Raw genomic sequence first — 72089 nt, forward strand, 5'->3', positions numbered from 1 at the left:
AAACCCATATTGTAAGTCCATTTTGCACATTACCCAGCTTCAGCATTGATGAAGCACCTGACCATGGCGGCGCTGCTCGCACTGACCCTTCAAGAAGCATCTGTTCTTGAAGGGTCAGTGCGAGCAGCGCCGCCATGGTCAGGTGCTTCATCAATGCTGAAGCTGGGTAATGTGCAAAATGGACTTACAATATTGGTTTACAATGGACTTGAACCAAGCTAGGGAATGTGTACAAAACGGACTTAGTGTATTGGTTAGCAAGGGACATGAACCATGCTTGGGAGTGTGCGCAAAATGGACTTTTTGTATTGGTTTGTTAGGGACATGAATCGCACCGTACACAAGATGACCACCTGCATACATAAGCTTCTTCCCGAAGTGAAGACCCTGATGAAAGAAAAAGTGCTATTAAATAGATACCATGCATTTAATGAAAGCCACGATTGTGTATTTGTTGAATGAAGGATTGTAGCGGTCGGCCTGCACGTGCCTGACATGGGGGCAGCTGCATCGTACATGTTCAAGCCGTATTTTAGGGGTCCTTAACAACAATACTGGACATGGAACACCACTGTATCACTAAAGATGCGACCTGGCACAATCCAATGCTTCAGTCTGAGTGAAGGAACCTGGCCCAACCCAATGCTTCATCTCTGAGTGAAGGAAGCCAACCCAATGCTTCATCTCTGAGTGAAGGAAGCCAACCCAATGCTTCATCTCTGAGTGAAGGAAGCCAACCCAATGCTTCAGCTTTGAGTGATGGAACCTGGCCCAACCCAGTGCTTCATCTCTGAGTGAAGGAAGCCAACCTAATGCTTCATTTCTGAGTAAAGGAAGCCTACCCAATGCATTACCTCTGGATGAAGGAACCTGGCCCAATCCAATGCTTCATCTTTAAGGGAAGGAACCTGGCCCAACCCAATGCTCCAGCTTTGAGTGAAGGAACCTGGCCCAACCCAATGCTTCATCTTTAAGGGAAGGAACCTGGCCCAACCCAATGCTTCAGCTTTGAGTGGAGGAACCTGCCCACCCCAGTGCTTCATCTCTGAGTGAAGGAAGCCAACCCAATGCTTCATTTCTGAGTGAAGGAAGCCTAACCAATGCATTACCTCTGGGTGAAGGAACCTGGCCCAATCCAATGCTTCAGCTTTAAGTGAAGGAAAGCTTTTTGGAGTGCAGGTCAAAAAGTGCGGAAGGAAATTCATGTTGCAGGAGAGGCTGTATTGGTAAGTGGGAACGTCTGTGTATGTCATCCATGAAAATAAAATACGAACATGAGGAAGCACATGCGAGGACAAACTAAGCCGGCTCCGTACCTTCTTTACCTCTGCACAGTTGTTGACTTTATACACGGGTTTTATTCGCCCCTGTACAGAGTACAAAATAATCTCATGTGTGAGGAGGCTCCCCACATACAGCTCTTCTCAACAAGGTGGAGTCAAAGGCTTTTCGTCTTATTAGCTCTCCTCCTCTTACTGGCTTCCTTCAACCTCTGCCTCTTCGCCATGCTGCTGCATCTTTATCTCTTTTCTATCGCTACTTCAACGGTCACTGCTCCTCTGAACTGTCTGCTACTTCGTAGCATCCCTCCACCACTACGATGGATGCGTAGCACACGTCTAGTAACAAACTCTCCTTCCTTTTCTGTCCAACTCTCTAATGCAAGAATTAACCGTTACTCCCAGTCCTCCATTTATCCAACAGGTCAACTCTGGAGCTGTCTCCCTCTGTCTGTATTTCCTACTGCCTATGATCTCCAGTCTTTTAAAAGCAGTGTGTCCAGGCATCTCGAAATGAACGGATCGTGAAATTGGCTCTCTGATATCTTGCTTTTATTTTTTCTTGGAGGCAGCATTTTATTGGCTTCTGTCCTTTGGTTCCTTCTTCTTTGCATTAAAAAAAATATCTGATGTACCTTCTTAAATACCCGCCTCCAGGTATGATGGAACCTAGATCCGGGAGTCTGGAACACGCATGCGCTATCGATCCGACCCGAGGTTCCAGTGAATTAATTAATCCTTATGACAAACGTTAATATGGAATTGAGATCAGAATTTCAAAAGCCCTTTCATGCGCCTGGTGAATTACAGGAAAAAAATGGCAGGCAAATTCATTGGCCAGTCAAAACCCGTATAAAAAAAAAGCAATTAAGCGTGAGGCTAAGCTCAGCTGCTCAATTAAGCTCCAATCTCCGCTGTTCTCTTTCAGTCTCCAGGGCAAACACGTCTCTGATATTTATTATTATTTTTTCCACGGCGGATAAAAAAAAATGTAAAAATATACACCACCGAGAAAGGGATTATCATGGGCCTTTTTATAAAAGGAAATTATTCCCCTCTATCCTAATACAAAAGTGATCAGCAATCATTTTTGAGGATACCATTTTATTTATACATACACATATGAAATCTGAAGCTAGCTTAGGAGTTATTATGCTAACTGCAATGTAACAGAGATTGGGAAGGGACAATACAGACATACAAGAATAAATCTGTTACACACACAGTTGAATATACTGAAAACACATGGGTAGGTGTAAACAGGAATGAGCTACGTACTGTACATCTCCATATATACATCATCTACCCGTGCATAGCCACTGACAGATCATCTGCTTACACACCTCACTTCTTAGCTATGCATTCACTGATATTATCCATCCACATTATTCTTAGTCTTCCAAGCCTCATCGTACCGTTCATCATTATTCAGTCACGGTTTAAGTCTTACTATGTTGCTGATTTCATTGTGGCTGATGATTTAAATGAAACCGATTCCCGCTTACTATAAAATTTCCGAATCTGTGACCCAGGAGGCATTTAATTAAACAATGGAACAAATACATTGGGTTCGTATGTCGGCATTAAAGCGTAAAAATGTAGAGATTTGCTGTAGGACGGTGCAATCACGTAACGCTTCCAGCACGAGGATGTTGTCTCAGTTTGATATTGCCAGCGTAACACTATTATAGTCATCATGACTGCGAGTAATACTTCGACTGAATATCGCCAGGAAACAGCAACAACAAAGCTCGATCAACTATGCTAAGACATCCTTACGCGTGACCTTGACCTGTGACTGATCTGATCCCCTCCCTTATTCAGTTATTCTAATTCCTGCCCTCACACTGAATCTCTCCCTCAATGCCTGTTCCTTAATTTATCATTTTAATCTTTCCCTGCTTCTTTCACAACGTCCCCCTCCTCCCCAAATACTGACCCATGCCTCTCCCTGATACTGACTCCCTACCTATCTCCCTCATTCTGCCTCTCCCCCTCCGCTCCCTGCCAAATACTTACCACCTCCCTTTCGTGTCTCCCACCTGTATACTGACCTCTCCCTCCCTTCCACTCTTTCTCATTTCGTTATACTCACCATTCTCTCTCTTACTCAATATGATTTTCTCCCTCACACTCAGCCTCAACCTTCACCTCCCTTTCTTTTACACACACACACACACACACACACACACACACACACACACACACACACACACACACACACTATACCACTTACCACAGAACGTACTACACCTATCACGCTACAAGCCACACGACCGCACCACGTACCACACAACGTGTACCACACCAGCAGAGCTGCAGGGAGCGGTGAGGAGGCAACACTCACCTGTGGTTTTTATGGAAGGTGTGGATGAGGAAGGTCATCAGGTGAATGTCACTACCCTGCGTCCGGTGCCCCCCCACCTGATGGGGTAGAGGGAAGGGCCTGAGTATGGAGAGGTCACTCACACGATGCATTACAATAACAATACACAATAAAGTAGATAGGTCGTATTTTTAAGCGGAAGTTATACGTACACGTGGTGTTGATATGAAGAGCGTCCAGATTGGGTCAAACCTGTTGTATCTAATCAATAAGCAATATTTTCACACGTAAGTATGGTAGCAGCCGTGGTGCAGTGGGTTAGAGCGCTCCGTTCTGACCGTCGGAGGTTCGAGTCCACCCAAGGGTCACTGGTAGACATCAGGAAGAGTATCCGGCCATAAAATGCTACACGCACCAAACCTAAGTCCTGTACCCAGGTGCAATGCCTTAACTATTATCGAAAAAAGAGGACACGGCGTAAAACTCAAAAAAGTATAATTCTTCCACCTGAACAACTCACGGTACTGTGAAATGAACAAAATGCACATTACACTCAGTGCCATGACGTCGTCGTACTCGCTTAGTCTTGCTCTCTTCAGACGATATTATTCAGCCTTAAAGAGCCTCATTAATGGAGGAGCTGATGAAGGCTAATTTTAATCAATTTAATTCGATACTATTCTCTTAAGAACAAAAAGGTTGTAGAAGTAACAACAATAAAATAAGGAGTCATAGCAATCAATGATATACTTAAGAGTGTTTTGAGCTCTTTCACTTTGAGATCAATCCTATGGTAAGTATAATCGTCCGGTGGCAGCAAGAGCAAAATTATAAACCCTCTCATGCTCGGTAGTAGTTCTGAATAATCTAAAGTCTGACGATTTCATTTAGTCAAGTTATGATGAGTTGGTATTTTCACCAATAATTATCTCATTGTCAAAACAACTATGGTAATTTTAGTTACCACCAGTCATTTACTCGTATATTCAGCTGGGAAAGTGTCATGCATGTTAAAGGAGTCGTGGCACTGAATGGGATGATGAAAAGTGACTGGAACGCCTTCACTTCGAGGGGTCTGACCCAAGCTTTCCTGATCCACCTGAAGTCCGCCAAAAAAAAAATAATAATAATAATAAAAAAAAATAAATAAATGAAAAAACACGTCACTTAAAAGCTAGACCCGATAACGGTTATCAGTATTCTGCTACGATCCAGTTTCAAAACACCGATACGTAAACTAAAATACAAACATGCAAAATCTCGGAGATGAACTTTTTTCAAGAAATTTATTCATCTTATTTTGATCTGGCTTATCCATTATTATCTGGAAATTTCTCTCTCTCTCTCTCTCTCTCTCTCCCTTAGCAATAACTATAAACACATATCTTGCACTCCGTTCCTTTCCGTTCTTTCCTCTCCCGTCTTCTCCCCATTTCTCTCTCCCCTGTTTTTTACCCCTTGCCTCATGTACTCTACTGCAAAATTATTGGAGACGTAGTGTCCGTTTTCTTTTTCCTTCTGTTATATAAATCCCTATTCTTTCCTCCATTTTTTACTAATTTCTGCTGTTTAGCCTACAAATTTTACAGGTGTATTCCAGATTAGTTTTACTTCCATATATCTTGTTTCTGGATTAACGTCAATAAAAATTTTCTTGTATTCCACTCCTTCCCTCTTTACTTCCTTGTTTCGTTTTCAGACCTCTCCTTCATCCCCCCTTTTCACACAATTACTCTATACTTTTCCTTTTCATTTTTGCAATCGATCACACGTGTCATTTTTTAATTTGCCTACCTACCTTTTTTTTCTCTTCCCCATCCCTTCTTTTCAACCTTCTTTTCTTTTGTGCGCTTCCCTTAGTAACTACCCAATTTTTTTTCTTTGTTGGAAATGTCTATATTTCTTGTACCTCTTTCCTTTCTTCCTTCGTCCTCCCTCTTCCTCCCTTTCTTGGTCCTCTCTGTTTCTTCTTTCCTTTTTCCTCTCCCTGCCTCCCCTCATCTTTCCTCTCCCCTCCCTCCTTTCTTCCTTCGTCATCGTTCTTCCTCCCTTTCTTTCTTCCTTCCAAGTTTATTCTTCCCTTCCTTTCATCTTTCCTTCCCTACTGCCATCCATCCAAACTTTCTGCTGTCTTATCTCCATGCCTTCTTTCGTTTTTCCAATTTTTTGTCCTTTTGACGTTTAATTTTTTCTATTCTGTTACACTTATATACTCTGGTTAAATTTTGTTTCCATTATATTCCCTTTCCCACATATTCTTAGTGGTAGGAGGAAGGCATCGATTACAAATGCTTCATGCACAAATGCTCTCTTTCCTTTCCTTCCCTTGTCTTTCATCTGTGTTCCTCTTTATAACAAAACTATTCTTTGTCTGCTCAAAACATGCAATTATTTTTTCCCTTCTACCGGTAAGGCTTTTCACAATTCTAAGTCCAGACGATTTAATTCAGTGCGAGGACGCCCTTATACTGTATAACTTCTACCGCCAGAACGTTTTATTCAGGTTATGGGAGAACTCTGGTAGTAAACGAGATAAATTCTGTGATACAATTCTGCGCTAGTTTTGCACTGCGAAAAGTTCTGAAAGAAATACTTATGTCTATGAATTTAGATAGAGCATTATGGCTGGGTAATTGTTATGAGTTTTGGTATGAGAAAGAGAGAGAGAGAGAGAGAGAGAGAGGAATTCAAGAGAGTCTGCATGTGCGTTTCGTACATACGCCAATCAGAATGTACAGCCTCACTCTAATATCTAAAGCGAATACCACAAATGTAAACGAGACCATTTTACTGCCCCCAACCCCCTTTTACTGCCCCTCCCTCTCTCTCCCTCTCTGTTTGTCTGTCTGTCTGTCTCTCTCTCTCTCTCTCTCTCTCTCTCTCTCTCCTTCTCTCTCTCTCAGCAATATATATATCTATACTCATTTCAAAGCCAAAGGTGGCTGTTGTGTATACATACGCAACGACTTATCTTGCTCTCGTGTTCCTAAACTTGATTCTTCTGAATTCTCCACACACTGGCTTCGGCTTTCCTGTCATTCTCTGACTAAATATATCTGTGCTGTTTACTTATCCCCTAATTCTACTGACTATCAAAAATTCTTCGACTATCTTACTTCTACGATGGAACACATTCTGTCCATTTCTCCTTTCTCTGAAATCTCCATTCTTGGAGATTTCAATGTTCACCACCACCTTTGGCTCTCCTCTCCTTTCACGGATCCACCTGGTGAACAAGCCTACATCTTTTCTATCATTAATGACCTAGAGCAGCTTGTACAGCACCCTACCCGTATCCCTGACCGCCTTGGAGAGAGCTCCAACATACTTGACCTCTTCCTCACAACTAATCCTTCTGCTTACTCTGTTAATCTTTTCTCTCCGTTGGGCTCCTCCGATCACAACCTTATTACCTTAACCTGTCCTATCACTCCGGTACGGCCTGTGGACCCTCCAGGGAAACGTCGTCTGTGGCATTTTGGAGCCGCGGACTGGGAGGCCCTCAGGCAGTACTTCTTTGATTTTCCCTGGAATGATTATTGCTTCCATGGCCGTGAGCCATCTGAGTGTGCCTTGCGCATTACGGAGGTTATTCTCTCGGGCATGGAAGCATACATTCCTTTCTCATATCCTTTGACTAACGCAAGAAAGCCTTGGTTTAATCACACTTGTTCTAATGCTGTCCGCAACAAGGAGAAGGCCTACAAAAGGTACCGGAGCCAACCCACCCCTGAATCACATAATCTTTACGTTTCTGCCCGGAATCGTGCTAAGTCTGTTCTTCGCTCTACTAAAAATAATTTCATCCATACTAAATGCTCTCAACTCTCCAGCTCGAATTCTTCCCACTCCTTCTGGCACCTTGCCAAAAATCTTTCTAACAACTTTACCTCATCATCCTTCCCTCCTCTTTTCTACTCTGATGGTTCTGTAGCTATTTCTTCTACTGATAAAGCAGATCTCTTCGCACAGACTTTCTCCTCCAATTCCACCTTAGACGATTCCGGTGCTGTTCCTCCATCACTTCCCCCCTCTGACTTCCTCATGGCTGACATTAAAATTTCTTCAGTTGATGTATTTTCTGCCATCACTGGCCTCAGTACTAACAAGGCATATGGGCCTGATGGGGTCCCTCCTGTTGTTCTCAAGAACTGTGCTTCTGTGCTTACACCCTGCCTAGGCAAACTATTTCGCCTTTGTCTGTCAACTTGTACCTTTCCTTCTTGCTGGAAGTTTGCTCTCATTCAGCCAGTCCCAAAGAAGGGTGACCACTCCCAACCCTCCAACTATCGTCCAATTGCTTTAACGTCCTGTATTTCAAAAGTTTTCGAGTCAATTCTTAATAGAAAAATTTTAAGGCATCTTTCCTATCACAACCTTCTTTCCGATCGTCAGTATGGGTTCCGTCAGGGACGCTCAACTGGCGATCTTCTCACCTACCTTTCAGACTCCTGGTCATCCTCCTTTCGGGACTTTGGCGAAAGCTTTGCCATTGCACTTGACATCTCTAAGGCTTTCGATCGAGTCTGGCATAAATCTTTAATTTCCAAACTGCCCTCCTATGGTTTCTATCCTTCTATCTGTGCCTTCATCGCTAGCTTCCTTTCTGGTCGTTCTATAGCCGCTGTTGTAGACGGCCATCGTTCTTCTCCTAGATCTATTAACAGTGGTGTTCCTCAGGGCTCTGTCCTATCACCAACTCTCTTCCTTTTATTCATCAATGATCTTCTAAGCTGTACATCTAACCCTATCCACTCATACGCTGATGACTCCACTCTTCACCTTTCCATTCGGTTCCCGCAACGCCCATCTCAACAGTTACTTCAACAAACAAGGGATGAGGCTATGGCACACCTAATGTCTGACTTGGCTCATATCTCTGACTGGGGTAAAAATAATATGGTTGTCTTTAATGCATCTAAGACTCAGTTCTTACACCTATCAACCCGACATAATCTTCCACAGGTATACCCACTAATGTTTAATAATATTCAGCTTAATCCTGCATCATCCTTGAACATGCTTGGGGTTTCATTTACTCGGGACTTATCTTGGAAAGATCATATTACATCTCTTGTACAATCTGCTTCCAAGAGATTGGGTGTGCTAAGCCGACTCCGCTCTTTCTTTACCCCTGCACAATTGTTGACTCTATACAGGGGTTTTATCCGCCCCTGTGTGGAGTACAACTCTCATGTGTGGGGAGGCTCCCCACATACAGCTCTTCTCAATAGGGTGGAGTCAAAGGCTTTTCGTCTCATTAACTCTCCTCCTCTTACTGACTCCCTTCAACCTCTGTCTCTTCGCCGCACTGTTGCATCTTTATCTCTTTTCTATCGCTACTTTAATGGTCACTGCTCCTCTGAACTGTCTGCTTGCATTCCTCCACCTCTACGACGGGCGCGTAGCACCCGTCTGGCAGCAAACCCTCATCCCTTTTCTGTCCAACTCTCTAATGCAAGAGTTAACCGTTACTCCCAGTCTTTCATTTATGCAACAGATCAGCTCTGGAACTGTTTCCCTCTGTCTGTATTTCCTGCTGCCTATGATCTCCAGTCTTTCAAACGTAGTGTGTCCAGGCATCTCAAAATGATCGGATCTTGAATTTGGCTCTCTATTGTATTTTGTTTTTCTCTTGGAGGGAACTGTTACTGCGGGCTCATGGCCTTTGGTTCCTTCTTCCTCGCATAAAAAAAAAAAAATAGCTATGAACATTTTTCTTGAACTAGTTTCCTGTCCTTTTCTTCCTCCCTCTCCCTCCCTCCTGTTCTCCCTCCCTCTTTATTACCCTGTTCCTTACGTATTCCATTGCCAGTATTGCCAGCACTACCTGCTGAAAGTAATGGCACTGTCGTTACCACTACCTGAATCAATATGTTGTCACTACCACTACACCTACCTTTATTTTTTTTAAAGTAATGCAATACCACTACGCTCGCCGATTCCTCTATTATACATACCAAAAACATAGAGTATTTTAAAAGAAACTTCTGCAAAAAGTATATATAAGCAGTTCGTATATATATCTGTATCGGTAAAGTACCTCCCAGATGGAGGTATATGGTTTTCATTACTGAACCTCAACATAACGTAATGTTATAAATTAGTTTCATTTATGTGAACTGCATGAACATTGAAATATTATACCATATTAATTTTCATAAAATATTGGTTTACCGGATTATATATATATAGATATATATATATATATATATATATATATATATATATAGATAGATAGATAGATAGATAGATAGATAGATAGACAGATATAGATATATATATATAGATAGATAGATAGATAGATATAGATATAGATATATAGATAGATAGATAGATATAGATATGTATATATATAGATAGATAGATAGATAGATAGATATATTTCATCTCATCAGTCGTTTGAGTATCCACTGCAGGACCGGCCAATCCCGACCGAAGTAGGGACGATACAGCCAATGTATCTCTACCAAGTGGCTTAGGCTGTCTGGTAGAGATTGTATGTAGGGTGAAAGTGCTTGTAAGTGTAATTGTAGTGTTGTAGTGGCTTTGGATGTGTGTGTAGTCTGTGAACCAAGTGTAATCGGCCCGGGCAAGCCGACTGGGTGCAAGCATAATTTATAGTATGCGATACTGGTTCAATCGCAGCACCCCTTATGTCCGCCAATGCAGTACGTGGCCAGAAGAACACTCCCAAAGTTTATTACCCTGGCGGGGCGCGAACCCTCGTTCTTCAGTGTACGAAAACGCACACTACCACTGTACCACAGAGGCTCCATATATATATATATATATATATATATATATATATATATATATATATATATATATACATATATATATATATATATATATATATATATATATATATATATATATATATATATATATATATATATATATATATATATATATATATATATACATATACATATATATATATATATATACATATATATATATATATATATATATATATATATATATATATATATATATATATATATATATATATATATGCCTTTCCTTCTTCTTCCCCATCATATCCTTCATTTATTCCTTTCATATCAAAGCTGGGTTTCGTTAACCTCCTCACAACGGTGACGTTCTTGTACGTCCAGATGATCTTGTTCAGCTTAGAAAATCACCTCTCGTTATTGAAATGCTAAAAACTCCATTAATCCTTCCCGGAGACGTCTTTTATAAGGAAAATAAATCGTCTCTCCCTAGTCGGAATTTAGGTTAAAACGCATCCACGGGCTGAACATTTCTTCCTTCGTTGGCTCCATTCAATATTTTTCAAGTCCTTTCTAAGCACTTTGTTTGCTTCATTTACATATATCACTCACACTGTTGTATTGATTCGTTGTATCCTTGTTTCATTTTTTAAAATTCCATTTTCTTATAAAGTGTCCAGTATTTACCTCCAAATGTTTGTCTGAGTCTCTTTGATGCTAACTTATTTACCTCACTGCAAAGTAGAACAATTAATGCAAGCTGTTTGAAGCTACATCAATAAGGCTCCTTACCTACATAACAGATGAGCAAGCACTATACGGAACCGTGACGAGTGGTGTGAATACCGAAGTTTAGACGGACCGCTGCCGATCCGTTACGGAGCCGAGACGCGATGCTTAGTGAGTCGCGGCCCTTAGAGTAGCGAGCAGAGACTGAAATAACTCAGAAGTGTTGCATTACTACAGTTTCATTACTCTTAGTAAGAGTACTCGGCTACGTAGCATCATAGCATGTAGCGCCGCGCCGCAACTCCCAACACTGTCCATTACAAAAGTACAAGAGTTGTGGTTTTCGCCTCTTCCTTTTCTCGACTCCATCCTCCGATATTCACTCCTCCTTTTTTACTGCTTTCCACTGTGTATTCCTTTACAGGTTTAATTTTTTTTCCTTTCTTGGTCAATGATAAAATATGTTTTTGTCAACACTTCTGCCTTCCTTGTTTCCTTTCTTATCCTTACCTCCACCCTCCCTCTTCTTCAGTCCTCTCCCTCTCCTTTTTCCTTTATCCTTTGTGCAGTCCATCAAACAAGTACCATAACTTTTGTTTTTATATATACGTCTCTCCTAATCTTTCCTTCTCATCTCTTATTATCGCGGTATCGTATCCCTTTCTCCTTTTTACCTTAAGAATACTAAATAATTTATCACCTCTTTTCTTTTTTTTTTATGTCAGTGTGTGTAAATGTTTCTTATATTCCTGTATTTTGTTCCTTCCTTTCCTCTTTCCTTCCCTATTTCGATCTCTCCCATCCTACCTTCCTTCTTTCATCCACTTCCTTCCTTCCTTCCTTCCTTCATTATTCCTTTCTTCCTCCTCCTTCCTACATTTCTTCTTTCATTCACTTCCTTCCTTTATTCAGTATTCCCTTCTTCCTCTCCCTTCTCCCTCCCTTCCTTCCTTTCTTCCATCCTTTCATCCATACTTCTTGCCAGCATTTCTCGCCTTCTGCCCTTTTAATTTTTCTCTCCCGTTTTAGCTCGTCTTTTTTTGTTGTTGTTGTTGTTTACTCCATCAAACAGTTATATATTTGAGCTTTTGATTTTTTCTTTTTCGGGGAGCGAAAAGGAGGTTGGCACTGATTATAAATATTCCTAGCAGTCATGCATTTCTTTCCCCCATTCTTCCCTCAGCCTTTTCTTTCATCTCCATTTTTTCCTGTATTATGCTACTGCTTTTCCGCTGCTAGAAAAAGAAAAAAGGTATATTCCCTCCTTCATCAATATGTCTTTTTCCAACTCTTCTAACTAACCCCAGACCAATTCATTGTGTACGAGGACGTCTTTCTCATTTTACTATTACTACCGCCAAACATTATTTATTCAGGTAAGGCGAGAACTTTAATAGCAAAAAAGTTAAAGTCAGTGAAACAGTTTTGCTCCAGTCGTGTACAGCGAAAAATTCAGAGAGAGAGAGAGAGAGAGAGAGAGAGAGAGAGAGTAAAACGTAAAGAAAGCGAGATACAGAGAACATGAATTCCCGCGACAGCAAGAGACATCACAACGAGGGAAAAGAGCGTGCCAGATTGGGAGTGTGTGAGACGTACAATTTCTTTCCTCGCTCCTTCTGCCTTGTACCGCTGGGTGTACAATGGCCCGTGTCCTTGTAAAGCCTCTGTGCCCCCCACCCCTCCTCGCCCCTCCTCATACACAACCACTACCAAACCCGTCCCGTATTTTACTTTTCTAACGCTGATTCTTTTATTGACGTTATTTTTATTTTTTCCTTTTTTTAAGCTTAACAGAGACTATCCTTGGTAATGAAGTTAGTTTCCCAGTACAACGTTTAGTCCCAGGAGGCCTATTATTTCTCACTACCGCCAGACAATTCAGCGAGAAAGAGACCCCACAGAGGGATGGATTCACTCGTTCATTAATGGAGTTCTGCCTTCAGCATAATATATTAGCTTGTCGGCTGCACCTCAGAAATAAAGACAAAGTCACTATTCTGAAAACATCGACGGAGATTATTTCTAGCCACTCCAGTGAGACACATCAACCCTAATCCGAATAAAATCATGTGGTTTTGGCAAAAATAAAGTTTCAAATGATCCCACTGAATTCCATTAACTTTTTCAGAAATGTTGAGACTAATGTTGAAATATAATGCAGAAACAAAATTACTTCCCTCTGTCCCTGCACTTAGGCTCTCATCAAGATTTCTGACAGCATTTAGGGATTATAGTAGAAAACTCTGATCTTTCCCCCAAATCCGAGACTTGGTTGATTAAATGCAAAATCGCCTTCCAGGAACAAAATGCTGTGGGAACGTTATCCTTCTCAGTGCAGTGCTGAACCGGAGCGCTGGCATTATTTAGTTTCCATTACTCCAAAGGTTGGCTGGCTGGCTCTTGGGATGAGTATTGGAGAGGAGGAGTACGAATATGAACATGAGTACAGTTACATAAACAAGTACAGTGACAGAGGTACAGAAAGGGAGGCACAAGATCGCAACGAAGAGACAGCAACAACCGAAAAGAAATAATAATAATAATAATAATAGTAATAATTATTATTATTATTATTATTATTATTATTATTATTATGATGATGATGATGATGATGATGATGATGATGATTACCATTATTATTATTATTATCATTATGATCATTATTATATCACAGCACACAAACAGAACACCACACACTGCAAACACTAAAAAGAAAGTAAATACTGATAGTACACAAACAGAAACATATATAGCCCACTAACAAAGGTACACCACAACACATATCCTGGACTACCACATAAAAAGCAGCATCGTGACAGGAGGAAACACACTCAAACAGACGCACACACAAACAGACGCACACACAAACAGATGCACACACAAACAGATGCACCCAGTAACAGCACATTACCAGAAGCACAACACAGGAACACCAACAGACCCAGCATCAGACACACAACAGACGCACATCATAAGAAACACAAAGATGCACATACAAACACAAGGACGGCAGCCGAACTACACCAAAAGAACCAACAGAGGCAACAAAACATTAGGACCAAAAAAAAAAAACACACATTACTAGAAGTACAACCAAATATAAACAGCAGACAAAGCACACACACACACACACACAAGCACTTCACTGCCTCAAGTACAGTGACAAATGGGTGCGTCCGGTGTGTTTTATGGGGCTGGAAGGAGACATGGGCTGTAAACCTAACGAGGATAAATCACCTCTCTCCGACACACGGCCCTCTCCATAACACTACGCAATACATCCTATGGAGTCACTATATACCGTATTCCTTCACATTTCTGTCTACTTGGCCACATTACAAGCCAGTGTAGGAGTGGAGTGTACGGCAGTTCACACTGCATCCCACATGATAAACACTGTTATTACAACATTACCTGGGGTCATCCAAACATTACAGCCCCAGTCCAAACGTGCACCCCGAGGATGCCTAGAGTATATCGATGGCTGTCTACCTACCAAGTTTCATGCCTTTACGACAAACTGTCCGGCCTATGGCCCTCTTTTGAAGATTTTCGACATGCTGCACTTGGCGCGTGTCACATGCCACGTGGACCGCCTGGGTGTGATGAAACCTGTCAAAAACAAATAAAGAATTGGGCTATCATATGGTGCAAACCACGCAGTGATCGGCCCTGTGGTTGCTAAGACATAAGCTTCTCAAAGGCATTACGGTCGGGCCAGGCCGGGTTGAGCCGCTCATATGTGAGAATATGCCACCACTTGACAAGACTGGCGAGGGCTTGGCCCTCGCTCGCAACTAAACAAAACAGAGTGAAAGCGTGGTGAGTGAATGGGGACAGAGAGGGGCGGAGGGACAAACAGAGAAAATAGTGAAAAGAGAAAGTGAGATAAAACAGACGGGGGCGAAAGAGAGAAAAGAGTGAGGAAGAAGGTACTTATATTAAAGATTTACGGGATAAAAAAAAATAAATATATAAATAAAGGAGATGGAGATGAGGCCAAAGCAGTTCAAAGTAATGGAGTTCAAAGACTAGGGGAGTTATGGACTGAACTAATTATGGCAGCTGGACTGACTAACCAGTTACCAGGTGAGGGGAGTATAAGCTGGGGGAATTAGGGCATGCTGGTGGTAGGAATTATAGAAGTTAGTCTATGGAGTTGTTAGGAGATAGAAGAGTCGTGCATTGAAGATACTGCGGTAGGATGGACTTCCCCTTCGATAAAATGACGTCTCTGATATATTACTGTCCAAACCAGATGATTATATGCAGCTTAAAATAAGACGCCTGGCTGTGATGGCTCTATATAACCCCTTAATTTCAAAAAGTCCATCTCAAGCTGATCAGAATCACTGAGGTACCAGATGAGACAAATAAATAATAATAAATATATGCATGAATGAACAAATAAGTAAATAAGTATGGTAATCAAACTGAATGAGCATTTCTTCAGTATTACATCAGGCAAGAGGAGAAGATGCAGGAAGATGGAAATGAAAGGCACAGACATGAAAGAGGGTGGATATGAAGGCGTTAACAGAAGTTATTAAGAAGTGAGAAAGTTAGGATATAAACTAAATGATGCAGCAGTAAGATGTAGGAGCTAAGAAATAAAGCGGTATGTGTGTTAGAAGGAGAGAGAGAGAGAGAGAGAGAGAGAGAGAGAGAGAGAGAGAGAGAGAGAGATAGAGGTACCTAACGACCTACTTACATAAACGACAAGCCATCTCAGCTGGCAGGAGCTTCATTGCGCCTGGGAGTCGTGTTGTAAAATGGTTGAACTTGGAAGATCAGATATATACGTCTTCCTTAGTTACTTCTACTTTTCTTACCTTATTTAAACTTGTCAGACCAACACGTATTATTTTGTTTTTGCCACCACCATACTATTATGCTGATATTAAGTGAGGCCCAGGGTAGCGAAGGTCTTAATAAAGGCTGTATCTGACACCCCCCATTCGTAAAAAAAAAAATCGATTTTTTTCTTTCCCTCTTTAAGTCATAACTCTAAGACGAAAAGGCGTACACGAGCGTCTTAATAATCAACACGCTTCGTAACAGTGGCGATAGATGTATGTATGTGTATATATATCTATATATATATATATATATATATATATATATATATATATATATATATATTCATACTTACAGCAGCATTCGCGCCACAGTTCGCCAGTTACAGCCTAAAACATTCTTTCGCACTCAAACCTCTTCCCAGAACATGTAAAACTCGAGTTTCCTCCTAATTCATTTTCCGTAAGCATTTTACGCCCAGTATACTTTATCAGTAACCTATGTCTATCTGTTGCCAGACGCCACAATCCCGTAAGGGGTGACCACAAACAAATCGCCTCCACGTCACTCTGTCCAATGCCACTTCACTGCCTTACTCCCAACTCACACTCCCCTCTCTCATATACCTCTCCACTCCATCCCTCCATCTCACCCTCGGCTTCCTCTTCCATCTCCCCAATTCCACCTCACTCGCATACGCTCTCCTCGTTAGTCTCTCGCTCTCCATCCTCTCCATATGGTCAAACCACCTCAGTGTACTTCTAACGCTTTCTATCACATCCACATCCACATCACAGTGCCCCATCACCTCATTTGTCAGTCTGTCTCTCCATGTAACGACATGCTTCTCTCAAATAACTCATTTCCATTGCCGTCACTCTTGACTTGTGTGCTTCCAACCAGGTACAAGCTTCACTTCCTTACGTTAGAGTTAGTATCACAATACTGTCATGTATTGACTTTTTTACTTCCATGCTCACTTCCTTGTTCCTTATCACTGTTTTCAAAGAACTGCGGTAACGACATCATACACTTAAACGTCGTTTTAAAAAATAGCTAATGTGTTTTTGGTAGCTCTTTCCATAAAAAGATCATTAACTAGAAAACAAAGAAAAAAATTATAAGCTGACTGCTAAGGTACAGGGATGGAAAAAGTGCATAAATAAGAGATATAACAAACAAACACACACACACACACACACACACACACACACACACACACACACACACACACACACACACACAGTTGCAATGGAAATAAAACAAACTTTCGCCTAAAACAATGCCCTCACTTCACGACCTTTCCATTGACACAAGAGAGTTAAGAGGGGAGGGGGGAGAATGAGGACTAGATCATGCGACGGAGAGAAAGAGAGAGGGGGGATAAAGATGAGAAGGGCGTATAAAGGAAAAGCAAGGAATACAAAGGAAAGCAAGGGATGCAGAGGACAGCCAGGGGTACAAAGGAAAGCAAGAGGTACAAAGGAATGCTAACAGCTGCAGATATAAGGTTCATTTTGAGACTGCTTGTTACACAGAATACAACTGAAGATGAGATCAGGAAGTCATGTCATTCCCCCAACCACCAGGCCCCCTCCAGCTAAAGTCAGCAGGAAAACGTAAGAAGGACCACTATGCAGTACTCTCCCTAGTGTCTGGTAAAACCTCAAAGACACACCCACACACTCAGACAAACGGCCGACACACCCGAGACGCACATCAGACACATCAGCACCACCCAACCCTCATCCCCCTTAAAGGTGACGCTCCATAAAACTCTTCGGTTTCAACTTGCCAGATTTTGATAGTTCCAGGCACACATTGGGTTTGGTCGTCGTCTTCCTCCCCGTGTGTGCAGAGGAAAAGGGGAAAACAGAAGGAGAAAGAGAGAGAAAAGATAAAATTCAGAATGATGGGTGTAGGGGAAGAGGGAATGAGAAAAAGAAAAGAAAGGACGAGGGAAAAGATAAAATACAGAAAGAACGAAGAAGAAGGGATATTTGGGAAGAAAGGGATATGTGGTTACGAACAAAAGATGGCAAAACAAAACAAAAGGGGGCACTAGGGAAGAAAGGGCAAGGTGGTTAGGAACAAAAGATGGTAAAACAAAACAAAGGGAAGCCGAACGGATGAGGAAAACAAGAGAAAGGCCCCATACCTCAATCTACATTAAAAAGGGAAAAGAGGTGACTAAAAAGGATGAACGGAGTAATGAAAAACTGTGAACAATAGAGGTGGAGTCCTTGGCCACATCTAGCCCTTTGATCCCAGCATAAGCCCAGCTAGACAAACAGACGGGCAAAGCGTCCGGCCTCATTATCTTCAGTACTTGGACGAAATTAAAACCAGCGCTCAAGGATTCATTAAACCCTTGACCTACTTTGCCGACACAACAAGGAAGAGAATAATTTTACCGCTAAAGTCGGCATCATTATCAACATCATCATCATCATCACCACCATCATCATCATCGTACTACTCATGAAAACATGGAGTAAAGGTCGTACTTCGATTTTATGGTCCGTCCACCGCCAGACGACTGCGTTTAAACGCTTAACAATTAGAATGTAAAAGTATCTCAATTTGCTGATGTATTACTAGTGTAGTTGTCATCATCGTGGTATCTTAATATGTCCCATGATTATACAGATATATGATCGTAGCCTACTTAGGTACCTGTGTATTATTCAGGCTACCGCCTAATGGTTTAATATCTCGAACACTTTGAGGTTAAGCAGCAAACTCCAGTGTGCTTGAAACCTATATAATACTGTAAAAGAAAATTGGAAACTTTTCTGTGGTTGGAGGCCGTGAGATGAGAGGATCAAGATTCTCGCTCCCAAGGTAAAAAAAAAAAAAAAAAAAAAAAAAAAAAAAAAAAAATTTAAAAAAAAAGGGGGGGGGGATAAAACTAAAACCGTAAACACAGCGGCGTGACAGAAGATATAAAATTGTGCCTCTCTTAAATATATTAGACCTCTGTTGACCTTAAATACTCAAGATATCTGCTAAGTTGAACAAGATAATCTGATCTTAAGGTAAACACTGACAGACATGCTTGTGCTGATGTAATTTATATCCACTGTCCCCATCAGTAACATGGGGGGAATAAGGTGTAATGAGCAAGGTAAACTACTGAGAAAGAGACTGTTACGAAATATTCCAAGCCAGTGAGAATACGACCAGTTACTTCAGTTCATGCGATGTAAGGAGGGAGGGTTGAGCTTATCATACTGTGTCAACTGTTGGTGGCATCACTCAACTAGAAGCTGACCTCACCTCACCTCACCTCACAACACAGCACATCATAACACATCAACTCACTCACGGACCTCACCTCACCTCACCTCACCTCACAACACAGCACATCACAACACATCAACTCACCCACTGACCTCACCTCACATCACAACACAGCAACTCACCCACTGACCTCATATCACCTCACATTACAACACAGCACATCACAACACGTCAACTCACCCACTGACCTGATCTGACCTCACCTCACCTCACAACACAGCACATCACAACACATCAACTCACCCACTGGGCTGATCTCGCCTCACTTCACCTCAAAACACAGCACATTACAACACATCAACTCATTCCCTGACATGATCTAACCTCTGCTCACCTCACCTCACAACACAGCACATCACATCAACTCACCCACTGACCTGATCTCACCTCACTCCACCTCACAACACAGCACATCACAACACATCAACTCACTCAATGACTTCATCTCACAACAACACATCACATCAACTCATCCTCTGACCTCACCTCACTTCACCTTACCTCACCTCACCTCACCTCATAACACAACACAGCACATTACAACACATCAACTCACCCGCTGACCTCACTTCACCTCACAACCCAGCACATCAACACATCAACTCACCCACTGACCTCGCCTCACAACACATCACATCAACTCATCCTCTGACCTCACCTCACCACCTCACCTCACGTTATAACACAACACAGCACATTAGAACACATCAATTCATCCCCTGACCTGATCTCACCTCACATCACCTCACAACACAGAACATTGTAACACATCAACTCATCCCTTGACCTGGCTTCAACTCACCTCACCTCACCTCACCTCACCTCATAACACAGCACATTACAATACATCAACTGACCCACTGACCTGATCTCACCTCAAGTCACCTCACAACACAGCACATTACAACACATCAGCTCATCCCCTGACCTGGCCTCAATTCACCTCACCTCACAACACAACACATCACAACACTTTAACTCATCCTCTGACCCCACCTCACCTCACAATACAACACATTAACTCATCCTCTGACCCCACCTCACAACACATCAACTCACTCGCTGACCTCACCTCACCTCACAACACAACACATTACAACACATCAACTCACCCACTGACCTTTACTTCACCTCACCTCACAACACAACACATTACAACACATCAACTCACCCACTGACCTTACTTCACCTCACCTCACAACACAACACATTACAACACATCAACTCACCCACTGACCTTACTTCACCTCACCTCACCTCACAACACAACACATTACAACACATCAACTCACCCACTGACCTTACTTCACCTCACCTCACAACACAACACATTACAACACATCAACTCACCCACTGACCTTACTTCACCTCACCTCACAACACAACACATTACAACACATCAACTCACCCACTGACCTCACCTCACAACACATTAACTCATCCACTGACCTCACATCACCTCACCTCACAACACAACACTGCACATTGCAACACATCAACTCATCCCCTGACCTGATCTCACCTCATCTCACCTCACCTCAACACAGCACATTACAACACATCAACTCATCCCTTGACCTGAGGCATCACATCAACTCACCCGCTGACCTCACCTCACCTCAAAACACAACACAACACGTCACAACACATCAACTCATCCTCTGACCCTACCTCACCTCACATAACCTCTTCTCATCATCACAGATTATAATTCTAAGTAATTTAACACTTAATTCCAAAGGATGACGACTTATTTTCATTCACCGTACAGTCATACAGTTCTATTAACCTTCAGGGTGGGCCTCTCAATTACGGGAAGTTCTCTCTCAGATGCATATTTATCGCCTATGGTGGCCTTTTAAATACTGTGGTACGTGCTTATCATATATTATATCCAGGCTAACTAGGGATGATTTTATTCACCTGAGAGAAATCGGAGTCGACAAATGGTTACAGATTACTTCCACCGATCCTCGTACGGCTAAGGACATGAGTTGGTGTTCTGTTCAGGCATGTGCAGGACGATTTTGTTCTGCTGTGAGGAAAATCAAAGCAGTGAAAGGGTTCAAACGACAAAGCTGCGTCATACAAATGTTAAGCCTACTTTAGTACCACGACGCACTTCTTAATTAGGAATATGAATACTTTTCCTGCCATTATTAGTAGCAGAATCAACCCCAGGCTTAATTGAACCCGATTCCGGTGGAATGCCGGCTCAAGATGCCTTCTTACTACAGTCCACCATCCTCCTATGGGGGGATAGGAGGGGAGATGAGGGACATTTGTATAACCGGGTAGCAGAACAAGCCTGGTTATATCGGCGTCACCATGTGAAGGCGTCCCTCTACAACAACAACCAGTCATAGTGAAGGCTTTAAATACCACAAGATCTATGTAACACAAACCAAGGTATTATTATAGTGCATCCTGGCTCACTTAAATACCCTGCATTTAAGCTATGATTGCAACTTTTGATTTTTTTTTTATGCAACCTCCGGAGAATCATCACTAATATACAGCACCCAAATGAGGCCACACTGGACAACAACAGTTTGAGGGTGGATGGACAGGAAACGAGAGAAGAAGGGAAGTGAAAGAACTGCATAAGAGGAGGAGGGAAGAGGAGGGGGGAGGGGGAAAAAGGTGAAGGAAAGAAGGAAGGAGACAACAGATGGACACGGAGGAGACGATGGGAGGAAAGAAAGAATTATGATGAGAGCCTAATATCGGAGAGACGTAAGGGAAGACAGTAAATATCGAGCGAGGGAAGAAGAAAGCGAGGAGGAGGAAACTAAACGCTGGAGGAGACGAAACGCTGGAAGAGAGGAAGGGTTACGGGTGCAAGAAAAAATCTGAGGACCATAAAAGAAGGAAGGAAACGACAGATCAAGAAAAGGAAGGAGAAGAAAGGAGGAAGGGATGAGGGAGGGCAAGGAAGAAATGAAAGCTACGATTATAGAAGAGTGCAAAGACGAAAGGAAATATCTGAAGGAAAAAAGATAGATACAACAAAAGAGGAAGAAAAGTAGGGAAGATGTAGGAAACACAAGCAGGAGAGCAACAGAAAGGAAAATGAGATGCATAAGAGATGAAGCGAAGAAGGAAGAAAGGGAAGGAGGAAAAGGAAGACGAGTAATTTAAACAAACGAGGGAAGACAAACAAAAGCAGAGATTAGGAGAAGAAAGAAGATAGGGAGAGATGGAAGAAGAAAGGAAGGTGTGAGGGAGTAAGGGAGAGAGGCAGGAGAGCAGTAGGATGAGAGAAGCGGGAGGAAAGGAAAGAGGGAAGCCAATATTACAATGGAGGAGGAGGAGGAGGAGGAGGAGGATTGAATGACTAATGCAAAACTAAATGACAAAGATTTGAAAGAGAGAGAGAGAGAGAGAGAGAATTAAGGGACAAGGAGACACCAAAATTCATTCACTCCTTTCCGAACTACGACCTAAACTTAAACAGCTAATGAAAGACACAAGGAAAGAAAAAAAAAGAAGGAAAAAGGAAAAAGAGAAAGACACAGCAAAGTAAACTCATTCCCTTCGGCTGTGGCCTTAAAAACAGAGTTATTTGGGGAGAGAAACAGAAACAAAATATGGATGAAACTCACACAAAAGACACTCCCACACACACAAACACGCCCAAAAAACAAACAGTGACACACACACACACACACATACACACACACACACACACACACACACGACAGCTTTTGCTATGAGTGAGCGTCAAAGGTCTACCGCCATTACTGCATCACACTGTACTCCCAAAACGTTTGCAGTTGGAGGAATGTAGTAATGAGTCTACAACACTGAATCTCCTCGCAACCCACGTGCTCTCTAGTTTCTTGCTCTTTTCATCTCTTGTTTCTGCTCATCTTCCATCCCTACATCTTACACATTTTTTTTTTCGAATATTCTTTTCCAGTGTTATTTCAGCTAACGTCAGACGATTTTATTCAGCTCACAGTGAATGACACGCGCCCAACTCTTCATATGCCTGCAGATATGCTAAGCAGCAATGCACATGAACTGTGAGTTGTGTGAACGTAAACCTCTTAATGTTTTTTTTTTATCTCGTGTAAGTTCATTAATAAATGAATCAATCCCACAACTACAAACAACACAAAATGCTATTCACACAACAGTAACCTGGTCCGAGGGATGCTAAATCATGGAGCGTAATCCTATTAGTTCATTCATCCACAAAATGCTATACTGTTAGTACTGGGAATTTAACATCAACGCGTACATTCTCGCCAGTGTAGGAGGTTTCCAGGGACACGGCTCGTTATTAGCCTCCTTATTTTTATTCAGGCCCTTCACCATAATGACACAATTTTAGGTTTTATTTAGGCTGTCACCATTTTAGTGTTCGAGACATTTAGGTGGAACTCTTACACACGGTTAAGGTTTGCTCCCCAGCTCAGGTGGTTGGTGGGGGTGCTAACTGGGGCAGCCTCTAAAATCGTACAGTTTCTGAAAGTATTGAAATCGACATATTTGAATTCTACCCATCTGATACCATCATGAAAAATTTAATGCTACCTTGTGAGGCAAACACGCACAATTGCACAAAATTTTAATTTGAAAAAATTACAAAAGGATTCTAAAGATTGTCATGCCCCTGGATTCACTGTAGCTGGGTTTTTACGTAACAGTTCATTTTTTTTTTTTTTTTAATTGAACCTCCATAAAATACCGGATTTGCCAAATAAATGATGAAACTGATTCAGAAATAATTTTAAACGGTAATGTGTGGCCAATTTTGTCTGGTGGTTTGGTATCGTTGTCACCATACGAACATCGCGAGAATTAACGCTCTGGCGAAAGTCACGAGTAGCGAGTGTTTATTGATTTTTGCGAAAAACAGGCGACAAAACGAAAATCACTTCAACCGAAGCAGAAAGTCAAACTAAAATGGAAAACTGTGAATCTGATTAACATCTGTGTTTAACATTATGTATATAAAAACCTACCAGACTTAAAAAGTTCTGCTCCCTCGAACACTCCACGCCTTGTTTTGATAACTAGATCTATTAAAGTTACGAATGGCCTCGAAGTCTACATAAATTAATGAATGATATAAGCCCCACCTTCATTTCGAAATGCCCATCTAAGCTGAATAAAATGGTTTGAAAATATAAACAACCAATATTGACATCATTGTAGTGCAGGGAGTTAAACTGGCAAACTATCGTTATATAATGCTGTACATATAAGCAGATGGGAGTAAATCAAGGAGAACTATCCAAATTAGCTGCAATGGAAGAGGTGTCAGGGAGGCTCTTAAGCACACTAGAAGGAGACTCTCGGGGAAGTACAAGTGTTTTTCTGCGCTTCCAAGTTTCTCCCAACCACTTCGTTTTACTAGTATATTCTACATGGAGCTAAATAGTATTTTCTTATTCCAGTGCTGAAAACGAAGTCTATAATCACCTTTGGAACACGATGACGTCTTTTATATCATATTCTTTCTAATATCACACGATTTATTCAGCGCATGGAAGAGCTTTTGTAATGAAGTGGTAAATGAAGGCCATATCGAACCCATCCAGTTTGTGAAGTTTCTCCCATGCTGAATAAAAGTGCCTGTTGGTGGGAGAAATGAATGCAGAAGATGCCACAACGTCTTCCAGGCCTACAACACTACGAACTCCAGTGACCGCGGAGTTGCTGTTGAAATATCGATAAAAAACATAATTTGGGTCCAGATACACAAGTCTAAAAAATGGTACAGTTTTATACAGTCAAATTTATGCATGCGCTTTACGGTAATTGGTATCACTTTTCACACCTCCACATTCAGCACAATCTTCGCAGCCATGAAAACAGTTGAAAAGAAAGAGGGAGGAATTTACGAGAAAAAATGGAGTGAAAGAAAGAGTTAATGAGAGAAGAGGGCGTGTGGAAAGCAGGTGGGACAAGAAAAACTGAGAGGAGAGAGACAAGGGAGAGAAGGAGATGAGAAAGTGGAGAAAGGGAAAGAAAAGCAGAAGAGAGAAGGGGGAGAGAAAAGATAAAAGAAGGCACAGGAGAGAGGGAAAATGAGAGAGAAGAGAGAACACTGGAAGGCCAAATAAATAAGGAGGGGAGGAGGAAGAAAGCAGAAACGACGAAGACGACGAAGACAAGGATGATGATGATGATGATGATGATGATGAAAAGGAGTAACAGTGTAGGAGGCAGTGCCAGATATGGAAGTTCACTCTTATCTCCATCTCCCCTACCCCTTCTTCTCCCTTCCCTGTCTTTCCTCTCCATTTCCTCCATCCCCCCATCCTCCTCCCACTTTTCTCATATCCCCTCACCTTTCCACCCCTTATCCCCCTTTCCCTTGCACTCAAATATCACCCAACTTTTCTCCAGCTTTTTCATTGTGAACCCTCTCTCTCTCTCTCTCTCTCTCTCTCCCACACACACACACACACACACACAAAATTTCCAGCGGAAGAAGGGGGAGAATAAGGACTGGATCATGGGAAAAGGAGAGAAAGAGAGAAGGAGGATAAAGATAAGCAGAGAGTATAAGAAAAGCATGGGGTAACAGACCTAATGTTCCTTTTGAGGCTGCTTGATACGTAGAACACAATGACTATAGCATGGAAGATACGACTAGTAAAAAAGGTCGTTCTCCTAATCGCCAGTCTCCCTCTACCTCGAGCCAGTAGGAAAAACATAAGGACCACCATACTGAACTGTCCTTTGTGTCTGGAAAAACCGCTAAGACACATCCCAGACGCTCACCACACGCACCTCAGACAACCTCTAGACACTCCCCAGGCGCACAGCAGACACACCACCAATACCATCCAACCCTCAAGACCACCTACCCGCAAGGGTGAGGCTCATAAATCTACTACTGCAACTTGCCAGGCTTTGACATTTCAGGGCACAACAGAAAAGGTCCCATACCTCAAGGAACATTAAAAAGAGAAATAGGGTGAATAAAATGGACGAAAGAGGTACAAAAAAACTGAACAAAGGAGGCGAAGCCCTAGCCACATCTAGCCCTTTGATCTCAGCATAAAGTCCAGCCAGACAAACAGATGGGCAAAGCGTCTGGTCCCATTAACCTCAGCGCTTGGACGAAATTAAAACCAACGCTCACGGATCCATTAAACCCTTGACCAACTTTGCTGACACAATAGGGAAGAGAATAATGTACTAACATAACGTTCATAGATGAGAAAGATTAATCCTTCACCAGCTAAGGTCCGCATCATCATTATACTTCTAGTGACACCATGAAGTAAAGATCGTACTTTGATTCACTCGTATGCCCACCGCCAGACGACTATATTTAAACTCTTAACAGTCAGAGTTTAAAATTACCTCAGTTTACTGATTAACTGTTTGAGTTTTTGTTATCATCATGATCATTTTGATAATTCCCATGATTATACACATTTATGATCGTAGCCGACTTAGGTACTTGTGTTTTATTCTGGCTACCGCCATATGATTTTTATCCCCAACATTTTGAGGATAAGAGGCAAACTTCAAAGTGTTAAGATACATAAGAAAAGAAAAATACAAATTATTTCTCTGGCTGGAGGGCTTGAGATGAGAAGATTAAGAGTCAGGCTCCCAAGGTAAGAAAATAAATGCAAAATAACGGAGGTAAAACTAAAACTGCAAGCATATTAGCGTGACCGACGATATAAACTGTGCCTCTCTAGAATATATTATACCTCTCATGATGATCATTACGTGAGATGTCTGTTAAGCTGAATATGATAATCTGATCTTAGGGTAAACACTGGCACATTTGGGCTGATGTAATTAATATCGACTGTCTTTATCAGTAACATGGGAGAGGATAGGTTGTAATAAGTAAACTATTGAAGAAGAGATGTTACGAAATATTCCAAGCCAGTAAGAATACGTCCCTTTAGTTCCCGTCATGTGAAGTGAGGAGGGAAGGTCGAGCTTTCCATAGTGTGTCAACTGTTTCCGGCATTGGTGGCCCCACTTAAGTCACCCGCTGACCTCACCTCACCTCACTTCACCTCACCTGCTGACCTCACCTCACCTCACTTCACCTCACCTGCCGACCTCACCTCACCCGCTGACCTCACCTTACCTCATCTCTTCTCATTTCGCAACACAACACAACACCAGCACAGGTTATAGATAATTAACAATGAATTCCATTGGATGATATCTTATTTTCATCCTTCCTACGATCTCATTAACGTTTAGGGCAGACACAAATAAAGGGGAAGATTATCACTCAGCTGGATATTTATCACCAGTGGTTGCCTTATTAACCCCTTCGTTGCTGTGGTGCACGTGAGAATTATATCGCGGCAGACGATTTTGATCAAAGTGAAATCGAAGTTGAGAATTAGTTACATAATACTTCCACTGATCCTCCCAAAGCTTTGCACATATGTTGGTATTCCATTCCGGGATATGCGAAACGATTTAGTTTTGCTGAGAAAAATGAAAGCTGTGGAAGAATCAAAATGACTAAGCTGCCTCATACAAATGCGAAGCCACCTTTAGTACCACCACGTATACCTTAATGCTGGACAGGAATATCCTTCACAGTATTAACAGTAACAGTAGCAACCCCAGGCTTAGCCTAACTGTTCTAACTGAACGTGAATCCGGAGGACTGCAGGCTCAAGATGCCTCTTCCTCCTGTGGAGGACAGGAGGGGAGATGATGGACATCTGCATTACCGGGCAGAGGGGTAGGTCGGTTATATCAGTATCACCATGTGAAGGCGTCCCTCTTCCCGACTCGTAGTGAAGGTTCTAAATACCTCTGTATCTGTGAAGCACAAACCAAGGTACTTTTGTAGCGCAGCCAGGCTCACATAAATATACGCTACTTCATTTAAAGCTATGGCTGCAGCTTTTTACCTCCGCCAACGAGGTTATGTTTTTGCCTGCGTTGGTTTGTTTGTTTGTCTGTCCATTAGCAACTTTACTCAAAAAGTTACGAACGGAATTTGAAGAAATTTTGTGGAAGGGTAAGCCATGGGCCGAGGAAATTTTTTTTTTAAATTTGGGGCGGATCCAGATGCGGATCCGAAGTATCCCGCACAATATCTCCAGAAGTTCTCAATGAATTTCAATGAAATTTTATGGAAAGGTGAGCCATGGACCAAGATGGGGTGGATCCAGATCCGGATCCGGATCCTTTTTAATGGTCTTTGAGTGCTTTCTAGTTTATTTCATGTTTTTACTTTTGTGCCAGTTGCCAGCTGTGTACCCACCGGAAACCTGTCGCTAAGGTATCGCACCCATATAAGGTCATACTGGAAAACAACGAGTCTGAGGATGGAGGGACAGGAAACGAAAGAAGGGACGGGAAAGAGATGCATATAAGGAGGCGGGAGAAGGGGGGAGGGGAAGATAATGGAGGATGATGGAAGGAAGGAGGGAGACAACAGATGGGTACGGAGGAGACAATGGGGGAAAAAAAAAATATGATAAAAGCCTATTATCGGAGATGCATACGAGGAAGGTTGTATGTATTAAGTGAGGGAAGAAGAAGGCGAGGAGATGAAAGGTTGGAAAAGGGGGGAAATTAGAGGAGCAAGAAGAAGTGTGGAAAGCATAAAAACGACAGAATAAGAAAAGGAAGGAGAAGAGTGGAGGGAGGGAAGGAGATCAAGAAAGAAAGGAAACTACGACTATGCAAGAGAGCAAGAGGGAAAGGAAAACTAAGATTATGCAAGACAGCACGGAAGTAAGGAAAACTAAAATTATGAAAGAAAGCATGGAAGACAGGAGAGGAAAGATTGTGCAAGAGAGCATGGAAGAAAGGAAAGCTAAGATGATGCACCAGAGCAAGGAGGAAAAGAAAATCTAATATTATGCATGAAAGCAAAGAAGCAAAATGGAAGGAAAATAATAAGAGGAGAAGGTAGGAAGGAGTAGGAGAAGGAAGAGGACAGATACAACAGGAGAGGAGAAAAAGAAGAAGAAATGGTGGAAACACGGGAGGGAGGGCAAAGAAAGGCAAAGAGAGCATAAAAGTTGAAAGGAAAAGGGATAAAATGAGAGAGAAGAGGAAAAAGGATGAAAAATTTAAACAAGCGAGGGCAGGCCAAAAATAGCTGAGACTGGAAGGACGAGGAGGAGGAGGCAGGGAGGGTGAGATAGAGAGAGAGAGAGGAAGGAATGAGGGCGTGAGAGAGAGGAGAAGGCGAGGAGTAGAGTGAGTGGAAGAGAGGAGCGCGAGGAGAGGGAAGTGGGACGCCATGATTACAATGGAGAAGGAGGAGGAGGAGGAGGTGGGAGATTGGATGACTAACACAAAATAGTATAAAGGAAAGGAGTACCAAGGAAAACAACTAGCAACAGACCTAACAGTCTTTTCCAGGCTGCTTGTTACACAGAAGACTACCACTATGATATCTGATTCTCCATGTTCAAGGTAAGGATAGTGAGGTAAGAAGCCCCCCCCCCCTCCAACCACCAAACCCTCCAGCCGCAGCTGGCAGGATAAAAGTGAGAAGGACCACCATGTAGCATGGAAAAGCTGACATGGAATTTTCATAGGAAAGACTGAAAAGTGGAAAACTATATATACACACTATAAGTGTCAACAAGCTACAGGTATCTTTAATTACATAGTATTTCCCTGCCATAATTTCATCACGATCTGAAATAGAGAAAAACAGCTTATATTATTATTCAGTCATGAACACGTTTAGCTGGGGATTTGAAGCGAGATACTTCTCCAAGCGATTTTTGAATGTCACCACTGTACTGCAATCAAAGACATCGCTTGGCAGTTTATTCCAAATGTTAACAATCCTGTTAAAAAAACAAAACAAAAAAAAACAGCTTCATTTGACTGGAAATGCTATCCAATCATCCTACACCCATTACCTCTAGTATAGTTCAAACGATCAACTGTAAGGTACTTTTCAACATCCATATTATCAATTCCTTTAATAATCTTGAATACTTGAATCAGATCCCCTCGTAGTCTGCACTTTGATAGGTTAAATAACTTCTGCTCATTTAATCCCTCAAAAGATTTCGTCCTCAGTCTAGGTATCATTTCTACAAGTCATCGCTGCACTCTCTCTATTTTGTCTATACGTTTCCTGTAATACGGTGACCAGAACTGCACACAGTACTCTAGATATGGACGCACTAAGGAACTGTACGGGGTAAGAATTATATTTTCAGATCTGAACTCAAATGCTCTATCTATAAATCCAACTAGTCTGTTAGCTTTCTTTGTTGATTCTGTGCAGTTTACTTGGCCTGAGTTCATTTGTTACAATTATTCCTAGATCCTTTTCATGGTTCACATTCATGAGTTGTGAATGATTTATTGCCTAACTAAATTCTTCATTTGTACTCCCAATATTTGGAACTTTCCATTTATCAGTATTAAAATCCATTTCCCATTTTTCCGCCCAATTAAGCAATTTGTCAAGATCCCTTTGAATCAATATCCTTTGTTCTGGGGTATCTGCTCTATTACCAATCTTCGTATCATCAGCAAATTTTGATAATTTACAAAACACGCCTTCATCAAACGGACAAGGCAATGAGAAAATAAACACGAGAGAGAGAGAGAGAGAGAGAGAGAGAGAGAGAGAGAGAGAGAGAGAGGGGAAGGGGGGAAAGGGGGAAGGGGGGGACAAAGACACCAAAATTCACTTACTCTCTTCCCAGCTGCAGACTTTAACAGCTTATAAAAACAAAAGGAAAGAAAAACAGGAAAAGAGGAAGAAGTGAGATAAAGAGAGAGCAAAATACACTCATTCCCTTCCCGGTCGTGGCCTTAAAAACAGATTTCGAGAGGGAAAAAAAACAATAAGGATAAAATACACACACACACACACACACACACACACACACACACACACACACACACACACACACACATTACCTCCCCGACTGCGGCCATAAAAATAGGGCATAAAACAGAGGGCGGGAGATAAGCGCAAATTACGCGTAGGTGGTGCGGGGTGGAGAGAGGAAAGTGTAAACATTAAACTTCCTCTTACCCTGATGACAACTGTGGAGGGGAGGGGGAGGGAGAGAAGAGAGGAGGGAAGGTCATAAGAGAGGAGGAGAGGGCAGGGAAGAGAGAGAAAAGAGTCGATGATGTGCTGGAGGTTCAAGAAGTGGAGAGAGGAGGGATGAGAAGAGATGAGGAGGTGGGAGGGTAAGGAGAGGCGAGGGTTGATTAAGGAAGAAATGGTCAAGAGAGTGGAAAGAGAAGAGAGGGAGGAAGGGATTTATCAATTATTACTATTTTTTTTTTTTGGGGGGGGGGTTATGTACAAGGAGTGGAGTGGAAAAGACGGAGCAAAGAAGGGAAGGAGGAGAAAAGAAAGGGAGGAAGGAAAGGGTTGAAATCAGAGGGAGAAGGAAGAATAAGGAGGAAATGAGAAGGAAGGAAGAGTGGAGAAGAGATGGGAGGAAAAATGCTGTTCTTGTAATGAGACAGAAAAAGATGAGAAAGGGAAGGATGAGAACGAGGGTTGGGAGAGATGAATATATACATAGAGAGAGGGGGGGGGGGTCAGCTCGGGGAAGAGGAGAGGAAAGGAATGTGGAAAATGTCCGGTGCAGGAGGGGGAAGGAGAAATGGAAAGCTATGTGGGAAGAGGAGACAAGTGACAAACTGGAGGAGGAAGAGGAGGAGGAGGAAGAGTGGAGACGTAGGAGGGAGGAAGTAGAAGAAGGAGAGGAGGGAGGGGCAGGAGAGGAGTAGGAGAAGGAGAGGGGGGGGCAGGGGAGGGGAAGAAGTAGGAAAGAGGTGGGGGAGCAGGAGAGGGAGAGGAGTAGGAGAGAGTTCAAAGGAAGGCAAACAACAGCAGACCTCTTGGTCCTGTCGTGGCTGTTTGGTATAGGGAAGGTTGTCACCAACAAAACTATTCTATCAGTTTAGGACAAGGAAAAAGCAAGAAGACTCCCCCCCCACCCACTCACCAAAACCCGCAGCCGAAGCCGGCAGGAAATAGTGAGAAGGACCACCAAGCATCATAGAAAAACTGTCATGGAAATTTCATACTAAGGAGGGAAAGAAAATCTTATTCTAAACTATCTACCTGAAAATGAAAGTAAGATAAGTCAACAGTATGTATCAATGTTATTCTGCGGGTTACATCATCATCATCTTGGCTAATATATATATATATATATATATATATATATATATATATATATATATATATATATATATATATATATATATATATATATATATATATATATATATATATATATATATATATATATATATATATATATATATATATATATATGTATATATATAAACAGAAGTGTATTATTCAGGAGTAAACATATTCAGCTGGGGGTTAGAAGACAGACACTTATCTAAGAGACCTTTACAGGTTAGTACTGTATTACAGTTTACTGCATTGGAGGGCAATTTGTTCCATATATTTACAACTCTGTTAAAGAAAAAATGTTTAACTTCATGCGACTGGAATCGTTTGCCAACTATTTTATGCCCATGCCTCTACTATGATTCAAGTGATTAACTGTGAAGTATATATCGACAGCCACGTTATCGTGTTCTCTGAATATTTCAAATACTTAAATTAAATCTCTTCGTAACCTGCGTTTAGTTATGGTAAAGATATTCATCGCTTCTAAACGTTCCTCGTATGATTTATTTCTCAAACTAATTATTTTTCTGGTCAGCCTTCATTGTACTCTCTCAAGTTTCTCTCTGTCTTTTTTGTAATAAAGCGATCAAAACTGAACACAATACTCTAAGTGTGGGCGTACTAGAGAATTATACAAAGTGAGGATAATATTATCTGATTTATATTTGAACGTTCTACCTATGAAACCGATTAATTTGTTGGCTTGCCTCCGTACACTGTTTGCTTGGTTAAAGATCATTTGTTATTATAATTCCCTATTCCTTGCTGCCGTTCATTCTATTGTAAGACAGTGGGAGGCGTGGAGACTTGTAATATAACTATCACAAGCTTCGCTCACTATCCCCCCCCCCCCACTTCCTTGGCACACAAACAGGCAAAGCAACTTTTAGTATGAGATAACATACCGTCAGATCATTTCATTTAGCTGAAAAGACATTAAGTTCATAATGAAGTCTTTTTTTGTATTCACTGATATCACTACATGACAATATAGCACACACACACACACACACACACACACACACACACACACACAATGGTAACACTCTAGCCTAGCATCTGCTTCAGACAAGGGTTCACGCCTTGCTTGGGATGGGAAAAGTTTTACTGACGAAGAGGGTGGTCACTGTCCTCCTTGAGAAAGAGGATAGGTGTGTGCATGTGTGACGGTCAAGACTTTGCAATTAGATCGGACTATATAAGCTCTCAGCTCTCTTCTGCGAGGGTAAAATGCTAATGATTACAATCATCACGTGATCCTGACCAACCCTGGGGAATTACACACACACGCACTCTCTCTCTCTCTCTCTCTCTCTCTCTCTCTCTCTCTCTCTCTCCGTAGCTACGGCGTCTAAAGCTAACCAACTCGCATTTTTAACACTAAGAAGTACCGTGTTTGTTTAGTGAGCAAACACGTTGGGAATCAACCAGGAAAAAATATTACCTGGGCTGACAGTGCTATATAAAGTGTCTAAACCAGTTGTAATTCTTGCTAAACGCGGGGAATGAGTGTAAGAATGTGTCGTGGAATGCGAAGGTCAAGGTGCACCTGTGTATAGTCCGAAACACACTGCTGCCACACGCTGGAAATTTTGCTGGAACTTATAAAACTCAATTCTGCTATGAAAATATGGGGTGAGGGAGCTTAAAACAAACACTAAAGATCTTATGTGATAAAATGGGCTTAACTTGAGGAGTGTGGGTGCTTAATGTATGTTGGGGTGAGGTTGGCGTGTAGGGACAGTGAAGGGGGAATATGGGAAGGTGAGTAAGTGTGATGGTGGAGTTATAGTGGTGGAGTTGAGTTTGAGCAGAATTAGTCTCGAGGGGAAAGTTACGATGAATGACACGGAAGAAATGGGAATTAGGGAGAAACCAGGATAAAAGTGGGTGGGATTCGATATTGCACAGAAAGAGAGAGAAAGAGAGAGATAGAGAGAGAGAGAGAGAGAGAGAGGGGGTTATAGTGGTGAGAGAGGGAGCAAGGGCAGCAGTGGGAAGAAGGAAAGAGGCGAAGGGGGCTATGATGTGTTAGTAAGAGGGGTTGACGGACTGCGAGGTGGTGCTGGGGTGGGACATGGGTGGCGACGTAGTGGTGGTGAGAAGAGAAGGAAGGGGATGTGTGGCAGTAGGGGGGGGGGGAGGAGAAGGATGGGGGTCATGTGGCAGAAGGTTGGGGGGAGGAGATGGATGGGGGATGTGTGGCGGTAGGTGGGGGGAGGAGAAGGATGGGGGTTATGTGGCAGAAGGTTGGGGGGAAGAAGGGGAGGGAAGAATATGGAAGATGGTGGATTAGGATTAATGCCTCTATCGACTATTGAAGGGTCATTTGAGTCATTCAGTCAGAGTATTGGTGTTGCAGAAAGGTCATTAGAATCGTTTGGTCAGTTTGTTAGTCTTCGCGACGTTCCAATCTTCTCTAAGAATATGGAACCCAACAATCGAATTAAAATCCAGGTCCCAAACTGAGTTGCTGAGCGTACAGGGATATGTGAAAACAAACTTTGTTGTGCAGTCAGACCGGTCCTAGAAGGCTCTGGGAGGACAGATAAGGGGTGCTGAGGGAAGAGGGCTATGTCGTGCGTGAAAAGAGAGTCTGTGGTAGAGAAGAGAAGAAGAGAGGGAGTCTGTATGAAGGAGGAGAGGAGTGGGAGTCTGTATGGTGGAGGAGTGGGGAAGAGGGAGTCTGCGTGGTGAAGAGAATGAATTTGTGGTGGAGCGAAGGAATCTGTGTGGTGGAAGAGAGAAGAGGGAGTCTGTGTGGTGGAGGAAAGGAGAAGAAGGAGTCTGTGTGATGATAGAAAGGGGAAGGAGTCTGTGTGGTGGAGGAGAGGAGAGGGAGTCTATGTGATGGAGAAGAGAAGAGGGAGTGTGTGTGGTGGAGAGGAAAAGTCTATGTGATGGAAAAGAGGAAAGGCAGTGTGAGTGGTGGAAATGAGAGGGAGTCTGTGTGGTGGAGAAGAGGAGAGGGAGTCTATGTGGTGGAGGAGAGGAGAGGGCAGAAAACTGTGTAATGGGGAGGGAGGAAACCGAGTGAGAGGGGAAGTCAGTGTGGTGATGGAAGGAGAAGAGAGGAAATTGAGCTATGTGGCGGAGGGAGAATGGGGGAGACAGAGGCGGGGGGTCTGTGTGGTGGCAGGTGGAACTGATTTAGCGTGATGGAGCGTGTGTTGGTTACAGATGACAGGGACGAGAGAAGAGGCAATGGCAAAAGGAGTGTAGGGGGAGGGGGACAGATGGCAGAGAAAGAGCTGTGGTAATCGTGGGAGTGGGCGGGAAAGGGTAAAGAAGAAAGAAACGGTGATGAAAGAATAATGAACTGGTGGAGATACAGTAACTCAAATAAGAATAATTAGAAAAGGACTGGGAGGTAAGAAGATGGGTCATGAAGGCGAAAATTAATAATATAATGGTAGGGATAATATAGAAAAAGTGGGTCAGAATAGTGAAAAGGCTGAGTGCCAATGCTGAACAAAAAATAGTAAAAGAAACGAAAGCAGAATCGGCTGTAAATGTGGACCACAACAGGGAAAGAGAATGATGCCAAAATGAGGAGGAAGGAAAGCAGATGGAAAGAGGTGGGAAGTGAAAGAAGGGACTGAGAAAAGGGAAGAGAGCAGACAGTAGGGAAAGAGGCTGAGTTAATATGGGGTGTAAGGTGAGTAAGTGTGATGATGGAGTTATAGTGGTGGAGTTGAGTTAGAGCAGAAATAAGCTCGAGAGGAAAGTTGCGATGGATGACACTTGGGAGGGGATAGAGGAAGAGAATACAGAAAGGATTGAGGAAGAACAAATAAGAGGATGTGAGAGAATACTGAATAAGTATGAACAGAATATAGATTAAAAAGAATAAAAAGTGATTAGGAGGAAAGGATGTAGACGAATAAAAAGGGCGGGGGGGAGAAAGGGAACAGAAAAAAAAAAAACATAGGACAGTGTGAACTAAATCAATGAAGGAGGAGAAAGGAACAGAGCTGAGAAGAAAAAGAAGGCGAAGGTATAACAGACGGCGTGAGGGCAAAAATAACAGAAGAGAACTGAAGAGAATGAAGGAGAGGGAACAGTACAGATGAGGACTAACGGAGAAGGAGAGAGAGCAAAAGTGAATGAAAGTGGGAAATAGGAAGGGGCAGTATAAACCAGAAGGAAATAATACAGGAAGGAAGAAAAGAGGAAAGAACGAAGGAAAGCATGTTATCATTATTATTATTATTATTATTATTACTATTATTAATATTATTGTTGTTGCTATTGTTAATTATTATTATTATTATTATTATTAGTAGTAGTAGTAGTATATAAAATAACAAAAATAACAATAATAATAGTAATAATGATAATAATAATAATAATAATAATAATCTATCTATCTATATACCTAGGCTGCTTCCCCCAAGGAAACGAAACGCAAACCATGAAAATACTTAAATGAGAAATGCACGAACTACCAGACGTGTGTACCTAAAGTTAGTGGTAATTATTATTGCTAGGGACACGCATAAACCAGAGCTCGGCATAAGCAGAGAGCACCTCATTAATCTCCAACTTTATACCCAGAAAACAACAAAAAAAGTTATTCTTGTTCTCCTGTACCCTTGCTCTATCGATCGGTGGATCATGCTGTGTCTTCACCTTGTACGTTATATATAAATTGTTGTTGCTCTAAAATTTCACATCATGCTATTATCTCATGGCCTGTGCTATTATCGTATATTTTCCCTCTCCCTTATTTTACCATTCTCCCTCCAGCACTCCCTTCCCCCCATCTACCTCTCACTCCCCCTTTTACACCTCCCCTTCTATCACTGCCCCGTCGCCCCCTACCTCTCACTTCCCTTTTTTCCCTTCTCCTTCTCTCTTTCCCCTCTTCCTTCCTCCCTGTTTCTCACTCCTTCTGGGCATCCACTCCTTTTTCCATGCGTTTCTTGACTGTCTCATCCTCCGTCCTTCGCCGTTTTTCTCTCATCCTTTTTGTCTCACAGTTCCCATCTCCCTCGAGCTTTCTCGCTGTTCTGTTCCTCTCCTTCCTCAACTTTATTCATTTCCCTCCTACTGTCTCTGCTTCTTTCTCTTTTCTTTATTCTGTCTGCCTCCCCCCCCTCTCTCTCTCTCTGCCATCCGCTCTCCCTTTCTGCATCTCTCCCTACCTCCCACTCAAGACCTTATTCTTGCCTCTCTCATCCTGTTCCTTGTCTCCCACCGACTCCTGTCTCGCCATCTGTCAGTCTCTCTCCACCTACCTGTCTCCCCACCTTCCTGTCCTCTCACCTGTCTCCCTGTCCATCTTTTTGTGTCTTGCTGCCTACCTTCCTACCTCCATATCATCACCCACCCTGCCTGTCTCTTTCTCGCTTATCTGGATGTGTGTCTGCCTGCCTGTTGCCTACTTTCCTACCTCCCTAGCCACCACGCGCACTGCTTGCCTCCCTCTTCGCCTTTTAACCCCCTACCTGTGTGTCTACCTGCCTGCCTGTTTCATGCTCTTGTACCCTTGGCCCTGGACGTACCCTTAGGAGGCCAGGTCGTAGACCTTACTCCATCCCTTCCTCCCCCCCACACACTTCGCCCCCACCTTGTCCGCGGGAGGAGCCACCTCAAAGGGATATCGAGCAAGGCCTTTGTCACCTGGCACTCTATCCTGCACTCACCACTTCACATTCTTAACAAACATTCACACAATACTCATACTCTCTCTCTCTCTCTCTCTCTCTCTCTCTCTCTCTCTCTCACACACACACACACACACACACACACACACACATACTTATTTTCCATTCAGTTCAGTCAATCACTAACACTTTAGTATTCATCTCAAACACCATTTTTCATCATTCTTCACGCCAAGCACTTTCTCTTCGCACTCAACCATGCCCTCATCCTCATGCAATGTCAAACAGCTTTCAGATCCTATTAATAGCTATACAGACTCTCGTACTTCACTCAAACCCGTTTCACCACCGCCACGCAAGTTGTCATTGACCTCACACTCCTTCCTTCGCCAAACACAGCCCTCACGAACTCCAGTGTCTCATTCATACCAAATTTTACCCCTCATGCATTCCTGTTATTCATTATACACTCCAGTATTCACAATGCACACTATCATTACTCATACACCCGCTTTCTCCCAAGCCTGCCTTTGTTTGCCTGTTTGCCCACTGAATTAGACTCACCAGCTGAAAAATGTCTTAGTCCTTTGAATCTCGCTACACACTGATGATCTGATTTAACTATGGAATTTTAGAGCTGAAATGGCCTGGTAAGAGCCTTGCCAGTACCACAGTATTCTCCTAATAAAAACAAAACTGTCTGATAACAGGAAAACAATCATAAATTACGTTTTCTTGGGGTAAAATGAAATGAAATGAGGAAAATCGTGGTAAGCTTAGTAACATGTCTTCAACATAATTTTATAAGATACGTATGTACACACACACACACACACACACACACACACACACTCTCTCTCTCTCTCTCTCTCTCTCTCTCTCTAGATGCATGTGTGTGTGTGTGTGTGTGTGTGTGTGTGTGTGTGTGTGTGTGTGGGGTACCCGACCTGATATTAAATCGTATAGTGGTAGAACGATTATGAAAACAATACGCCAGATGCCAAAGCAAAACAGAAAAAACTGACTTCATGATATGAGTGGCCCGAGTCTGTAGGTAATTATGGGTATTATGGGAGAGAGAGAGAGAGAGAGAGAGAGAGAGAGAGAGAACGGTAAATACAGCCAAAAACGGACCAACATAAATATCTTGTTTCTTCCTACTCAATTTTCTTCTAATCTCTTTCCTGTCCTTTTTCTCCTCCTCCACTTCAGTGGCGGAGACGGAGATGGAAAGGAAAAATCCCAAAAGTGCAGCTGAACCAGGGCAAAAATAATCAGAGAAAGCACACACACACATTTTTCTCTTTTCTCATTCTTTCTTCGTTTTCTTTTCAATTTCACGAGACAAACAAAGAAGGAAAGACAAAAAGAAAATATTAACGGAGAAAGAATAAATCTCTAATTTCCACCATTTTCAATATCCTTTTAGCTGTTTTTCAATTAAATCGAACACAAAGATAAAGCATGAAACAGGAAGCAAAGGCGTAAAGAAAGTGAAACAAAAAACTTTATTCACTTCTTTCATTCTTCCTTTGTTTCTTTCTTTCATCATGGCAGAAGAGAGAAAAGGTGGAGCAAGGAGGCTGATACTAAAGAAGGTCACAAAACAGATTAACAAAGAGCAATCAGACAGTATAACATCCAAGCCGAACGCATGGTCTAGGGACAGAATATCTGACTTCGATCTATGACCTTGTCCTTTGACCGATCGAATTACTTCATTCTTGTCCAACCCTCGGCCATTCCATTAAGTGTGATCAAATTTAGGTCATAATTGCTTAAGCTGGCCTTACCTTGTGACTTTCACCTTTGGCTTTTCTGTGAAACTGAATTTTCAAGATCCAACTACCATAGCAGATAATAATATAAACCTAACAAATGACAGTAATAGCTAATAAAAATATAGTGGACTGTGTTAAAAATAAAGGCAGACTACTTCTGGCATAGATGTATTCACTGTTTCTCATTGGCCTTCGAATCCAGTGATTCTACTGTTCGTTGGATACCAAGATGCAGCAGAGTTTCTCAGCATGCATGCTTGCTTGTACGGGCACGAATGACGTCACAACTACCAGGTGAAGGTGAAAAAGAAAAAGGAGGAGGAGTAGGAGGAAAAAGAAGAGAAGGAGAAAAAATTAGGAGAGGAAAAGAAGAGAATGATGAAAGAGAAAAAGAGGGATGGAAAAAAGAGAAGACAAAAAGAGGAAGAAGAATTGGAAAAGATGAGAAAATAGAAGCAAAAAAGAGGATGACGAAGGAAGGAAAAGGGAGGGGAGGAGGAAGAGAAGGAAAACATGAGGAAAAGATGGGAAAATATGAGGAAAATATGGAAAACGATGAGGAAAAGAAAGGATTAAGAAGAGGCAGAAGGAAAAATAAGAAAAAAGGAAGAGAAGAGAAAAAAGACGGAAAAATAAGAGGAGGGGGAAAATGAAGGGACAAGATTAGGAAGAGGAAAAAGAAGTAAAAATTAAAGAAGAAAAAGAAGGAAAAGTAAAAGGACAACAGGAGGATAAAAACAGACGAAGAGGGAGGAGGAGGACAGTAAGACTAGGCAGATCCTACAAGAGTTCGACTAAACTACCAGAATAAGACAAAAATGATGACAATGAAGCAGCAGTAGCAACAGCACTGAAAATGCAACACACGCTTCACTCCACACAACTTTACTCGTTCTCGCTCCAAATATCTTTTCACCTTAACTTGGCCTACATTTCTGTCTTTTTGTAGCCAATTTCATGTAGCTCGCAGGCAGACAAAAATAGTGCTACAACTCTACATTCCATCAAATGCACTTCTTCGTGACTAGCATCATATTCTAACGTTGATTTATTACTACAGGTTCGATGCAGACATGGCACTTTTTGGCCAAGCTACAGTATACAACACGTAGCTCCTAATATGTTTATTCCACTCACACAACATTCCCTCCTTTTAGTCGCGCCGCCTGTAACTGTTCCATTTATACTTGGCCCATCCATATTTGTTTTACTTATACCGGGAATTGTTCCATCCATTTTATATCCATTCCCATTTGTTTGGCTCACATTTACTCTTAGGATGGAGTTACACTTGGCGAACGAGCGTTAATAATTACCAGGAGCCTTCCTGCATTTCTAACCTTGTCCTGAACTGGTAGAATAGTTTCGTTAGTGATACTCTTCCCTATACCAAACAGCCACGAAAGGACCAAAAGCTCTGTTGCTGTTTGCTTTCCTTTGTGCTCCTTTGTAATGGGCATGCGCAGCCGATCTGGGAAGAATACTCGACCCTTAACGAACTCACACGAATGCTCCAGTGACCGTCAGAACATTCTCTTTTCTTTCAATCCCCATGGATGCCAGTAATTCCAGCATGTGCCACAGTTTTCTCTTCCTCTGACATTATGGTATACGAGTCGCTGCAGTGGGGACATCGAGGCTGACTTCTACTGCGGAGCTTCCGGGACAACTGATGCTCACGGGGACGTATGCGATCGTATGTGGGAACGTTCGTGAATGGTTTGTCGGCAGTGTTTGTTCATGTTCGTTCGCCAAATGCAAATCCATCCTTTGAATCATTCTCTTCAGTTGCTCTGTCTTAAAAAAAAAAAAAAAAAAAAAAAATCCACCTGTACCCGCTTAACCTTACACGGTCCATATCGCACTACAACAATCGCACTTCTCATCTACTGTCTGCACCACCAAAACTCTCTACACGTAACTCGCTCCACTCTTACACGCACTGCTTAGCCTCGCTTCATCTTTCACTTCATATACACTTACTCCAGTAACACTGGCTCGATCCAACTGGCTACATTCACCTCGCTCCACCAGCCAACCTAGTTTCAGTGTAGATGAGGCAGGCAGTAACCACATTCACACCAGCCACTCCATTCACACCATTTAATCCACACCACTGACTCATTCCATACCAGCCACTGCATTGACACTACCCTATTTCAGCACGGAAGTGGGATTTATGGCTTTTGTCTATTGTGATGAGAGAGCTTAATCTCCTCCATTCTCACTCACTCTCTCTCTCTCTCTCTCTCTCTCTCTCTCTCTCTCTCTCACATGCGCGCATGCACACACACGCGCGCGCGCACGGGGGGGATGCAAAACAATACCTGCTCGCACTCTAATGCACCAGTGTGTAAAAGAAAAAGGTGAACTATGGATAAAACAAGACTAAGCAACTTCTTCATAAGGAAATACCAGACAAAACACAAGACAAAGACGCTCTCAAATTATTCTGATGATGTACTGTCCATACATCTTTCTACTGGCATACGCCGCATCCTATGAGAGGTGTCATCAAGAAAGGGAGCTCCAGTTACTGTCCCTAATCATTAACGATCCCTTTCCTACGACGCACAACCCTCTCACTCTTACATCCTCTTGCACTCTGTGTGGTATTCAACATCCAAAATAAAATCAATTTGCAAAAGGAACCGCATAGATCTCATACATTCCAGACGTACCGGTACGAGTATAACACCAGCACAGTGATGACGTGGGTTATATTTCATTCTTACAACAACCAGATAATTTTAGTAGGGGTAAGTTTTGTATAAGGGGAGGTCACATATTACCTGCCTTAACCCCTTCACTCCAATAGGTAATCAAAGTAAAAGGTATTGGAGTCATGATAAAAGATAGAAGGATTTGCTTAAAACAACCACGAACCACAGACACAACAGGAAATAACCTAAATAAGATGTCACTGTTTACGGATGCTTCTAATGCCAGGAGTTTAAAGGAAAAATAAGTAGGCCTAGATTATGATAAGGTACAAATAATATTACCAAGATCCATGGATGAAACAGAAGATAACGACGCTCTCACACCTTTGTATGCCTTGTATCCGCATGGGTCTCTCTCTCTCTCTCTCTCTCTCTGTCACATACACAGAGGGGTGTGCTATTCTAAGGGATTCTCATTTCACCTTCATAATACTTTGAGTCTTGGTGCCTCCGATAACTTATAAGTTGTGTATCACATATCTATGTTTTTACCCTTATCATGACGTCTGTAACATTATCTTTTGAGCATCAGATTATTTTTCATTATTATTATTATTATTATTATTATTATTATAATTATTATTAGTATTATTAGTATTATTATCATTATTATTATTATTATTATTATTATTATTATTATTATTTTCATGTTATTATTATTATTATTATTATTATTATTTCCGGTATTATTAGTATTATTTTTTTCATTATTATTATTGGTTTCCTCCAGACAGCCTCATTCAACTTAACCGAGACGTTTCGTAGTAAAGGAATTAAAAGTAATCTCCATTAATACTGGTTTAGGCCGGTATTGTCGTCGCATGAGGAAGCTCCTTAGCACCTTTCTTTAGCGATTTATTTTTGGATAAGACCAATTAATTAAGTTCTGTGCGCTAATTATGAAGAGTGGATGATGATGATGATGATGATGATGAAGAGGAGTAACAGTGTAGGAGGCAATGCCAGATATGGAAGTTCACTCTTATCTCCATCTCCCCTACCCCTTCTTCTCCCTTCCCTGTCTTTCCTCTCCATTTCCTCCATCCCCCCATCCTCCTCCCACTTTTCTCATATCCCCTCACCTTTCCACCCCTTGTCCCCCTTTCCCTTACACTCAAATATCACCCAACTTTTCTCCAGCTTTTTCATTGTGAACCCCCCCCCCCTGTCTCTCTCTCTCTCTCTCTCTCTCTCTCTCTCTCTCTCTCTCCCACACACACACACACACACACACACACACACACAAAATTTCCAGCGGAAGAAGGGGGAGAATAAGGACTGGATCATGGGAAAAGGAGTGAAAGAGAGAAGCAGGATAATGATAAGGAGAGAGTATAAGAATAGCATGGGGTAACAGACCTAATGTTCCTTTTGAGGCTGCTTCATACGTAGAACACAATGACTATAGCATGGAAGATACGATTAGTAAAAAAGGTCGTTCTCCTAATCGCCAGTCTCCCTCTAACTCGAGCCAGTAGGAAAAACATAAGGACCACCGTACTAAACTGTCCTTTGTGTCTGGAAAAACCGCTAAGACACATCCCAGACGCTCACCACACGCACCTCAGACAACCCCTAGACACTCCCCTGGCGCACAGCAGACACACCACCAATACCATCCAACCCTCAAGACCGCCTTCCCGCAAGGTTGAGGCTCATAAATCTACTGCTGCAACTTGCCAGACTTTGACATTTCAGGGCACAACAGAAAAGGTCCCATACCTCAAGGAACATTAAAAAGAGAAATAAGGTGAATAAAATGGACGAAAGAGGTACAAAAAAACTGAACAAAGGAGGCGAAGCCCTAGCCACATCTAGTCCTTTGGTCTCAGCATAAAGTCCAGACAGACAAACAGATGGGCAAAGCGTCTGGTCCCATTACCCTCAGCGCTTGGACGATATTAAAACCAACGCTCACGGATCCATTAAACCCTTGACCTACTTTGCTGACACAATAGGGAAGAGAATAGTGTACTAACATAACGTTCATAGATGAGAAAGATTAATCCTTCATCAGCTAAGGTCCGCATCATCATTATACTTCTAGTGACACCATGAAGTAAAGATTGTACTTTGATTCACTCGTATGCCCACCGCCAGACGACTATATTTAAACTCTTAACAGTCAGAGTTTAAAATTACCTCAGTTTACTGATTAACTGTTTGAGTTTTTGTTATCATCATGATCATTTTGATAATTCCCATGATTATACACATTTATGATCGTAGCCGACTTAGGTACTTGTGTTTTATTCTGGCTACCGCCAGAATAACATTTTGAGGATAAGAGGCAAACTTCAAAGTGTTAAGATACATAAGAAAAGAAAAATACAAATTATTTCTCTGGCTGGAGGGCTTGAGATGAGAAGATTAAGAGTCAGGCTCCCAAGGTAAGAAAATAAATGCAAAATAACGGAGGTAAAACTAAAACTGCAAGCATATTAGCGTGACCGACGATATAAACTGTGCCTCTCTAGAATATATTATACCTCTCATGATGATCATTACGTGAGATGTCTGTTAAGCTGAATAAGATAATCTGATCTTAGGGTAAACACTGGCACATTTGGGCTGATGTAAATAATATCGACTGTCTTTATCAGTACCATGGGAGAGGATAGGTTGTAATAAGTAAACTATTGAGGAAGAGATGTTACGAAATATTCCAAGTCAGTAAGAATACGACCCATTAGTTCACGTCATGTGAAGTGAGGAGGGAAGGTCGAGCATTCCATACTGTGTCAACTGTTTCCGGCATTGGTGGCCTCACTAAAGTCACCCGTTGACCTCACCTCACCTCACCTCACCTCACCTCACGTCACCTGCTGACCTCAGCTCACCTCACTTCACCTCACCTGCCGACCTCACCTCATCTCACCTCACCCTCTGACCTCACCTTACCTCATCTCTTCTCATTTCGCAACACAACACAACACCAGCACAGATTATAGATAATTAACAATGAATTCCATTGGATGATATCTTAATTTCATCCTTCCTACGATCTCATTAACGTTTAGGGCAGACACAAATAAAGGGGAAGATTATCACTCAGCTGGATATTTATCACCAGTGGTAGCCTTATTAACCCCTTCGTTGCTGTGGTGCACGTGAGAATTATATCGCGGCAGACGATTTTGATCAAAGTGAAATCGAAGTTGAGAATTAGTTACAGAATACTTCCACTGATCCTCCCAAAGCTTTGCACATATGTTGGTATTCTATTCCGGCATATGCGAAACGATTTAGTTTTGCTGAGAAAAATGAAAGCTGTGGAAGAATCAAAATGACTAAGCTGCCTCATACAAATGCGAAGCCACCTTTAGTACCACCACGTATACCTTAATGCTGGACAGGAATATCCTTCACAGTATTAACAGTAACAGTAGCAACCCCAGGCTTAGCCTAACTGTTCTAACTGAACGTGAATCCGGAGGACTGCAGGCTCAAGATGCCTCTTCCTCCTGTGGAGGACAGGAGGGGAGATGATGGACATCTGCATTACCGGGCAGAGGGGTAGGTCGGTTATATCAGTATCACCATGTGAAGGCGTCCCTCTTCCCGACTCGTAGTGAAGGTTCTAAATATCTCTGCATCTGTGAAGCACAAACCAAGGTACTTTTGTAGCGCAGCCAGGCTCACATAAATATACGCTACTTCATTTAAAGCTATGGCTGCAGCTTTTTACCTCCGCCAACGAGGTTATGTTTTTGCCTGCGTTGGTTTGTTTGTTTGTCTGTCCATTAGCAACTTTACTCAAAAAGTTACGAACGGAATTTGAAGAAATTTTGTGGAAGGGTAAGCCATGGGCCGAGGAAAATTTTTTTAAAATTTGGGGCTGATCCAGATGCGGATCCGAAGTATCCCGCACAATATCTCCAGAAGTTCTCAATGAATTTCAATGAAATTTTATGGAAAGGTGAGCCATGGACCAAGATGGGGTGGATCCAGATCCGGATCCGGATCCTTTTTAATGGTCTTTGAGTGCTTTCTAGTTTATTTCATGTTTTTACTTTTGTGCCAGTTGCCAGCTGTGTACCCACCGGAAACCTGTCGCTAAGGTATCGCACCCATATAAGGTCATACTGGAAAACAACGAGTCTGAGGATGGAGGGACAGGTAGCGAAAGAAGGGACGGGAAAGAGATGCATATAAGGAGGCGGGAGAAGGGGGGAGGGGAAGATAATGGAGGATGATGGAAGGAAGGAGGGAGACAACAGATGGGTACGGCGGACACAATGGGGAAAAAAAAATATGATAAAAGCCTATTATCGGAGATGCATACGAGGAAGGTTGTATGTATTAAGTGAGGGAAGAAGAAGGCGAGGAGATGAAAGGTTGGAAAAGGGGGGAAATTAGAGGAGCAAGAAGAAGTGTGGAAAGCATAAAAACGACAGAATAATAAAAGGAAGGAGAAGAGTGGAGGGAGGGAAGGTGATCAAGAAAGAAAGGAAACTACGACTATGCAAGAGAGCAAGAGGGAATGGAAAACTAAGATTATGCAAGACAGCACGGAAGTAAGGAAAACTAAAATTATGAAAGAAAGCATGGAAGACAGGAGAGGAAAGATTGTGCAAGAGAGCATGGAAGAAAGGAAAGCTAAGATGATGCACCAGAGCAAGGAGGAAAAGAAAATATAATATTATGCATGAAAGCAAAGAAGCAAAATGGAAGGAAAATAATAAGAGGAGAAGGTAGGAAGGAGTTGGAGAAGGAAGAGGACAGATACAACAGGAGAGGAGAAAAAGAAGAAGAAATTATGGACACACGGGAGGGAGGGCAAAGAAAGGCAAAGGCAGCATAAAAGTTGAAAGGAAAAGGGATAAAATGAGAGAGAAGAGGAAAAAGGATGAAAAATTTAAACAAGCGAGGGCAGGCCAAAAATAGCTGAGACTGGAAGGAGGAGGAGGAGGAGGCAGGGAGGGTGAGATAGAGAGAGAGAGGAAGGAATGAGGGCGTGAGAGAGAGGAGAAGGAGAGGAGTAGAGTGAGTGGAAGAGAGCAGCGCAATGAAAGGGAAGTGGGAAGCCATGATTACAATGGAGGAGGAAAGGAGAAAGAGGAGGAGGAGGAGGCTGTGGGAGATTGGATGACTACACAAAACAGTACAAAGGAAAGCAACCAGCAACAGAGCTAATGGTCATTTCGAGGCTGCTTGTTACAAAGAAGACTATCAGTATGACATCTAATTCTCCATGTTCAAGGTAAGGATAGTGAGGTTAGAAGCTCCCCGCCCCCCCAACCACCAAACTCTCCAGCCGCAGCTGGCAGGATAAAAGTGAGAAGGACCACCATGTAGCATGGAAAAGCTGACATGGAATTTTCATAGGAAAGACTGAAAAGTGGAAAACTATATCTACACACTATAAGTGTCAACAAGCTACAGGTATCTTTAATTACATAGTATTTCCCTGCCATAATTTCATCACGATCTGAAATAGAGAAAAACAGCTTATATTATTATTCAGTCATGAACACGTTTAGCTGGGGATTTGAAGCGAGATACTTCTCCAAGCGATTTTTGAATGTCACAACTGTGCTGCAATCAAAGACATCCCTGGGCAGTTTATTCCAAATGTTAACAATCCTGTTAAAAAAAAAAAAAAAAAAAAAAAAGCTTCATTTGACTGGAAATGCTATCCAATCATCCTACACCCATTACCTCTAGTATAGTTCAAACGATCAACTGTAATGTACTTTTCAACATCCATATTATCAATTCCTTTAATAATCTTGAATACTTGAATCAGATCCCCTCGTAGTCTGCACTATGATAGGTTAAATAACTTCTGCTCATTTAATCCCTCCTCAAAAGATTTCGTCCTCAGTCTAGGTATCATTTCTACAAGTCATCGCTGCACTCTCTCTATTTTGTCTATACGTTTCCTGTAATACGGTGACCAGAACTGCACACAGTACTCTAGATATGGACGCACTAAGGAACTGTACGGGGAAAGAATTATATTATCAGATCTGAACTCAAATGCTCTATCTATAAATCCAACTAATCTGTTCGCTTTCTTTGTTGATTCTGTGCAGTTTACTTGGCCTGAGTTCATTTGTTACAATTATTCCTAGATCCTTTTCATGGTTCACATTCATGAGTTGTGAATGATTTATTGCATAACTAAATTCTTCATTTGTATTCCCAATATTTGGAACTTTCCATTTATCAGTATTAAAATCCATTTCCCATTATTCCGCCCAATTAAGCAATTTGTCAAGATCCCTTTGAATCAATATCCTTTGTTCTGGGGTATCTGCTCTATTACCAATCTTCGTATCATCAGCAAATTTTGATAATTTACAAAGCACGCCTTCATCAAACGGACAAGGCAATGAGAAAATAAACACGAGAGAGAGAGAGAGAGAGAGAGAGAGAGAGAGAGGAAGCGGGGAAAGGGGGAAGGGGGGGACAAAGACCAAAATTCACTTACTCTCTTCTCAACCGCAGACTTTAACAGCCAATAAAAAACAAAAGGAAAGAAAAACAGGAAAAGAGGAAGAAGTGAGATAAAGGGAGAGCAAAATACACTCATTTCCTTCCCCATCGTGGCCTTAAAAACGGATTTGGAGAGAGAGAGAAAAAAACAATAAGGATAAAACACACACACACACACACACACACACACACACACATACACACACACACACACATTACCTCCCCGACTGCGGCCATAAAAATAGGGCATAAAACAGAGGGCGGGAGATAAGCGCAAATTACGCGTAGGTGGTGCGGGGTGGAGAGAGGAAAGTGTAAACATTAAACTTCCTCTTACCCTGATGACAACTGTGGAGGGGAGGGGGAGGGAGAGAAGAGAGGAGGGAAGGTCATAAGAGAGGAGGAGAGGGCAGGGAAGAGAGAGAAAAGAGTCGATGATGTGCTGGAGGTTCAAGAAGTGGAGAGAGGAGGGATGAGAAGAGATGAGGAGGTGGGAGGGTAAGGAGAAGTGAGGGTTGATTAAAGGAGGAATGGTCAAGAGAATGAAAGAGAAGAGAGGGAGGAAGGGATTTATCAATTATTACTATTTTTTTTTTTTGGGGGGGGGTTATGTACAAGGAGTGGAGTGGAAAAGACGGAGCAAAGAAGGGAAGGAGGAGAAAAGAAAGGGAGGAAGGAAAGGGTTGAAATCAGAGGGAGAAGGAAGAATAAGGAGGAAATGAGAAGGAGGGATGAGTAAAGAAGAGATGGGAGGAAAAAGGCTGTTCTTGTAATGAGACAGAAGAGGAAGAGAAAGGGAAGGATGAGAACGAGGGTTGGGAGAGATGAATATATACATAGAGAGAGAGGGGGGGGGGGTCAGCTCGGGGAAGAGGAGAGGAAAGGAATGTGGAAAATGTCCGGTGCAGGAGGGGGAAGGAGAAATGGAAAGCTATGTGGGAAGAGGAGACAAGTGACAAACTGGAGGAGGAAGAGGAGGAGGAGGAAGAGTGGAGACGTAGGAGGGAGGAAGTAGTAGTAGGAGAGGAGGGAGGGGCAGGAGAGGAGTAGGAGCAGGAGAGGGGTAGGAGCAGAAGAGAGGCGGGGGAGGAGGAAAGGGAGAGGGGTAGGAAAGTGTTCAAAGGAAGGCAAAGGCAGTCCTCTTGGTCCTTTCGTGGCTGTTTGGTATAGGGAAGGTTGTAACCAACAAAACTATTCTATTAGTTTAGGACAAGGAAAAAGCAAGAAGACTCCCCCCCCACCCACTCACCAAAACCCTCCGCCGAAGCCGGCAGGAAATAGTGAGAAGGACCACTAAGCATCATAGAAAAACTGTCATGGAAATTTCATACTAAGGAGGGAAAGAAAATCTTATTCTAAACTATCTACCTGAAAATGAAAGTAAGATAAGTCAACAGTATGTATCAATGTTATTCTGCGGGTTACATCATCATCTTGGCTCAGAAAAATATATGTATATATATAAACAGAAGTGTATTATTCAGGAGTAAACATATTCAGCTGGGGGTTAGAAGACAGACACTTATCTAAGAGACCTTTACAGGTTAGTACTGTATTACAGTTTACTGCATTGGAGGGCAATTTGTTCCATATATTTACAACTCTGTTAAAGAAAAAATGTTTAACTTCATGCGACTGGAATCGTTTGCCAACTATTTTATGCCCATGCCTCTACTATGATTCGAGTGATTAACTGTGAAGTATATATCGATAGCCACGTTATCGTGTTCTCTGAATATTTTAAATACTTAAATTAAATCTCTTCGTAACCTGCGTTTAGTTATGGTAAAGATATTCATCGCTTCTAAACGTTCCTCGTATGGTTTATTTCTCAAACTAATTATTTTTCTGGTCAGCCTTCATTGTACCCTCTCAAGTTTCTCTCTGTCTTTTTTGTAATAAAGCGACCAAAACTGAACACACTACTCTAAGTGTGGGCGTACTAGAGAATTATACAAAGTGAGGATAATATTATCTGATTTATATTCGAACGTTCTACCTATGAAACCAAATAATTTGTTGCCTTGCCTCCGTACACTGTTTGCTTGGTTAAAGATCATTTGTTATTATAATTCCCTATTCCTTGCTGCCGTTCATTCTATTGTAAGACAATGGGAGGCGTGGAGACTTGTAATATAACTATCACAAGCTTCGCTCACTATCCACCCCCCCCCCCACTTCCTTGGCACACAAACAGGCAAAGCAATTTTTAGTATGAGATGACATACCGTCAGATCATTTCATTTAGCTGAAAAGACATTAAGTTCGTAATGAAGTCTTTTTTTTATTCACTGATATCACTACTTGACAATAAAGCACACACACACACACACACACACACACACACACACACACACACACACACACACTCAATGGTAACACTCTAGTCTAGCATCTGCTTAAGACAAGGGTTCGCGCCTTGCTTGGGATGAGAAAAGTTTTATTGACGAAGAGGGTGGTCACTGTCCTCCTTGAGAAAGAGGATGGGTTTGTGCATGTGTGACGGTCAAGACTTTGCAATTAGATCGGACTATATAAGCTCTCAGCTCTCTTCCGGGAGGGTAAAATGCTAATGATCACAACCATCACGTGATCCTGACCGACCCTGGGGAATTACACACACACGCACACTGTCTCTCTCTCTCTCTCTCTCTCTCTCTCTCTCTCTCTCTCTCCGTAGCTACGGCGTCTAAAGCTAACCAACTCGCATTTTTAACACTAAGAAGTACCGTGTTTGTTTAGTGAGCAAACACGTTGGGAATCAACCAGGAAAAAATATTACCTGATTTGACAGTGCTATATAAAGTGCTCTAAACCAGTTGTAATTCTTGCTAAACGCGGGGAATGAAGGTGTAAGAATGTGTCGTGGAATGTGAAGGTCGAGGTGCACCTGTGTACAGCCCGAAACACACTGCTGCCACACGCTGGAAATTTTGCTGGAACTTATAAAACTCAATTCTGCTATGAAAATATGGGGTGAGGGAGCTTAAAACAAACACTAAAGATCTTATGTGATAAAAGGGGCTTAACTTGAGGGGTGTGGGTTCTTAATGTATGTTGGTGTGAGGTTGGCGTGTAGCGTCAGTGAGGGGGAATATGGGGTGTATGGTGAGTAAGTGTGATGGTGGAGTTATAGTGGTGGAGTTGAGTTAGAGCAGAATTAGTCTCGAGAGGAAAGTTACGATGAATGACACGGGAGAAAGGGGAATTAGGGAGAAACCAAGGTAAAAGTGGGTGGAATTCGATATTGCACAGAAAGAGAGAGAGAGAGAGAGAGAGAGAGAGAGAGAGAGAGAGAGAGAGGGGGGGTGATAGTGGTGAGAGAGGGAGCGAGGGCAGCAGTGGGAAGAAGGAAAGAGGCGAAGGGGGCTACGAAGAGGAGTTGACGGACTGCGAGGTGGTGCTGGGGTGGGACATGGGTGGCGACGTAGTGGTGGTGAGAAGAGAAGGAAGGGAGATGTGTAGCAGTAGGTGGGGGGAGGAGAAGGATGGGGGTCATGTGGCAGAAGGTTGGGGGGAGGAGATGGATGGGGGATGTGTGGCAGTAGGTGGGGGGAGGAGAAGGATGGGGGTTATGTGGCAGAAGGTTGGGGGGGAAGAAGGGGATGGAAGAGTTTGGAAGATGGTGGATTAGGATTAATGCCTCTATCGACTATTGAAGGGTCATTTGAGTCATTCAGTCAGAGTAATGGTGTTGCAGAAAGGTCATTAGAATCGTTTGGTCAGTTTGTTAGTCTTCGCGACGTTCCAATCTTCCCTAAGAATACGGAACACAACAATCGAATTAAAATCCAGGTCCCAAACTGAGTTGCTGAGCGTACAGGGATATGTGAAAACAAACTTTGTTGTGCAGTCAGACCGGTCCTAGAAGGCTATGGGAGGAGGACAGATAAGGGGTGCTGAGGGAAGAGGGCTATGTCGTGCGTGAAAAGAGAGTCTGTGGTAGAGGAGAGAAGAAGAGAGGGAGTCTGTATGAAGGAGGAGAGGAGTGGGAGTCTGTATGGTGAAGGAGTGGGGAAGAGGGAGTCTGCGTGGTGAAGAGAATGAATTTGTGGTGGAGCGAAGGAATCTGTGTGGTGGAAGAGAGAAGAGGGAGTCTGTGTGGTGGAGGAAAGGAAAAGGAGGAGTCTGTGTGATGATAGAGAGGGGAAGGAGTCTGTGTGGTGGAGGAGAGGAGAGGGAGTCTATGTGATGGAGAAGAGAAGAGGGAGTGTGTGTGGTGGAGAGGAAAAGTCTATGTGATGGAAAAGAGGAAAGGCAGTGTGAGTGGTGGAAATGAGAGGGAGTCTGTGTGGTGGAGAAGAGGAGAGGGAGTCTATGTGGTGGAGGAGAGGAGAGGGCAGAAAACTGTGTAATGGGGAGGGAGGAAACCGAATGGGAGGGGGAGTCAGTGTGGTGATGGAAGGAGAAGAGAGGAAATTGAGCTATGTGGCGGAGGGAGAGTGGGGGAGACAGAGGCGGGGGGTCTGTGTGGTGGCAGGTGGAACTGATTTAGCGTGATGGAGCGTGTTGGTTACAGATGACAGGGACGAGAGAAGAGGCAATGGCAAAAGGAGTGTAGGGGGAGGGGGACAGATGGCAGAGAAAGAGCTGTGGTAATCGTGGGAGTGGGCGGGAAAGGGTAAAGAAGAAAGAAACGGTGATGAAAGAATAATGAACTGGTGGAGATACAGTAACTCAAATAAGAATAATTAGAAAAGGACTGGGAGGTAAGAAGATGGGTCATGAAGGTGAAAATTAATAATATAATGGTAGGGATAATATAGAAAAAGTGGGTCAGAATAGTGAAAAGGCTGAGTGCCAATGCTGAACAAAAAATAGTAAAAGAAACGAAAGCAGAATCGGCTGTAAATGTGGACCACAACAGGGAAAGAGAATGATGCCAAAATGAGGAGGAAGGAAAGCAGATGGAAAGAGGTGGGAAGTGAAAGAAGGGACTGAGAAAAGGGAAGAGAGCAGACAGTAGGGAAAGAGGCTGAGTTAATATGGGATGTAAGGTGAGTAAGTGTGATGGTGGAGTTATAGTGGTGGAGTTGAGTTAGAGCAGAAATAAGCTCGAGAGGAAAGTTGCGATGGATGACACTTGGGAGGGGATAGAAGAAGAGAATACAGAAAGGATTGAGGAGAACAAATAACAGGATGTGAGAGAATACTGAATAAGTATGAACAGAATATAGATTAAAAAGAATAAAAAGTGATTAGGAGGAAAGGATGTAGACGAATAAAAAGGGCTGGGAGAAAGGGAACAGAAAAAAAAAACATAGGACAGTGTGAACTAAATCAATGAAGGAGGAGAAAGGAACAGAACTGAGAAGAAAAAGAAGGCGAAGGTATAACAGACGGCGTGAGGGCAAAAATAACAGAAGAGAACTGAAGAGAATGAAGGAGAGGGAACAGTACAGATGAGGACTAACGGAGAAGGAGAGAGAGCAAAAGTGAATGAAAGTGGGAAATAGGAAGAGGCAGTATAAAACAGAAGGAAATAACACAGGAAGGAAGAAAAGAGGAAAGAACGAAGGAAAGCCTGTTATCATTATTATTATTATTATTATTATTATTACTATTATTAATATTATTGTTGTTGCTATTGTTATTATTATTATTATTATTATTATCATTATTATTATTAGTATATAAAATAACAAAAACAACAATAATAATAGTAATAATGATAATAATAATAATAATAATAATAATAATAATAAAGATGACGAAAACGCAAACCATGAAAATAATTAAATGAGAAATGCACGAACTACCAGACGTGTGTACCTAAAGTTAGTGGTAATTATTATTGCTAGGGACACGCATAAACCAGAGCGCGGCATAAGCAGACAGCACCTCATTAATCTCCAACTTTATACCCAGAAAACAACAAAAAAAGTTATTCTTGTTCTCCTGTACCCTTGCTCTATCGATCGGTGTATCATGCTGTGTCTTCACCTTGTACGTTATATATAAATTGTTGTTGCTCTAAAATTTCACATCATGCTATTATCTCATGGCCTGTGCTATTATCGTATATTTTCCCTCTCCCTTATTTTACCATTCTCCCTCCAGCACTCCCTTCCCCCCATCTACCTCTCACTCCCCCTTTTACACCTCCCCCTCTACCACTGCCCCGTCACCCCCTACCTCTCACGTCCCTTTTTTCCCTTCTCCTTCTCTCTTTCCCCTCTTCCTTCCTCCCTGTTTCTCACTCCTCCTTCTGGACATCCACTCCTTTTTCCATGCGTTTCTTGACTGTCTCATCCTCCGTCCTTCGCCGTTTTTCTCTCATCCTTTTTATCTCACAGCTCCCATCTCCCTCGAGCTTTCTCGCTGTTCTGTTCCTCTCCTTCCTCAACTTTATTCATTTCCCTCCTACTGCCTCTGCTTCTTTCTCTTTTCTTTATTCTGTCTGCCTCCCCCCCCCCTCTCTCTCTTTCTGCCATCCGCTTTCCCTTACTGCATCTCTCCCTACCTCCTACTCAAGACCTTATTCTTGCCTCTCTCATCCTGTTCCTTGTCTCCCACCGACTCCTGTCTCGCCATCTGTCAGTCTCTCTCCACCTGCCTGTCTCCCCACCTTCCTGTCCTCACACTTGTCTCCCTGTCCATCTTTTTGTGTCTTGCTGCCTACCTTCCTACCTCCATATCATCACCCACCCTGCCTGTCTCTTTCTCGTTTATCTGGATACTTCCTCCCCCTCTGTGTGTCTGCCTGCCTGTTGCCTACTTTCCTACCTCCCTAGCCACCACCCGCACTGCTTGCCTCCCTCTTCGCCTTTTAACCCCCTACCTGTGTGTCTACCTGCCTGCCTGTTTCATGCTCTTGTACCCTTGGCCCTGGACGTACCCTTAGGAGGCCAGGTCGTAGACCTTACCCCATCCCTTACTACCCCCACCACACTTCACCCCCACCTTGTCCGCTGGAGGAGCCACCTCAAAGGGATATCGAGCGAGGCCTTTGTCACCTGGCACTCTCTCCTGCACTCACCACTTCACATTCTTAACAAACATTCACACAATACTCATACTCTCTCTCTCTCTCTCTCTCTCTCTCTCTCTCTCTCTCACACACACACACACACACACACACACACACACACACTTATTTTCCATTCAGTTCAGTCAATCACTAACACTTTAGTATTCATCTCAAACACCATTTTTCAGCATTCTTCACGCCAATCACTTTCTCTTCGCACTCAACCATGCCCTCATCCTCATGCAATGTCAAACAGCTTTCAGATCCTAGTAATAGCTATACAGACTCTCGTACTTCACTCGAACCCGTTTCACCACCGCCACGCAAGTTGTCATTGACCTCACACTCCTTCCTTCGCCACACACAGCCCTCACGAACTCCAGTGTCTCATTCATACCAAATTTTACCCCTCATGCATTCCTGTTATTCATAATACACTCCAGTATTCACAATGCACATTATCATTACTCATACATTCGCTTTCTCCCAAGCCTGCCTGCCTTTGCCTGTTTGCCCACTGAATTAGCCTCACCAGCTGAAAAATGTCTTAGTCCTTTGAAATCGCTACACACTGATGATCTGATTTAACTATGAAATTTTCGAGCTGAAATGGCCTGGTAAGAGCCTTGCCAGTACCACAGTATTCTCCTAATAAAAACAAAACTGTCTGATAACAGGAAAACAATCATAAATTACGTTTTCTTGGGGTAAAATGAAATGACGAGGAAAATCGTGGTAAGCTTCGTAACATGTCTTCAACATAATTTTATAAGATACGTATGTACACACACACACACACACACACACACACACACACATCTCTCTCTCTCTCTCTCTCTCTCTCTCTAGATGCATGTGTGTGTGTGTGTGTGTGTGTGTGTGTGTGTGTGTGTGTGTGTGTGTGTGTGTGTGTGTGGTACCTGACCTGATATTAAATCGTATAGTGGTAGAACGATTATGAAAAAAATACGCCATATGCCAAAACAAAACAGAAAAAACTGACTTCATGATATGAGTGGCCAGAGACTGTAGGTAATTATGGGTATTATGGGAGAGAGAGAGAGAGAGAGAGAGAGAGAGAGAGAGAGAGAGAGAGAGAGAGAGAACGGTAAATACAGCCAAAAAAGGACCAACATAAATATCTTGTTTCTTGCTACTCGATTTTCTTCTAATTTCTTTCCCATCCTTTTTCTCCTCCTCCACTTCAGTGGCGGAGACGGAGATGGAAAGGAAAAATCCCAAAAGTGCAGGTGAACCAGGGCGAAAATAATCAGAGAAAGCACACACACACATTTTTCTCTTTTCTCATTCTTTCTTCGTTTTCTTTTCAATTTCACGAGACAAACAAAGAAGGAAAGACAAAAAGAAAATATTAACGGAGAAAGAATAAATCTCTAATTTCCACCATTTTCATTTCCTTTTAGCTGTTTTTCAATTAAGTCGAACACAAAGATAAAGCATGAAACAGGAAGCAAAGACGTAAAGAAAGTGAAACAAAAAACTTTATTCTCTTCTTTCATTCTTCCTTTGTTTCGTCTTCTTTCATCATGGCAGAAGAGAGAAAAGGTGGAGCAAGGAGGCTGATACTAAAGAAGGTTACAAAACAGATTAACAAAGAGCAATCAGACAGTATAACATCCAAGCCGAACGCATGGTCTAGGGACAGAATATCTGACTTCGATCTATGACCTTGTCCTTTGACCAATCGAATTACTTCATTCTTGTCTAACCCTCGGCCATTCCATTAAGTGTGATCAAATTTAGGTCATAATTGCTTAAGCTGGCCTTACCCTGTGACTTTCACCTTTGGCTTTTCTGTGAAACTGAATTTTCAAGATCCAACTACCATAGCAGATAATAATATAAACCTAACAAATGACAGTAATATCTAATAAAAATATGGTGGACTGTGTTAAAAATAAAGGCAGACTACTTCTGGCATAGATGTATTCACTGTTTCTCATTGGCCTTCGAATCCAGTGATTCTACTGTTCGTTGGATACCACGATGCAGAAGAGTTTCTCAGCATGCATGCTTGCTTGTACGGGCACGAATGACGTCACAACTACAAGGGGAAGGTGAAAAAGAAAAAGGAGGAGGAGTAGGAGGAAAAAGAAGAAGAGGAGGAGAAAAAATAGGAGAGGAAAAGAAGAGAATGATGAAAGAGAAATAGAGGGATGGAAAAAAGAGAAGACAAAAGGAGGAAGAAGAAGAATTGGAAAAGATGAGAAAATAGAAGCAAAAAAGAGGATGACGAAGGAAGGAAAAGGGAGGGGAGGAGGAAGAGAAGGAAAACATGAGGAAAAGATGGGAAAATATGAGGAAAATATGGAAAACGATGAGGAAAAGAAAGGATTAAGAAGAGGCAGAAGGAAAAATAAGAAAAAAGGAAGAGAAGAGAAAAAAGACGGAAAAATAAGAGGAAGGGGAAAAAGAAGGGACAAGATAAGGAAGAGGAAAAAAGAAGTAAAAATTAAAGAAGAAAAAGAAGGAAAAGTAAAAGGACAACAGGAGGATAAAAACAGACGAAAAGGGAGGAGGACAGGAAGACTAGGCAGATCCTACAAGAGTTCGACTAAACTACCAGAATAAGACAAAAATGATGACAATGAAGCAACAGTAGCAACAGCACTGAAAATGCAACACACGCTTCACTCCACACAACTTTACTCGTTCTCGCTCCAAATATCTTTTCACCTTAACTTGGCCTACATTTCTGTCTTTTTGTAGCCAATTTCATGTAGCTCACAGGCAGACAAAAATAGTGCTACAACTCTACATTCCATCAAATGCACTTCTTCGTGACTAGCATCATATTCTAACGTTGATTTATTAATACAGGTTCGATGCAGACATGGCACTTTTTGGCCAAGTTACAGTATACAACACGTAGCTCCTAATATGTTTATTCCACTCACACAACATTCCCTCCTTTTAGTCGCGCCGCCTGTAACTGTTCCATTTATACTTGGCCCATCCATATTTGTTTCACTTATACCGGGATCCATCCATTTTATATCCATTCCCATTTGTTTGGCTCACATTTACTCTTAGGATGGAGTTACACTTGGCGAACGAGCGTTAATAATTACCAGGAGCCTTCCTGCATTTCTAACCTTGTCCTGAACTGGTAGAATAGTTTCGTTAGTGACACTCTTCCCTATACCAAACAGCCACGAAAGGACCAAAAGCTCTGTTGCTGTTTGCTTTCATTTGTGCTCCTTTGTAATGGGCATGCACAGCCGATCTGGGAAGAATACTCGACCCTGAACGAACTCACACGAATGCTCCAGTGACCGTCAGATCATTCTCTTTTCTTTCAATCCCCATGGATGCCAGTAATTCCAGCACGTGCCACAGTTTTCTCTTCCTCTGACATTATGGTACACGAGTCACTGCAGTGGGGACATCGAGGCTGACTTCTACTGCGGAGCTCCCGGGACAACTGATGCTCAAGAGGGACGTATGCGATCGTATACGGGAACGTTCGTGAATGGTTTGTCGGAAGTGTTTGTTCATGTTCGTTCGCCAAGTGCAAATCCATCCTTTGAATCATTCTTTTCAGTTGCTCAATCTTAAAAAAAAAAAAAAAAAAAATCCACCTGTACCCGCTTAACCTTACACGATCCATATCGCACTACAACAATCGCACTTCTCATCTACTCTCTGCACCACCAAAACTCTCTACACGTAACTCGCTCCACTCTTACACGCACTGCTTAGCCTCGCTTCATCTTTCACTTCATATACACTTACTCCAATAACACTGGCTCGATCCAACTGGCTGCATTCACCTCGCTCCACCAGCCAACCTAGTTTCAGTGTAGATGAGGCAGGCAGTAACCACATTCACACCAGCCACTCCATTCACACCATTTAATCCACACCACTGAATCATTCCATACCAGCCACTGCACTGACACTACCCTATTTCAGCACGAAAGTGGGACTTATGACTTATGTTTGTTATGATGAGAGAGCTTAAATCTCCTCCATTCTCACTCTCTCTCTCTCTCTCTCTCTCTCTCTCTCTCTCTCTCTCTCACATGCGCGCATGCACACACACGCGCGCGCGCACGAGGGGGATGCAAAACAATACCTGCTCGCACTCTAGTGCACCAGTGTGTAAAAGAAAAAGGTGAACTATGGATAAACCAAGGCTAAGCAACTTCTTCATAAGGAAATACCAGACAAAACACAAGACAAAGACGCTCTCAAATTATTCTGATGATGTACTGTCCATACATCTTTCTACTGCCATACGCCGCATCCTATGAAAGGTGTCATCAAGAAAGGGAGCTCCAGTTACTGTCCCTAATCATTAACGATCCCTTTCCTACGACGCACAACCCTCTCACCCTTACATCCTCTTGCACTCTGTGTGGTATGCAACATCCAAAATAAAATCAGTTTGCAAAAGGAACCGCTTAGATCTCATACATTCCAGATGTACCGGTACGAGTATAACACCTGCACAGTGATGACGTGGGTTATATTTCATTCTTACAACAACCAGATAATTTTAGTCAGGGGTAAGTTTTGTATGAGGGGAGGTCACATATTACCTGCCTTAACCCCTTCACTCCAATAGGTAATCAAAGTAAAAGGGATTGGAGTCATGATAAAAGATAGAAGGATTTGCTTAAAACAACCACGAACCACAGACACAACAGGAAATAACCTAAATAAGATGTCACTGTTTACAGATGCTTCTACTGCCAGGAGGTTAAAAGAAAGATAAGTAGGCCTACAGTAGATTATGATAAGGTACAAATAATATTACCAAGATCCATGGATGAAACAGAAGATAACGACGCTCTCACACCTTTGTATGCCTTATATCCGCATGGGTCTCTCTCTCTCTCTCTCTCTCTCTGTCACATACACAGAGGGGTGTGCTGTTCTAAGGGATTCTCATTTCACCTTCATAATACTTTGAGTCTTGGTGCCTCCGATAACTCTAAGTTGTGTATCACATATCTATGTTTTTACCCTTATCATGACGTCTGTAACATTATCTTTTGAGCATCAGATTATTTTTTAATATTATTATTATTAATATTATTATTATTATCATTAGTCATTATTATTATTATTATCATTATTGTTATTATTATTATTATCATTATTGTTATTATTATTATTATTATTATTATTATTATTTCCTGTATTATTATTATTTTTTTTCATTATTATTATTGGTTTCCTCCAGACAACCTCATTCAACTTAACCCAGACGTTTCGTAGTAAAGGAATTAAAAGTAATCTCCATTAATACTGGTTTAGGCCGGTATTCTCGTCGCATGAGGAAGCTCCTTAGCACCTTTCTTTAGCGATTTATTTTTGGATAAGACCAATTAATTAAGTTGTGTGCGCTAATTATGAAGAGTGTGGTGACAACAGAGTGATTTAAATAACACAGAAAAGGACAGCAAGGTGTAAAAAGGAAAATAATTCCCTTAGGAGGAGGTATTAGAGAACTTCCTCAACCAAAGATAATATGGGGCATAGAGTTGAGTGTTGCGGAATATCTGGCCAATATTTCAATGTTATGTTCGTGTCCGTCCTGCCGCTTCCGTTACTTGTATTATCATTTATGTTTCACAACGCACTCTGGTCTACCCTCTTCCACCGCCAAGAAATCCACAATTAGTCCTTCTCTTAAACCATTTCATACCCCATCTATCTCCAGTTTTCTAATCCCTTATAAACAAGTCTGTCCAGAATGTCCCTATCCACAGTCACACTCACTAATTCACAATCCACTCTTATCTTTCCCCATCCACTACCAATCCACAATCCGTCACATTCAAAGTTTCACTCTATACACAGTCACACTCACCCTCCGCAATACCTTCAGTTTCATCAAATCACAATCACACTACACAACCCACTGCAATCTACTTACAATCACAGTCACATTCAACAACCCATACTATTCTATCACCACTCGCTGTGAGCCAATCATAAACCACAATAATTATAATAATATCTACAGTTCCATTCAAACACCACCATACACTTCCATCTGTCCATAATCAGTCACATTCCACTCTCCACGTCTACAAAATATAAATTTACAATCATACTCACTCCACAAACCTCACCAACAGGAACCAGAACGTATTTGCATTTATATTCAATAATCCACTCCATTATATTTGCAATCAAAAGCACATTAAACAACGTAATCCAGTTTATCACAATTCACTGCCAGTCTCTCATAACTCACTCTTTTCAGTCACAGTTCCTGTCCACTTGAATATATCCACATCACAGTCACACTCCGCAATCTTCTACTTGCTCCAAAATCACACTCTACACCAATCCATCCTCATCCATTGTCAATCGATCAACAATCATTCAAACGCTATATTTCACTTCAGTCTATTCACAATCACACTCCACAATACTCTTCCACATGTCCACAATCGTAGCCCCACTCCACCATACACATCCATCCATCTATCCCCATCTACTGCCAGTCTATCCGTCACACCAGCCGTCACAAGTAACAGTGCTATATTCGCCACACGAAGCCTGTAAAATATTCAAAGGCGGGAGACTCTGTGCCTATCTCACACCAATTCGCATTCACATCAAGACCAACACCCTCCCACCTGCTCCTCACCCAAGTAGCTACCCTCTCTTCTTCCTTGTCTCCTATGCACCTCTCTTTTGTCTCCTCTTCTCCTCCTTCCTCTTCTTCCTGCATACCTTCTACCATCTTCCTTTCCTACGTCCCTCTCAAAACTCTGCAGTTACCTCTTCTTCTCACCCTCACATCTCTCCTCCTGCCTACCTCTTTCCTCCACATCTTCTCCGCTAATATCTTCTTCCTGCCTTCACTTCAGTGTCACTATTATCTTCTTCTTCTTCTTCTCCTCCTCCTTCCCCTCCTCCTTTTTTTAATATCCTCTCTGCTCCAGTAACTGCATTGGACCATCGCGTCTTGTGTCTGCTTTTACATACGTTTTGTGCATGATATTCTTGTAGCTTCACAAGTTTCGTGTGTGTGTGTGTGTGTGTGTGTGTGTGTGTGTGTGTGTGTGTGTGTGTGTGTAAATTAATGTCTACCAGCAAACAACGTTCAGGTATACAAGAAAGACCACTCAATACAATTCAAGGACAACTGCGATAACAGTACCACAACAAAACCATACACTACTAACTGTGACAGCCACTGAAAAGACAACCATTTATTACCAACTTGACCGTAATGGAACAAAGCTTTTACCTCTGAACCTGGACAATAGAGAACATGTGAATGGGTATATAATGGGGGTCCATTTCCCATCACTTAATCTTTTAATACTTTGCTGAACCATCTCAATCCCGGGTCTTACTATCGCTATCATTGTCATCGGGCTGCCCCTTATGGCGCCGTTACTACGCCACATTATCATTATTCCGTGCGGGTGAACAAAGGGAATGTGGAGTCAGCAGGATTATCTATAAAAGGATGCACCTGAGGACCCACACACTCAGGCCACATCACAAAGGAACACAATAGTACTGGAGGCCATCAGGCAGAGAAGGAGGTTGCGAAGATGGTGGATTATTATTACTATTATTATTATTATTATTATTATTATTATTACAATTATTATTATTATTATTATTATTATTACTATTATATATATACTGTACAAAGAGAGAGAGAGAGAGAGAGAGAGAGAGAGAGAGAGAGAGAGAGAGAGAGAGAGAGAATATGGAGAGGCAGAAAGGAGTGGGGTAAGAAAGGCTTGCGGGACGGAGGTGGGGAGAGGGTAGTATGAAAAAGATCTATTAAGGAAGTCAAAGGCTGTGAGAATAACGACATAACAGGTAGTGTGTTATGAGTGATTCTGAGGCTGGGGTGTGGCAGGGAAGGCCAGGAAGGTAGACGGATATGACTGTTCTTTCTGGTGCTTCACTGTCCATATTTTTTTTCCATACCACGCCATACAGTGGTAGGAAACATGGATATAACGACGACGACGACCACGATGATGATGATGATGATGATGATGATGATGATGATGATGATGATGATGGTGATGATGATGATGATGATGATGATGATGATAATACGGAATCATAACTGGAGAGATGAAGGTAAGAGTGGATGAGAGATGAAACAGCAGGAGAGAAATGTGAGACAGAAGAGAGAAACCAGAGACAAGGAGGAAACGTCTCTGGTTACTCTCTTGTGCCTCAATGGATGAAGAAGGATGATAAGAGATAGTAGGAGAGACAAATTAAAGAGAAAAATGAGAAGACGGAGAAACAAGATGGCGTGGGACGTAAGGAAGACGGTCAGAGGCAGTGGCGTACCGAAGGGGGGGGACCCCCCCTTTTGCGCGCACACACACACACACACACACACACATACATACATACATATATATATATATATATATATATATATATATATATATATATATATATATATATATATTCCACATGGTTTCAAAATGATCATAAAATTGGCCAAATTGAAAAATTTTCTAGGGGGCGGGGGGCTTACGGCGCCCCTTGAACCCCCCAGCTGTACGGGCTCGCTGTGCTTGCCAAAGTCATGGGTTGCACAGTTAAAAAGATAAAAAAAAAAAAAGCCCTCCCCCCCCTCTTTTCAACTTTCTGGGTACGCCACTAGTCAAGGGCATGAAACTATGGCCTTTTGATGCTACTGGGCGCACGGAAGGAGGAGGAAGAGGAGGAGGAGGAGGAGTGAAAGAAGAGGGAGAATGAAAGAGAAGGTGGGAGAAGACTGAAAGTGAAGGGGGAAGGGGGAAAGTGAAAGAGGAGGCAGGAAAGGGGGAGGGAGAATGGAGCTTATAACGTCACTTTTTCCATTTTCTAAGTAATATTAATCCTCACTTATTCTGGACAGCGCCTGACAAGTATATCCCACTCAACCCCTTCAATACGAAAACTTTTTACATTCTATTTCCTCTTCCTCCAAACCATTTTATTCATTTGAGGAACGGCCTAATATGGAAGGGGTCAATCCAGGCCATATATCTATCCCATCTATATAAAACACTCTAAGGTAAACAAAACTGTATGGAGAGAGCTGGAATGAGATGAAAAATACGTCATCGCTGTGAATGGGTTAATGGGAATCTGTCAATGTCAATGGGTTACATGCGTACCTCCATTAACCCCTTGAAATCAGAGGTCTCTCCCAAGCTGCATATAATCGTCTGCCGTTACCAAGAATATAATGAACAGGTTATCGTACTGAAGATGTCACAAAAGCAATCTCTCTCTCTCTCTCTCTCTCTCTCTCTCTCATATCCTCAAAAGACCTGATAACATTTTTCTTCCAAACTTACTGGAGTCTGGTTCAAAAGGAAATTTTGCGCCACAAGAAACTATCGCTCTTCCGCCAAGTAACTCCAGTAATTATAGGTCTTCATCAGTATCGAACATTTGCCAATAATTTTCATTGGTTTTCGACGATATTATGCCGTGCCTATAATTTCAAGTGACTTTTCTGACTGGTATTATATTTTGTTATTCCTAGTGGTTTATCATCGTTACTGTACCTGTCTTACGTTGCTATCGGTATTGATCGTTACTCTATTTTTCTGACAATTTAAGTTCTTCGGTATAATGACATTCTTCTTTGTTGTATTCCAGCTCTCCACAGGCGATTTAACTTACCATCGAAAAGACATCTCTTCATTTGCGCCTTCAGTCCCAAGACATCATAAAACCACATTATTTCAACTTCTAGGAAATTTATATCAATGTACAGTTTATTAATTGTCATAATGAGGTTGAACTGACAAGTAAATCGATAAATAAATCGGGTCCAATAATTTTTGCCCGAGGAGGAAAATTTATATCTTATTCTTGCTATTTCAAGATTTTTTTTTCTAGTTCAGGAAAAATCTTTTGTTGTTCATTTCGATTTATTTTCCTGAAGGTGTAAGGTATTAAGTCCGAGTCGTTTCGGTGTACAAGTGTGTGTCTGTGTACATGTGTTAACTTAGTATACACACTGGCTGTGGCTATGTGGCTATGCACATTTGTTAACTTAGTATATACACTGGCTGTGTACTATGTTAACCTAGTAGCCTATATGCACCGGCTGTGGCTATGCATCCAAGCACATATATTAACGTAGTATATACACTGGGTGTGGCTATGTGTTTATGCACATGTGTTAACTTAGTAGCCTGTATACACTGGCTGTGGCTATGCACCAAAGAACATAGATTTACTCAGTATTTACACTGGCTGTGGCTATGCACCCATGCACATATGTTAACTTAGTATATACACTGCCTGTGGTTATAAAATGATGTTAATCGATTTTGATGCAGATCGATCAAAGGTCAGGGTCACTGGTTATCTCATCAGGGCGCGGCATTATCTCAAGAACGCCAGATCCGCTTGGGATCAAACTTGCAGTAGGTATGGGGACTGAAATTGGTTACTGAATTTCGGTGCAGAGCAAACAAAAGTCTAGGTCACAGATCAAGGTCAAACCAATGTCTCTGTCCTCTATGAATGAGACTTTTCATCCGGTTTATTTTGTTCATGCCGCCGCCAAACATCTTCATTCACCTTAGAAAGGATCTCTGCTGATGAAAGCGTTTATGAAAGCCATATTTACATCCTCTAGCTCATGTATCTCATAAATTAATCAAATCGACAAGAGATATAAAGACATCACAGTGATACAGTCAGTGCTATACCACACAGAAATGACCATCATCACTAACTACATGCTTATCAAGATTTTTTTTTTTTTTTTTTTTTTGAGGGGGGAGGGGGCTTTAATGGTTTAAAATACTTTGCTGTGTTGGTCTCTTATTAAAACTACGAGCGCAGAAGTGTTGAGAAACCCACGTTTTTGACTGTCATTTCTGCAACCTGTGACGATAATTACAAATGACTGACCTTCCTATATCGTTGATGACTACAGTCTGTATTGTGGGGTGCACGCTGGGTACATATAGCAATACTAGACGTTCCCTAAATTACCAACAAAATTAGGCTCTTGCTGACAACTTCCCGCAGTTAATAATACGGTCGTTTTTGTTTTTTTTTTTTTTTTTAATAGTATCATCTTGGACGCAGACAGGGAAGGCGGCAGGTGTGCCTGGGTTGACTGCTGAAATGTTAAAGGCCTCAGAAGATGTGAGTGGATTTAGTTACCGATTTAAAAAAATATAAATGAGTGTGTTGCCCCAGATGATTAGCTGAAGAGAATGATTGTAAATGTGTATAAGTGGAAGAGTGATGTCCTGGAAAGAAGAAATTATAGAGGCATAAATCTTTTAAGCCAGATAATAAGGCAATGGTGAGAGTTCTTGAGGGTATGATTAGGGCAATAGTGAATGTAGACGAGATGCAGTTTGGGTTTATGCCAGGCAGTTGGACCACTGATGCCATATGCACTGTCTGAAGGTTTCATGAAAAAATATATAGGAAAGAATAGTGAGCTGTATTTTGTTTTTGTTGATTTGGACACAGTCATTGACAGAGTCCCTAGGGAGGTGAAGTGGGCAATGAGAAAGTTAGGGATCGAGAAATGACTGGTTAGAGCGGTTATGGCTATGTACAGTATGTGGGTGCTCGCACCCAGATGAGAGTGAATGGAGGTTTGGCTGATGAGTTTTTCGTGAATGTTGGTGTGCATCAGGGGTGTCTTTTGCCACTTAGTGTTTGTCATTGTGCTTGAAGCTCTCTCACGTGAGTTCAAAAATGGATTCCCATGGAAGATGTTATATGCTGATGACTTGGTGATGATTCCGGAGAATGGAAGGGAGGCGGAGAAAAGATATGATATGGAGTGAGGCACAAGAGTTTGAGAGTAAATGTTGATAAAACAAAAGTGATGATATCTAGGGCTGGTGGCGGTACTGTCAAAGCAGAGGGAGAGTTGCCATGTGCGGTTTACCACAAGGATGTGGGAAATAACTCCATCTTGTGCAGTATTTGCGATAAGTGGGAACATGAGAGCTGGAGTGGCATTAGAGGCAGACTGCAAAATAATGATTTCGTGTGTGCCGTATGTTAGGGGGAGTGTGCAGAAATTATCAGGCGTGAAAAGATTGATCTTGCCGGTGAGTATCTTGACTGTGTGAAAGAGGTTTGCTGTTTGGGAGACAAGTTATGTGCTGGAGGTGGGACTGCAGCTAGCTCTGTAGCGGGGGAAGGAGTGGCTGGAGGGAGCTCAGGGAGCTGTTGTCTCTCTTGACATTGGGAGGGCTCTCCCTCCGTGCTACGGGAGAATCGTACGCGGCATGTGTGAGGTGTTTAATGCTGTATGATAGTGAGACCTGGATAGTACAGAAAGACGATTCTCTTTGGCTCAAGCGTACAGAAATGACAATGGTTAGATGGATGTGTAGTGTGTCCTTGAATGCGAGGTCGGGGGGAGGGGGGGGGGAACAAGTTTACCATTGAAGAGTTGAAAGGAAAGATGAGGAAGATTGGGACTGGGGTGTATTGGTGTTGTGATGAGGACGGATAGACTGAGACAGTTTTGGCATGCAGAGAGGACGGACGATGACAACTGGGTGAGGAAGGTGAGAAGTGTGAACGTTGGGGGTAGAGTTGCGAGAGGCAGACCGAGAAAGACCTGGGACGAGGCCATAAAGTGTGACCTCAGGGATAAGGGACTGAATTGGGAGGCTGCCAGAGATCGAGCAGCGTGGAAAGTCGCCATTAGGTAACCATGGCCGACCCGTGCATGCATGTTGGAGCTTCTATAAACGATACGAATGAACGATACGATACAAATGAAAGCAAATATAATTTACTATAGTGAAATATTAAACAATATAATAACTAGCCTGTTATAAACCCACTGCGTAATGATGATATACATACAACTGAGGGCAGGACAAAAAATTCACTCCACTTTTTTCGTTTTTAGTAAACAAGGATGAAACTCTTACAGATCATCCTGAAAAGCGTACCTAGTTCCGAAAACGTCTTACTGATTTTAGAAAGTCACAGATCATTTTCTTTACATTTATCGCAATGAAATGAACTAATGATAATGTCCAAAACTGTACACACCAGTCACATAAACTCAGTGGTTCCGTCCATCCATTGTTCACTTACTCCCACACTCTCTCCACGCACTTTGGCCCCTGGATTATTTAATGGATACATTTAGCCTCTACAATACATTGGTCATTAAATTTACGCCACAATAATAATACAGTTTTTCCAGGAAATTTTTTTGTTCCTGCGTAACACAATACTAAAGAAAAAATAACTGGTGGAAATATCTACCCTCACACACCAATGTATAATGCATTATTAGGCCCAGCACAAGTCCAACAAATGAGATGCACTTGGTTTAAAGTCACACAACACTTTAATCCTGCAAGGCTTACATTCAGGCATATATACGAGTCTCTTCGTAGGTGTTCTTTGGTCGCTGCGCCTTGAAAGTCGAGCTTGGGACTGCAGTTAAGAGAAACAGAAATGTGAAGTTACTTGGAGGGGAAGAGGGATGTTTACACGCGGGATTTTAACTCTTTCATTCCGATAAGTATTTCCAAATAATATTTTTGCTGCTCCCAGACCTATTCATTCAAATTTGTTAAGACCTCTAGCTCCAAAGAGGTTAATTAAAACTGTATATATATATATACATATATATATATATATATATATATATATATATATATATATATATATATATATATATATATATATAAGCAACCCTGTAGTTCGAAAAATGTCTCCAACGTTGAATGAAATCGTAGGAAATAGCAATAATAAACTACTATACAATATTACATCACTGAGGTGGTTTGGCCATGTGGAGAGGATGGAGGGTGAAAGACTGACGAAGAGAGTGTATGTGAGTGAGATGGAGGGGGGAAGAGGGAGGGGGAGGCCGAGGATGAGATGGAGGGATGGGGTGGAGAGGTATATGAGAGAGGGGGGTGTGAGCTGGGAGCAGGGCAGTGAAATGGCGGGGGACAGGACGACGTGGAGGCGATTTGTTTGTGGCCACCCCAAACGGGATTGAGGCGTCTGGCAATAGATAGATAGATAGATAGAAAAGATGTTAAGGGGGGTTGGGTGCAGGTGAGCTTTTCGCCAACTCATTATCATCCAATGCTGCCTTTACCTGGGAATCAAAAATGGCCTGGGCAATATGGAAAAGACAGATGAGAAATGGTAAAACGGAGGACTGGAGAGACAAAAGTGAGTGGCGGAGGGAAAGATGGTATGGGGCAGGGCAGTGGAGGAGAGGATGAGACGGAGGATAGTGGTAACAGCGGTTATTACTTCAGCTCTTTTTTGTAAAATGCCTGGCCAACCGGATACAGTGTGTGGGTGTCAAAAGGTACTATTACTGGAGAAAAGGATGACAACAGAGAGTGTGGATGAAAGAGGAAAGGGGACAAAATACAGCCAGTAAAAAATGGCGTGAAAAGGAATAGTGGAAAGATGTTCGATGCTTCCCACAATTCTCCGGGAGGCGGCGGTCAGGTGCTTCGAGTAGTATCTGTCGGAAAAGACCCAAGTTCGATCCCAAGCTGAGGAAGAGAACTGTTTGATGATCTGCAAATCACTAAAAGAGGCTTTACTTACATTCCAAAAGACTCACCGACATGTCATAAAAGCATCCCTACAAGAACCATCACACCAGCCTTGAATGAGACAGCCTTACTATGTACTCCACACGAATGGTGCGCATTACTGCCCAAGTGGTGGCATGTGAAGGTGTACGGCGCGCAGGAACACTGCTGGACCTCGGGGAACAAGTCGTTAATTCTATACTAAACGCAGGACACATTAAAAGAGGAGGCACAATGGATTAAATTATGCCACAGATTAAATTAAAAAAAAAAAAAAAAAAAAAGAAGTAACAGCAGAGAGCGTGGATGAAAGCGAATACATCCAGAAAATATCACAGCTGGGAGTGCAGAGAAGTTGTGAAGGCTCAAAATAAAGCACATGTGGATAAAAAGACAAACACAAACTGAGGCCGAATTAACGCAAGCCAGAAATATTACAACTGGGTAAACATTATCCTGGTAAAAGCGAAATATGTCCGATGCTTCACACGACGCACATTAAAAGCTACACACGCTAAAATTAACAAGCATTAAGAGGCGGGGCAAATAAGGAGCAAAAGATCTCTGGTGAGCAACTGAAGAGGCAGAAACAGAAAATGGGAGTGAAAGGATGATACTTCTAAAATACACAATGAAAATAATAACGAGTACTAAAAACAGATTACTTAAGGGTAGCAGGGCACTTTTACAGGTAACTGAAGAGGTATGCAAGAAAGTCAGTGTAAATATGCAACAAAAACTGAGCGAAGTCCATTCACCACTCGCCTCACATGAAACCACAAATTAACTTTAACGAAAATGTTCTCGTCATGAAGAATCTGACAGCTTGGCCTCGCAGTCTTGCAAGTTGGTAGGTGACTGTAGTGAGGAAGGAGCGAGGGATGGCACAGGAGTACAGGGGAGAAAAAAAGTCCAGGGAAGCTAGGGATGGGAAAGGAGTTTAAAGAATAGCAGCAGACCTACTGGCCCCTTCGATGCTGTGCTTTATAGAATATAACTAACAAAACTGTTCTATGAGTCGAAGACAAGGATAGTAAAGTTGGAAGGCAACCCCCACCAACCAATCTCCACCCCCCCCAATGGAAGACGACAGAAAATGCTGAGAAGAATTACCATGCACCATATAACAACCGTCATGGAAAATTAAGAGGGATGAAAGAAAAACAATCTCATCTTAACCTGAAAGTGCAAGTGAGAGGAAGTCAACATTATGTACTGGTATATACTGACGTGACTCTGCAGTTGTCTGTTCCATGGTTTGCATTATAAAATACATTAAGCTTCAGAGAAAAGAGGGTTAGGCAAGAAAAGAGAGGAGGATATATAGAAGAAAAACCAGCTAGGAGGAAGGACACAGTGGAATGAAATCAGCGGTGCAAATATTTATAATGGAAAAAGACTGGAAGTGGACCAAAAATGTGAGGAATGATGATGTACTGAACAAAAACAGGATGAAGGAATGAGGAGGGACAATGGGAGGAGAGAGAAGAGGTAATGTACAGAGTGAGGAGGAAAAGGGGTTAAACGGAGGAAGAGAAGAAGCGAGGTACAGATAGATGGAAGGAATGAGAGAGAGAGAGAGAGAGAGAGAGAGAGAGAGAGAGAGAGAGAGAGAGAGAGAGAGAGAGAGAGAGAGAGAGAGAGAGAGAGAGAGAGAGAGAGAGAGAGAGAGAGAGAGAGAGAAACAAATTATACAGAAATTTAAAACCAGTAATAAGAGAACACGG

This window comes from Coenobita brevimanus, chromosome 80 (genome assembly GCF_032717465.1).
Source record: "Coenobita brevimanus isolate Jiangsu-jjx chromosome 80, ASM3271746v2, whole genome shotgun sequence".
Lineage (NCBI taxonomy): Eukaryota > Metazoa > Arthropoda > Malacostraca > Decapoda > Coenobitidae > Coenobita > Coenobita brevimanus.